General features: G+C 41.5%; 1 protein-coding gene and 1 long non-coding RNA gene across 3 annotated transcripts; one reads left to right on the top strand and one right to left on the bottom strand.

Annotated features, from left to right (window-relative positions):
• Positions 1-34359: 34359 nt before the first annotated feature.
• CYGB (cytoglobin) lies at positions 34360-48070 on the bottom strand. Its single transcript, XM_001377071.3, has 4 exons — positions 47928-48070; positions 39837-40068; positions 38924-39087; positions 34360-35954 (listed from the first exon to the last, which is right to left on the bottom strand). The coding sequence occupies exons 1-4, from the start codon at positions 48068-48070 to the stop codon at positions 35921-35923; spliced, it is 573 nt and encodes a 190-aa protein (XP_001377108.2). The 3' UTR covers positions 34360-35920.
• Positions 46675-56844, top strand: LOC130457247 (uncharacterized). 2 transcript variants are annotated; one of them, XR_008916406.1, is made up of 3 exons: positions 46675-46818; positions 47875-48143; positions 56099-56844. It is a non-coding gene; the product is annotated as an uncharacterized LOC130457247 (long non-coding RNA). The 2 variants fall into 2 exon arrangements; XR_008916407.1 differs by lacking the exon at positions 46675-46818 and adding an exon at positions 47045-47390.
• Positions 56845-57661: the final 817 nt, after the last annotated feature.

Below are 57661 nucleotides of genomic sequence, written 5' to 3'. Positions count from 1 at the left end.
TATTAGAGATAGAGAGATAGAGAGATAGAGAGATAGAGAGAGAGAGAGAGAGAGAAAGGAGAGAGAAGGGAATAGGGCTTAAATACCCCTTCTGTTTAGGCTGGGCCAAAAGGCCCAAGCCCTTAGATAGCTGGGGCAAAGAAAGGAGATCAGTCCCTATTACTCATGTGACCAAAATGGAGAAACAGTCTCAGGGGCCTCCACCTCCAGCTTCCTTCAGAGCAAGCTTCTCAGAGCACCTCTCCAACCACTCAGAGCCAAAACTCTCCAACCACCTCTCAGTCCTCAGACCCCTCTATTTTTAAGGAAACCATCCAAGTTCCCTCCCCTCAGTTCTCACATCTACCAATCACTGTCCATCATTTTCCCTGTGCCAATGGTGGCTCTAGCTTAACCCAGGACCGCCCAGAGGTCTGTGGCTTTGCACATGTCTGTTGAAGGTCATATTCTCAAATAATTAAATCTTGATCTTTTGCTACAGCCCTTCCTAAATCCTGTTACCCTGAGTAGGGTAGAGATTGGAATAATTAAATTTTGATCTATGCTGCAGCCCTTCCTAAATCCTGTTAGGACTGAGTAGGGTGGAGATTGCAATTTCCAAGACCTGGTTCTGTCATTCCAAGTATCTCCATTGTATCAATTCTAAAATCAATCATGACTCAAAGAAATTCCTGTTCTATGATTAAGCATAGGTCAAAGCCCTTTCCATTGTTCAGCAAAAGGTTTCTGTCCTAAAGTAATCTTAAGAAGGGAGGAGGAGGAACCTCCCATGCCAATGGGGTTCACATTCCAATAGAGTTCCCACTCTCAATAGGAAATTTTTCAAGTATGAAATTTCCCAATGGTGAAATTTCCAACATTTATAAGTCTAAGAAATTTTAAGGTTTACAGTTCTTCCTTGTGCCTAGCAGGTAATGTCATGAATTCCTATGATTCTGCCCAATTATTGGTTCCTGCTGGTGCTGGGCTGTAACGTCATACATTCCTGTGGTTTTTTCCTTTATATGCTTTGTGTAAATCCAATAAACTTTGTTGCTATGCATTTTCATATAGCGTTCATTTGTTACTCTTCATTTCGTTACCCCAAGTAAGGTCACACAGGGCTGGCTGACCCTGGCGCTGAGCCTTACACACATAGAGTATTGCAATAGTTTGATAATTGGTCTGTCTGCTGCATGTCTTTCCCCACTCCAGTCCATCCTCCATCCATTGTCCATTCAGCTATCAAATTTATTCTCCTAAAGTACAGTTCTGTACATGCTACCCTACCCCCCAGGCAATAGAACCCAATGGCTATCACTTTCAGGAGCAAATACAAAATCCTCTGTTTGGTCTTCAAAGCCCTTCAAACCTAACTGTCTTTCTAGTCCTCTTTCCCCTTACACTCTCCCAAACCCTAGGATTTTTCTTCTTTTTTTTCTTTTCAAAAATCCTTACCTTCTGTCTTAAAATCAATACTTTGTATTGGTTCCAAGACAGAAGAGCAGTTAGGGTTAAGCAATGGTGGTTAAGTGATTTGCTCAGGGTCACACAGCTAGGAAATTTGAACCTAGGACCTTTCATCTCTGAGCCTGGCTCTTAGCCTACTGAGCCACTTAGATTCTCCCTAGGATTTTTCAATCCAGGGACCCTGCCTTCCTTGCTATTCCACAAACAAGACACTCCATCTCTTTTCTGGGCAATTTCTCTGGCTCTCTCCTCTGCCTGAGCTACTCTCCTTCCTCATCTCTACCTGATGACTTCTTGACTTCCTTCAAGTTCCAACTAAAACCCCATCTTCTATAGAAAGTCTTCCAATCCCTCTTAATTCTAGTGCCTTCTCTCTGTTGTTTCCTATTTATCTTGTATGTAATTTGTCTGTATATATTTGTTTATTGATTCTTGCATTAGAAAATGGGCTCTTTGAGGGCAGGGACTGTTTTGTTTTATTATTGCTCAATACTTTGTATAGTGCCTGGCTCATAGTAGATGCTTAATAAATGCTCATTGATTGGCGGTTGGGGAAAGATGCTATGTGTACTTAAGTAAAATGTTGATAGCAATTTGTACAACTGATTGTAGTGAAAGACTAGAGTCAGTTTTGTTGTTATTCACTTGTTTCAATTGTGTCCAACTCTTTATGACCCCATTTGGGATTTTCTTGGCAAAGATACTGGAGTAGTTTGCCATTTCCTTCGGCAGATGAGGAAATTGAAGCAAATAGGGTTATGTGACTTTTCCAGGGTCACTCAGCTAGGAAGTGTGTGAGGCCAGATTTAAACTCAGAAAGATGAGACTTCCTGACTCCAGGCTCTGGATTCTATCCATTTGGCCACCTAGGCACCCTGACTAGAATGAGGCAGGCAGACAAATTAGGCCATTACAGTAATTTAGAAAAGAGATGATGAGGATCTAAACCAATGATGATGAACCTTTTAGAAACTGTGTGCAGTGGCCCCTCTTACCCCAGATAGCAGAGGGAGGAAGCTCTCTCATTGAGTTGCTGGGCAGGAAGGTGGATCATTTGAGAAATATCTTCAGGCACATGGAGAGGGGGAAAGGAGCAGTTCCCCGGAGTCCCACTGCCTTTCTAGTAATAAATTCTGGTGGGTGACAGTGCACGTGCCCATAGAGAGGACTCTGTATGCCGTCTGTGGCACATATGCCATAGGTTCACCACCATGGGTCTAAGCAAAGAGAGTATCTGCATGAATAAAGGGAAGCAGTTTGATGTGAATAATCTAAAGTTAAGAATGGCAAGTTTGAGTAACTGATTGCACATGTGGGTCGATATGTGGAATTACAGATAATGCTGAAGTTATGAACACAGGAGACTAGAAGGATAGTGGTACCTTTGACAAATATAAGGATAGTTGGAAGAAGGGTGGATTTTGGGGAAAGATAATGAGTTCTAGTTTGAACGTGTTGAATTTAAGATGTCTCTAGAGCATCCTCTTTGAAATGCCCAGTTAGTGACTTCTGGGAAGACAGTGAGGCTTATATTTTTAAATCTGTGAGTCATCATTATTATTCTAGGCATTATAGCAGGTTTTTTTTTTCCTGGTTCTCTTTACTGTAGGATTTCACTTTATGAGAACTCAACACATGCAAATTCTGGTATACACAATTGACAATGAAAAAAAAGGCAGAAAAATACATAAAATAAAATTTTAAATTATGTGCTAAATCCACACCATTTTCCCAAGCGGCATAAAGTCTCACAGCAGTTTGCCCATTCCTTCTCATTCTTTCTCTGAGAACCCTTAGTGTGAGTCCTGATATTGTTTTGTGTCAAACATTAGCTCCCACATTAGTCTTTGTTCAGAATTTTCATTTGTAACATTAGTCATGTCCCCATCAGAGCAGTGCTTCTCTTTGCTCTTTTAACACTATTTAGTTATCAATAATGGTCCTAGGGTACAAGAGTAATGATACTGACATCTCTGATAAGCCCAAGAGAAGTTGTAAAGGGTCTAGGGATTTTCATATAAGAAATACTTATCAGATGATGGGATTGACTATCATGGTGGCTTTCAACTTATATGAAAGGTCTTGGAATGTATTGGTTGTATAAAACAAGGTTCTTCTGTATTTCATTCTGTATCAGTCTACTCAAGTCTTTCCATATTGCTTTAAATCTCCACATTTCAGAGCATTTCTTTTGATGAAATAGTTTTTGTGGGAAAAGAAACACAGAAGAAAAACAACTGCTTGATCACATGGGTTGGTGGGGCTATGACTGGGAAAGAAGTCTCTAAAAGATCGTCCTAGTGCAAATATTAATAATATGGAAATAGGTCTTGATCAATGGCACATGTTAAACCCAGTGGAATTGCACATCAGATACGGGAGGGGGTAGGAGAGGGGAGGGAAGAAACATGAGCCTTGTAATCATGGAAACTATTCTAAATCATCTAATTAAGCAAAATTTAAAAAAAAAATGTTTCATTGAATTCAGTATGAATTGTTCTATAGTCAAAGGATTGAGGTTCAAATCTCACCTCTGATGCTTACAACCTGTGTGACCTTGGGTAAATCACTTGACTTATCCTAAGGCCTTAATTTCTTTATCTGTAAAATTAGAGGGTTGTGCTAAATGGCCTCTGATATTCCTTCCAACACTGGATTTATAACCCTATGATAATCTGTGATCTTAAAATATATCACAACTTGTTCAGTGATTCCCCAGTTGATAAGCATCTATTTTGTTCCTAGTTCTTTGCTACAACAGAAAAAAATACATATATATATACACATATATACACACACATGTATACAAGAATATGTATATATACACAAAATACATATTTATATACAAGAATATATACATGAGAATATATGTTAACATAAGAATATATATAAACAATATATGAAAATAACAATGTATAAGAATATATATACCCAAGAATATATATTTATATACAAGAATACATATATATACATGAGAATATCTAAACATATAAGAATATATATTTATGTACAAGAATATATATACATAAGAATATATAAACATAATATATATATACAAGAATATCTAAACACATACTATATAAACATCTAAGAATATATACATACAAGAATATATATTTATACACAAGAATATATAAAAAGAATATCTAAATAAAAGAATATATACACACAAGAATATATAAATATTATATATATACAAAATATATATTTATACCCAAGAATATATATTTATACATAAGAATATATATACATACAAGAATATATAAACATGCAAGAATATATACATATGAGATATATACACAATAATATACATATGCCCAAGAATATATATTTATAAACAAGAATATATATACATAAAAATATATAAACATAAGTATATATACAAGAATATGTATTTATATGTAAGAATATCCAAGCTCATAAGAATATATAAACAAGAATATTAAAATATAAGAATATACATATATACAAGAATACATATTTATGTACAAGAATGTATAAATATAATAATATATACAAAATATATATTTATACACCCAAGAATATATATTTATACACAATAATATATATACACCCAAGAATATATATTTATACACAATAATATATATACACCCAAGAATATATATTTATACACAAGAATATATAAACATAAGTATATACACAAGAATATACATTTATACATAAGAATATCTAAACACATAAGAATATATAAACAAGAATATGAAAATATAAGAATATATACATACAAGAATATATATTTATATACAAGAATATATATAATATATACGAAATATATATTTATACACAAGAATATATACATGCAAGAATATATATACACAAGAATATATATTTATATGCAAGAATACACACAAGAATATCTACACACAGATATATATAAAGAATAAGATATAAACATAACAATATATATTTATATACAAGACTATATACGCACAAGAATATATAAATACATAATATATACAGACAAAAATATATATTTGTATACAAGAATACACACACACGCACACACACACACAGAGGCCCTTCCCCTCCATCCTTGGCATCGCTGGAGTCTGTGAAAGAGGCATTTGTCAGGGGCAGCTGGGTGGTTCAGTGGATAGAGCCAGGCTTGGAGACACTTCCTAGCTGTGTGACCCCGGGACAAGTCACTTCTCTCCCATTGCCTAGCCCTCACTGTTCTGCTTTGCAACGGATACTTAGTATGATTCTAAGATGGAAGGGAAGGACTGAAGGGAAAAGGGTATTTGCTAACCCATCCGGAGAGAAGGGAGGGAATCTTTCCCGAACTGTGCTGGAGAGGCAGTCGCTACCTGTCTCATAACAATGGTGCAGAGTCTCCACCTAGTGGTTCACTGTGGTTTCACACCTGGAGGAAACAGCATGCTGGGCTGGGAATCGCACAGGGTTCTTTTAGTTCAGCTCAATTCAACAAATACTAACCCCCTGCTAAATGTGAAGCTCCCTGTAGCAGAAATTGGATGAAATTCAAATTTTAGATAGGACGCAGTAGCTGTCCTCATGAAATCATCACTTTAGAAAGAGGACTTTGGGTGGGGGAGGAAAGAAGGAAGGAACCAGGCCAGTGATTTTATTGGTGTGTGAAATTTCATTACAATTAAAAAAAAAAACTAAAAAAAAACCCTTTACCTTTGTGGCAAACAAGGTGGCTCAGTGGACAGAGAGCTAGGCCTAGAGATAGGAGATCTTGGGTTCAAATATGGCTGCAGATATTCCCTAGCTGTGTGACCCTGGGCAAGTCACTTAACCTAGGTTGTCTAGCCCTTATTGCTCTTTTGTCCTGGAACTGACATTTAGCATCGATTCTAAAACAGAAGGTAAGGGTTTAAAAAAAACTCAATAATAAGTATCATTTCCCAGGCAGAAGAATGGTAAGGTCTAGGCAATGGGGTTTAAGGGACCTGCCCAAATCTACACAGCTAGGAAGTATCTGAGGCCAGATTTGGACCCAAGGCTTACCATCAATCCATTGAGCCACCCAGATGCCCTGATTTCATTACAATGTAATTCAAATCAAACCAACTTTTATCAGGTGCCTATAATGCACTTGGCACTGTGCTAGGCACTAGATGAAAGACACACAGAGAGAGATGATGCAAAATCTTCTTGAGATAATCTTACAATGTAATATGGGACAAAAGACACATACATAAACACTTAAGATCACCTAAGAGTCAAGCAAGTCTAAAGGATTGATCCAAGTCAAATGCTCTGAAAAATTTGAAAAGGGAGATATTTTATATGGATGGTGTTATTGTCAATGGTGTATATTTCTGCGTGTGTGTGTGTGTGTGTGTGTGTGTGTGTGTGTGTATGAGAGAGACAGATAGACAGAGACAGACAGACACAGAGACAGAGACAGAGAGAGACTGGCATATTCTACATCATGACATCAAGGCATTAATTCCTATATTAAATAATAGGAGAAGTCCTACCAAATTCTCTAATGACACAAATATGATTCTCATATTTAAATCAGGGAAAGCAAAAACAGAGAAAGAAAACTCTAGACCCATTTCTCTAATTAGTATTGATGCAACAATTTTATTTTTTTTAATATATTTTATTTGATCATTTCCAAGCATTATTCGTTAAAGATCATTTTCTTTTCCTCCCCCCCAACCCCCATAGCCGACGCGCAAGTCCACTGGGCATTAGATGTTTTCTTGATTTGAACCCATTGCTTTGTTGATAGTATTTGCATTAGAGTGTTCATTTAGAGTCTATCCTCTGTCATGTCCCCTCAACCTCTGTATTCAGGCAGTTGCTTTTTCTCGGTGTTTCCACTCCCATAGTTTATCCTTTGCTTATGAATGGTGTTTTTTCTCCTGGATCCCTGCAAGTTGTTCAGGGACATTACACCGCCACTAATGGAGAAGTCCATTACGTTCGATTATACCACAGTGTATTAGTCTCTGTGTACAATGTTCTCCTGGTTCTGCTCCTCTCGCTCTGCATCACTTCCTGGAGGTTGTTCCAGTCTCCATGGAATTCCTCCACTTTATTATTCCTTTTAGCACAATAGTACTCCATCACCAACATATACCACAGTTTGTTCAGCCATTCCCCAATTGATGGGCATCCCCTCGTTTTCCAGTTTTGGGCCACCACAAAGAGCGCAGCTATGAATATTTTTGTACAAGTCTTTGTGTCCATTATCTCTTTGGGGTACAGACCCAGCAGTGCTATGGCTGGGTCAAAGGGTAGATATTCTTTTGTCGCCCTTTGGGCATAGTTCCAAATTGCCCTCCAGAATGGTTGGATCAATTCACAACTCCACCAGCAATGAATTAATGTCCCAACTTTGCCACATCCCCTCCAGCATTCATTACTTTCCATAGCTGTTATGATGCAACAATTTTAAATAAAATACAGCAAGGAGACTACAGCAATGGATCACAAAGATCATACATTATGACCAGGCAGGAAGGATTTATACCAAGAATTCAGGGCTGGTTCAATATTAGGAAAGCTATCAATATAATTGACCATATCAATACCCAAACCAACAAAAATCATAAGATTATCTCAATAGATGCTGAAAAAAACTTTTGACAAAATACAAGGCCCATTCCTATTTTAAAACACACATTAGAAAGTATAAGAATAAATCATACTTTTCTTAAAATGATAAATAGTATCTATCCAAAATCAAGAGCGTGTATTGTCTGTAATGGGGAGAAACTAGAAGTCTTCCCAGTGAGATAAAGGGTGAAGCAGGAATATCCATTATCAACACTATTATTCAGTATTGTAGTAGAAATGCTAGCTATGGTGATAAGAATGGAAAAATAAATTCAGGGAATAAGAATAGGCAACCTACCAAATTACCACAAATATTTTATAGAACCAGGTTCTGAGCATACAGCCATCTCCCATTTCTCATTATTTACCTGAGCTGTCCCACCTAGACAGAAAACGACCCTAGGCTTTGAGAGACCACCGGCTGGCTTTCAAAATGACACATGATTGTAGTGGAATAACATCATGTTTTAACAGAGAAACCTGGAAAGATTTATATGAACTGATGTAAAGTGAAGTGACCAGAATCAGGAAAATAGTGCACATCATAACAGCAATATTGTTAACTACTCTGAACAATAATGATTCTTGACAATTACTAATGATGACAAATGTATCCACCTCCAAAGAGAGACCTGATGAACTCTGAGTGCAGATTGAAGCATATTTAAAAATAACCAAACCTCTTTATTTTTCTTATTTTTTGCAATATGACTAATATAGAAATGTTTTGCATGACTTCACATCTTGTTTGCCTTCTTGGAAGATGGGGAAGAACTTGGGAGAGGAAGAAAATTTGAACTGAAAATTTAAAAATGAATGTTAAAAAATAAGAATAAAGCAATAAAAAATATTCTACCCTCCTCCCCCAACCCAAGAATATATAAGATCCGTGGGGAGAATGGCAGCAAACTTAAATGTGATAGGATTGGGGTACATGTATAAAAAATATAGCATAATGTATAGCCAAGAAGTACTTTCTAAATTCTGGAACCAGAAATCCTTTTATCCCTTTTTGCAGCTCTCATGAGGGTCCCTTTAAGTGCAGCTCTGTGCTGGTCTCCTTTAAGGATTTCATAGCTGAAATTTCACCACATCAGATCTCTGAAGCTGTCACACTTCCTGGGTGACTCTATCTACAAACATTGTCTCTATTGCTGGCCATTGCTACTGCCTCCAATGGACTTTGTTGCCGATGATGGCTGTCAGGTGACTGATAACTCTTTAAACCTTTTGAAATCAACAATTTGGTCTCCAAATACCCATCTGGTTAATATCAGTTTTGGAGAAATGGAGAACTCTAATGGGAAAAGCAAGCGAGCCTTATGGATGTAGCATGAATTATGTTATGTGCTTCAAATTCCCCGTCTCCTTCTGCTTTTATTTCTACCTGCAAATGGCAGCTATTTAACCTCTTCTTTAAATCTGTTCAAAATTTCTAATTTAATTATCTCTGAAAGTACTTTCCCTTGACATAAAATCTATCGATTGAACTTAATTCCTTTGTGATGCATGTCTACAAGTTAATGGGGGGGGGGGCGGGGCAGGACAGGATGTGAGATAGGGAGAGGGCTAAACAGAGGATATCAGTGACTTATCGACAACACACAAAATATAACCACATTAGAGATCTAAATCTACTCGGTCAGAACTTCGCGGTTATGATTTTATTTATAATCATTATTTACAAGCTCCTAAGATAAAAACAGGGAGAGTTCCACATGAAGCAGGACCAAATGTCCTAGGCTATAAAACAAACTATTTTTGTAGTTGGGACCATGTGTCTTAGAGTTTGGGCACCTCAGGCAAATCTTTGGCACTAAATGAAGAAGGGAAACAAAGGGAAGGTCATGATCTTGAGCCACTTCTGGAAAAGAAAGGCATGATCTGAAAAGATCTTGATGGGAAGAGGGAATACAAACAACAAAAAAAAAGGAGCTAGAACTTGCTCCACATCGACACCTGCTAGTGACAAAAGAATGAGTAAGAATTCACTGAGGCAGTGTGATGTAGAACATATTGGGCTAGCCTTGGAAAAAGGAAACTGAATTCAAATCCTGCCTCTGAGATATACAATAAAATCACAAGCAAGATATTACTAAAAAACAAATACAAAAACAAAATTCTTGCCTTCTGTCTTAGAATCAATACTGTGTATTGGTTCCAAGGCAGAAGAGAAATAAGGGCTAGGCAATGGCAGTTAAGTGACTTGCCCAGGGTCACACAGGTGGGAAGTGTCTGAGGCCACATTTGAACCCAGGACCTCCCAATCTCTGGCTACCAAGCTCTCAATCCACTGAGCTATCTAGCTGTCTCTTTGAGCAAAACATTTAACCTCTCAGAATTTCCAGACATCTCTAAGATTGTAAATTATAGATAAGTTCCCTGTCTACATTGGTGGAGGCAGTTGCCACACTGGTAGCTCCTTATACCAGTGATGGCCCGAGCCTCCTGGAAGACTATATATGGTCTGGATCCAAGGGGAGATGTTTGAGAATGAGGGAATGAGAAAATGGGCATCATCCCTCCAAGCATTAGCCAATTATATGGCTTATCTCCCACACAACTACATCTAACCTAATTTCCCAATACCTTTCAATTCTTTCTTTTCAGAGCAAGCTGTCGTCCTCCTTTCCTGAGGTGGATGTAGGTTCCTCAGATTAGTTATAACCTAGCCACTACCTGGACACCCATGGCAGCAACTGCTCTAGTACTATTGGGAAAATTCCTCCTTTCTCCCCTTCTCTAGATCCACTGGCGGTTACATAGAGAGGACACTGTGGAGAGTTGGGTTCTAAGTTCTGAGGCAAAAGATCCTTCTTTTCATTTTCATTCTGGATGGGGGCAGAGTAATTCTTTTTTCCTCTTTATTTGGTTTTTTCTTAATTGAATTTTATTTTTTCAATTACATATAGAAATAATTTTTAACAATTGTTTTTTTTTAATTGTGGGATTCAGATTCTCTCCCTGAGGTGATACATAGTATTTACATATTCCTCATGTTATGACTGAAGACACGTATCGCCCATACCATAAAAAAAAAACTCATAAAGAAAATAAACTGAAGGATGGCAAGCTTTGATCTGCAAACAGATGCCAAAAGTTCTTTCTTTAGGTGTGGATAGCATTTTGTTTTCTTTTGTTTTTTTATCATGAGTCCCTTGAGTTATCTTGGAAACTCATTTTGCTAATAATTGTTTAGTCCTTCACAGTTGATCATGATACATGCTCAGATCCTCAGATTCCATTTCTCCTCCTCCTTTTTCTTCTTTCTTTCTTCCTTTTTTCTTCCTTCCTTTCTTCCTTCCTTCCTTCCTCCTTCCCTCCCTCTCTTTCTTTCTTCCTTCCTTCCTTTCTTTGTTTCTTTCTTCCTTTCTTCCTTCATTTCTTTCTTTCTTCCTTTCTTTCTTTCTTTCTTTCTTTCTTTCTTTCTTTCTTTCTTTCTTTCTTTCTTTCTTTCTTTCTTTCTTTCTTTCTTTCTTTCTTTCTTTCTTTCTTTCTTTCTTTCTTTCTTTCTTTCTTTCTTTCTTTCTTTCTTTCTTTCTTTCTTTCCTTCCTTCCTTCCTTCCTTCCTTCCTTCCTTCCTTCCTTCCTTCCTTCTTTCTTTCTTTCTTTCTTTCTTTCTCTCTTTCTTTCAACTCTCTCTCTCTCTCTCTCTCTCTCTCTCTCTCTCTCTCTCTCTCTCTCTCTCTCTCTCTCTCTTTCTTTCTTTCTTTCTTCTTCCTTACCTTCTGTCTTTGAATTAACATCAAGTATAGGTTCCAAGGCAGAAGAGTGGTAAGCTAGGCAACTGGGGTGGCTTGCCCAAGTTCATATGACAGATTCTATTTCTAGTTGTCTTTTAGGTACATTATTTCCTTCACTACACTAATTCAGCCACACTGGCATGATGGCATGGTCACACCTTATTTAGATCTAAGTATGTGCTCAATTCAGCTCAACAGGGAGCCAATTGGTACATTTTCAAGTGTGAGTATTTCTATCTCAGAAGTTAGCAAATACTATAAATCAGAGCTTGATTTCTTGTTTTGTTGATTGTTTAGATTTCAGAAAGTGACAGAGAAAATATTAATGATGCAGGTTAAATGTAAAAGTGTGTTGGGAAGAAGTCCCAGTGCTGTGCCTCTGTGTTTCCCCAGATTATAATTCCTCAGGGATATAGCTTTATGTAGTTTTTTCGATTATATAATCTCCTTGTCCCAACTAAAGATCTGCTATTATAACTTTTTAAAAAAGCAGGAGAGAGGAGCTCAGAGGATAGACTATCAGTTTTGGATTTGGGAGATCCTGGGTTCAAATATGACTTCAAATTCTTCCTAGCTGTGTGATCCTGAACAAGTCACTTAACCCCCATTGCCTAGCCCTTACTGCTCTTCTGCCCTGGAACCAATACCTAGTATAAATTCTAAGACAGGAGGTAAGAGGTTTTTTTGTTTGTTTGTTTGTTTTTATAAGTGTTTTGGGCATCTTTCCCATCTCCCTCTACAGCCATTTTACCAATATCTTTGTTTAGATTTCATCACTTCATGTAATTCCGCCTTCAAAATTATAGTTTGAAAATCTACTCTTCAACTACAGCCTCTTTTCCTTCCCTTTAAGAAATATTAAGAAATCTTTCTTTAGTATCCTAAATTTGAAGTCTTTGGATTTACCTCAAAGACATAAACCTTGTCAGTGCTTAATCACATACCAAGGAAACCGTATCCTAGCTTGACATTCTTTTGTAATATTTTTTTCAAAGGCCAAATCAGGTTTTAAAAGGGAAATTAATCCATGGAAGGACTTGAGTCTCCCTTACGATAGAATTAAGGTGGTAGTGACTGGATAAGAACAGATGGTCCTTTGACTAATCCAATTAAGAACTGTCCTTCTAGGGGCAATGAGGTAACACTGTGGCTGGAGCTCCAGACTTGGTGTGGAGAGGCCCTAGGTTCAAATTTGGTCTCAGGGACTTCCTAACTGTGTGGCCCTGAGCAAGTCACTTAACCCCATTTGTCTAGACCTTGCTTCTCTGTCTTAGAATTGCTATGAAGACAGAAAATAAGGGTTAAAAAAGGGGGGGGACTGCCCTCCTTTCCCCTTAAACCTTGACCCATTAAGGAAATTATTTTCCTGGGAGTGTAGTCATTTGTCCTATTTGGAAAAAAAAAATCAGAACCTAATACATACACTCTGATCCTAATTGCTGGAATTTAGTCTTTGTTTCTGAATACTGGAAAATATGTAAAGAATTTGCATAGGAAGAGAGAGTTTCTGTTAGCTGGAGTAACCCTGCCATTTTGCTCTATCTGAGGCTGGATTTATTATACAGGGATTCCTGTACTAAATAGAAGGTCGTACTACATGATCTCTGGCTAAGATATGATGATGTCCTTCCACACAATCTTACAAGTAAAACAAATCTATGTGTAATCAGTCAATTTTCTCTTTTTGTTATTATTGTTTAGTTGTTTCAGTCCCATCAGATTCTTCATGTTCCCATTTGGGGTTTTCTTAACAGAGATACTGCAGTGATTTGCCATTTCTTTCTTCAGCTCATTTTACAGATGAGGACACCAAGGTAAACAGGGATAAGTGACTTGTCTAGGGTCACACAGCTAGTGTCTGAGATGTTATGATTAAAATTTTGGGGTTTAAGCTGTGGCAGGTAAAAATTAGTTTCTCTGTCAAGGAGTATTATATTTTATGAGGTTTATTTAAGATGAAGAGTTTAATAAAATACAAGTAAGAAAGCACGTGTCTAGGTGGGCCAAGAGGCCCATTCAGCCTCACCTACATCATGAGAGACCCCTCTGCTTGCAAGTGGAAACTGGAAGAGACTCAGCCATAGGCGGAGACTCTTTAAATAATAATCTGCTCTCGGCCCAGGTGAGAATTCAGTGAGGTTACAAAGCATCCTGGGAACCAGAGCAAGGTCTTCTGGGGATTGGAGTCCAGGGTTCAAGTTTCCATTTTTACAGACTTCAGATCTGAACTCAAGTCTTCTTAACTCTAGGCCACTGTGCCACCTAGCTGCCCACCTCCTTCACTTAGCCTACTCTATTAGATCAATCCTCCTAATTAAGTCTTTAATCCACTCCCACCTCCTCCAGGATCTTGTAACTCTCACACATCTCAAAGCTCCATCCCTATCACCTCCCCATAGACCCTGATACTGATAGAGCACATCCCAAGCCACCAGTCCTACCTCTAGTCAGGTCACCACTATATCGTCCACAGCAGCAAACCTTGTGGAGTCAGAACCTACCAAGAGCCTCTGTGGGAGCTGCAGTCCCCTCCTCAAAAGCGACAGCCATTTTCAACCAGGAAAAGAAAGTTCTCCATACCAAGGTCTTTGACAAAGTCAAATGGCTCAGCCTCAGAAATGGCTGTGATTTTATTGAGGGAAGAGACATTACAGAAGGTGCATTAGCCATCTGCTTTCCTGCTGTACTCTAAGGATCACTGGGTCCTTCAATCGGATTGCAGCAGAAACCTCCTGTATGTGTCGTCTCCGAGTTAGAACGTGAACTCCCTGACAGCAGGGTCTGTCTTTCTTTTCTCTTTCTGTCCTCAGCACTTAGCAGTGTTTTGAGCATAGTGAACCCTCAATAAACAGTTTTATTTTTTGCTCATTTGTTGTCAGTCTTCTTTCTCCAATGGCTTCTTTCTCCCAAATCTTGCAAAAGTCTCCCAGTGATCCTTCTGCTCCATCTTACTCACTTCCTATTTCTCTCTTGCCTGTCACCACTAAACACCTTGGGAAATGTGTCTATAGGCAAGGCCTCCTCTTCCTCACCATCTACTGTGTCCTGAATACAATTCTACCCAAACTGCTACTCTGAAGGGGTTGGTTGTTATTGTTGAGTCTTTCAGCCATGTCCAACTCCTTGTGCCCTTCTATGGTGCCATACTGTCCTTGGGGTTTTCTTGGCCAAGATTCTAGAGTGGTTTCTGAAGGGTTACTGTGATCTAATTACCAAGTCAATAACCTTTTTGATTTTCATCCTCTTTGCCTTTTTCTGGATATACCTTCCTTTCCAGGATACAGTGACTTTCTCCTTATTTCCCTCCTATGTTTCTAACCTTCTCTGAATCCATCACTAGATCTTCTTTGTGGCTTTTTAGTTGTTTTTCAGTCGTGTCTGACTCTTTGTGACCCCATTTGGGGCTTTTCTTGATTAAGATACTGGATTGGTTTTCCATTTCTTTTTCCAACTCATTTTACAGATGAGGAAAGTGAAGTAATTGGAGTAAAGTTACCTGTCTAGAGTGACACATCAAGTAAGTGTCTGAGGCCCGATCTGAACTCAGGAAGAGTCTTCTTGACTCCATGCCCAGTGCTCTATCCACTACAGCTGCCCTATATAAGACATGTACAAATGTAAGGAAGCATATAATAGGTGTTATAGGAGTTGGTACAATAATTCATCAGTTCAGTGGAGGTAAAAATCCCTTTGGACTAGAGTCATCAGTGAAGAATTCATGGAACTAATGGAATCTTGACCTGAGTCTTAAAGGTTAGATAGTATATACAAATGATTCTACTACTTCGAAACATGCGTCCATGTTTATATACAACTATACTAATGAGTAAATTCTTTACATTCTTCTTAGAATATTTCTGCATGGGATATGGACTCTCCCTTACAGACTCTGAGTTAGCATTTCACATGTAAAACTCTCAAAGGGATTTACTAGAAAGAACATTATTCACATTCAGAGGAAAAACTGTAGGAGTAGAAACACAGAAGAAAAACAACTGCTTGATCACATGGGTGGATGGGGATATGATTGGGGATGTAGACTCTAAGCGATCACCCTAGTGCAAATATTAATAATATGGAAATAGGTCTTGATCAAGGACACATGTAAAATCCAGTGGAATTGCTATGGGGGTGGGGGAGGGGAAGGAGAGAATATGATTCTTGTAACCAAGGAATAATGTTCTAAATTGACTAATTAAATAAAAATTTCAAAAAAAAAAAAAAACTCTCAAGGGGAAACCCAGAAGTATCCTTATAAAGTTTTAAAATCTAACTTGGAGAGAACAACCCAAGGCCAGATTCCTAGCACTTGCCTGTTAATGGGCATATATCCTCTAAGGGTTAATTGTACCATTTGGTAATGAGCTCTTCTCATTAGACTGTGGGCTCCTTGAGAGCAAGGACTGTTTTTATATTTCCTTGTATCTCCATGTTTAGCCCAATTCCTGGCACATAGCAGATGCTTAATAGCTTCAAGGATAACAGATTCACCTGGACCCAAACCTGGCATCATAGATAGGGCCATCCACATCCCTCTTGTTAGTTAATCTTGGATAAATCAGGAAATATTCCAATCCCACACTCTCAATCCCCTCAACGAATTCTTTATTCACAGATCCCAAAGAGTAAATATAGAAGTTGAGGCAGGAGATAAGACCACCCTTTCCACCAGCCATCCTTTTGAAACCTTCTGTGTGTGTGTGTGTGTGTGTGTGTGTGTGTGTGTGTGTGTGTGTGTGTGTGTGAATCATCTCCAACATATATCAGGGATGGGACTTTTCCTAAATTAAAAGTAAGTAAACAGCCCTTTCTGGAGCTGCCACACTACCCCAGTTTGGGAACTTGTCACACCATTGCCCCAACCTGAATTTAGATTTGGGGACCTATAATATCTTGCTCCTATCTCTAGCCAGTTATACAAACATCCTTTACAAAATCCCCTTAGGATATAGAAGTCTAGTGTGTGACTTTCCCCTCTGTTGAGATACAGACACATAATCACATTTTGGGGGAGGCATTTGGTACCAATGAAGGAATTAAGGTGAAGAGAAACGGATCAATTCTACTCATTTAAAAAATGTTTTGAATGCAGAAAACTCTCATTCCAATTGATGGAATCATTGGACCTAATTTATTAAAATTGGGTGGATCTTTCTGCATCAAACGAGAAAACTGAGACCCAGCATGGAGAAATTACCTGCCCAAGGTTACTCAACGTGTCAGTATCAGAACCAATGATTGGACACTTTTCTCCTAGCTCTCAGCCTAGTGTTCTTTCCAATATAGATTCAACAGTGAGAGAATAGGGCACAGAGAAATAAATTTTATGGAGAAAAAGGAGCTAAAAAGTTAGTTCCACCCAGCTGTCTGACAAATGTAGCTTCAACCCTATCTGGGTGGGCTTGGAGTATCTCTGGAGTCCAGTGACATTGCCTGTGGCTTGTGCAGAAAGATGTAACTTGATTGGTGAAGAGTCTGTAGAGATATTATGAGAGAAACAAGGTGAAAAGGTTGCAACAGATAGACTTTGAATGGTAAGCCAGATATCTCTTTGGAATTATAGGTTCAAGGAGAAAATTTATCTCAATCTCCATCTCTTACATGAAGCCCCTAGCCAATTCTTCTAATCTAATCTCCTCTATCCTATTCTATATTCGATTAGCTAAACAAATTATATAACTTTCACAATTACTGTTGTACAATTCATTTTGAAAAATATATGTGCTCGATCTATGTGATTGTCTTTTGTGTAATAAGCAGTTGGCAGGTGGGAGCTAAGCTGGCCAAAAATAAATTATCTGCTTCCCTCCTCTTTGGAGGAAGGAAATTAGCTTTATCCTAAGCTCCACAAAAGAACATTATATCCGTAGATTGCAAATACCTGGTGTGTAGTAGACAGATACAATTCTAGATTAAAACACTTTTTGGAAATCTTCTAAGAGTGAAGGAGCACCTGACTATGATCTTTTTTCTCTCCATCAAGGTAGAAATCACAGTCTCCCTAGAGATGGAGTGGGCCAATCTTGGATCATTATCTATCTAAATATATCCTTGAAACTATACTATATTAAATGGTTATCCAGACAAATGGTTATCCAGATGGATTGTCAAAATGAGAATCTAGTTGGTTTAATGCAATCCAATTCTATTTGTTTAGTTGTTTCCACTGTGTTCAATTCTTTGTGATCCCATTTTGGGGTTTTGTTGGTAAAGATGTTGGAATGGTTTGCCATTTCCTTCTCCAGCTCACTTGATGGATGAGGAAACTGAAGCAAACAGGGCAGAGGGATTTTCCCAGAGTGCCAGTGTTCTAAATACTGAATCACCTAGCTATATCCCTCCCCCTCAATTCTACTACAAGGGGAAAACAATCAATTTCTATATCCTTCTAATAGCAGATCATTAACGTGTGTTGAGAGCAGGTTTCTGTGAGAGGAGCAGAGGATGTGGAGACTTTTGGGGAGAAATATTGGACTTTGGCACATAAAACCCCATGGGAAAAGTTCTCAGAACACTATCTCTATGAGTGGAACAAAAAGAGGCCATTGCTGGAGGGATGCCTGCTGGGAGAGGGAGGAATGCAGGTCTGAGCTTGGGAGAAACTCATCTGGGGTTGATGGAAAAGGAATTACCATCTGGTAGTTTCCAATTTTAACTAATTATTCTTACTAACTGAATGCTAACCTCAGCTATTGCTAACATCAATCATTCCCTCCCCTCTCTTGAATCTCTAACTTCTTCCTAGCTGTTTTCTCCCCTGCTGCCTTCAAATATGACCACAGGCTATTCATTTAACCCTGTTTACCTCAGTTTCCCCATCTGTAAAATGACATGGGAATGGAGATGGCAAACCATAGCCGAGAAAATCCCTAAATGGGACCATGAATGGTTGAACATGACAGAACTACTAAACAACAAAGACCATGATATCTCCCAAAGCTATTGTCCTAAATCTTTTCTCCTTTTCCCATGAAAAGAATTGTTATATTGGTTGCATACACTTTTTCTCTCACTCAGTCCTTTGCAATCTGGTTTCTGACCTGACCCTTGAATTAAAACTATTCTTTCCAAAATGGCCAGTGATCACTTACTTGCTAAATTTCATGGGATTTCTATTTCTCTGTCTTATCCTTTTTGACTTCTCTAATGCATTTGGTGCTGTTGAATACTCTCAACTCCTAGATGTTCTCTCAATTTACCTCTCTGTTTTCAAGTCTTTCCTTATCCTCCTAACCCCTAACTCTTTTGCTGACTCTTCTACATCATGCCCCCTAACTGTGGGTGTACCTTAAGTACCTTCTGTCCTCAGCACTCTTCCTCCTCTACACTCTCTCTTGGTAATCTCACCAGCTTCTGTAAGTTTAACTATCATTTCTCTGCAGCTGACTCCTAGAAACATATATATAGATATAGATATATATGTATATATATGTATGTATATATATGTATGTATGTATATATTTTTGTGTGTATGTGTGTGTTGTTCAGTCATTTCAATTGAGTCTGACTCTTCATAGCTTCATTTGGTGTCTTCTTGATAAAGATACAGGAGTGATTTGCCATTTCTTTCTCCAAATTATTTTACAGATGAGGAAACTGACTTCCCAGGGTCACACAGCTAGTAAATGTCTAAGGCTGGACTTGAACTCAGGAAGATCCTGACTTCAGGTCCAGTACTTTATCTACTATTCCACATAGCTGGCATGCACCTACGTGTGTGTGTGTGTGTGTGTGTGTGTGTGTGTGTGTGCACATGCGCCCAGCCCAGATCTTACTATCACTCTTCTAATCAATCAACTCAAGACACTTCTTATTGTCTCTGACATAAAATTTAAGTTCTCCTATTAGCTTTGAAAGCCCTACACATTCTGGCCCTAATTTTTTTTCCATCCTCATTGGATATTATCCTTTCCTAAATTCTGAGACCTTACCATGTTGATTTTCTATTTCTTACCCATGGTTCTTTATCTTCCCCCTTTTCCCTGGTTGTCTTCCATGCCTGGAGTGCACTCCCTCCTTCCTTCCTCCTTACAGAGCTCCTCTTTTCCTTTAAGACTAAGCTCAAGCTCCATCTTGTACATGAAGCCACTAACCAATCCTAATTTGCTAATGTTCTCCCTCCCAAACTATTTTGTATTTGATTTTGTATATATTACTATTTGTTCATTTAATATTTATGCTTTATATAACACACACACACACACACACACACACACACATATCCTCCAAATCCAGCCTCAGACACTATACTAACTGTGTGACTTTGAGAAAATCACTTTTTCTCACCCTGTTTACCTCAATTTCCTCATCTGTAAATGAGCTGGAGAAGGCAAACCACTCCAATATTTTTACCAAGAAAACTCCAAATAGGGTCAAGAAGAATCAGAAACAACTGAGAAATGGCTGATCAACAAAAGTTTTTTGGGGGGATGTGAAACCCTTACCTTCTAACTTATAATCAAAACAAAAAATTGATTCCCAGGCAGAAGAATGGTAAGGGCTAGGCCAGTGATGGTGAACCTTTTAGAGACTAAGTGCCCAAACTGCAACCCTCATGCTGCATGTGAGCTCCTCCCCACCTTATCCCAGAGAGGGGAGGGAGCCCTCTCACCTTACCCCAGACAAGCACTCCTATTGGGCTGCTGGGCAGAGGGGCAGGTGATGAGAGAAATATTCTCAGGCATGGTGGAGAGGGGAGGGGAGCAGCCCCCTCCAGAATGTGTGCCAGTGGTTTACCAACATGGGGCTAGGCAATGGGGGTTAAGGGACTTGCCCAGGGTCACCCAGCTAGAAAGTGTCTGAGGCCAGATTTAAATCTAGGACCTCCCATGTCTAGACCTGGCTTTTGAGTAGGAATTTCTTTGTGATTTCATTCTCTGTGTTTGTATTGCCAGCACCCACCCCAGTGCCTGACTACTTGACTGATTAATTGATTTTTTCCCCCCACTAACTGTAGGGAAAACAAGTGCTGTTAGTGCCCTCTACATTATGGTCCCTAGTCCACCCTAGTTATAGATTTATAAGAAAGATTTCTGTCTTGAAGAAAATAACCTTAAACTCTTCCTTGAAGAATGGGCAGGATTTTGGTAAGTGAAGAGAGATGATATTCTAGATAAAGAGGACAGCATGAGTGGAACTAGAAAGGACCCAAAGTGTTCAGTTACAGTGAGTTCCCTCTAGACTGGCCAGAGTATATAAGGGTAATAAGGCCAGAAAATTAAGTTGAGATCAGAACATCTAGTGCCTTGATTATAGATTTCGTTTAGTTTCCTTTAGCTAAAGTACCAATTAAAATCTTTCCTTTACTAGAAGCCTTTCTCAATCCCTCTTAATCATTTTTTATTATTATTTTTAAAAAATTCTTACCTCCCATCTTAGAATTAATATTATGTATTGCTTCTAAGGAAGAAGACAGACTAGGCAATGAAGGCAAGTGACTTGCCCAGGGTCACATAAGTAGAAAGTGCCTGAGGTCAAATTTGAACCCAGGTCCTTCCATCTCTAGGCCTGCCTTTCTAGTCACTGAGCTACCTAGCTGACCTTCTACCTTGCCCCCCCCCCGCCCCCTTCAATCCCTCTTAATCTTAAGGACCTTTCATATGTAGACTATTTCCAATTTACTCTTTTTATATCTTGTTTATACATAGTTGTTTACATATCTCCTATATTACACTGAGAGCTTCATGAGAACACAGATTGCTTTTACTTTTCTTTATATTCCCAGAGCTTTGCATAATGCCTGGTACATACTATGTTTATGACTGGCTTATTAACCTAAAGGACATAGTGGATAGAGTTCTGAACTCAGAACCAGGAAGATTTGAATATAATTTCTACCTGTCATACTAGGTGGGTTACCACAGGCAAGAATGTTAGGCCATGGTGAGGCCTGAATAAATTATGATAAATTATGAAAGGGAGAACAGGCTCAGATACAGAATTTTTTAAAAAATAATTTTTCCCCAATTACATGTAACAAGTTTTTAAACATTCATTTAAAAAAAATTTTGAGATCCGAATTCTTTGCCTCCTCACCCTTCCATCCTCAATCTCTTCCACCTCTCATCCTTCCTCAAGACTGTAAAGCAATCTGATATAAATTTACATGTGCAGTCATGTAAAACATTTTTCATATTAGTTATTTTTTGAAAGAGATCTTAAATGAAAATAAGAAAAAAGAGAAAGAGAGGAACGAAGGAAGGAAGGAAGGAAGGAAGGAAGGAAGGAAGGAAGGAAGGAAGGAAGGAAGGAAGGAAGGAAGGAAGGAAGGAAGGAAGGAAGGAGGGAAGGAGGGAAGGAAGGAGGGAAGAAGGGAAGGAGGGAAGGAAGGAAGGAGGGAAGGAAGGAAGGGAGGGAGGGAGGGAGGAAGGAAGGAAGGAAGGAAGGAAGGAAGGAAGGGAGGGAGGGAGGGAGGGAGGGAAGGAAGGAAGGAAGGAAGGAAGGAAGGAAGGAAGGAAGGAAGGAAGGAAGGGAGGAAGGGAGGGAGGGAGGGAAGGAAGGAAGGGAGGGAGGGAGGAAGGGAGGGAGGGAGGGAGGGAGGGAAGAAGGAAGTCAAATATGGCATGTTTCAGTTTGCATGCAGACTTCAATATTTCTTTTTCTTAAGGCAGATGGCATTTTTCATCATGAATCTCTGGGGTTGTCTTGGATCACTGCATTGCTGAGAATAACTAGGTCTTTCACAGTTCACCAAAAAAAAAATTGCCATAATTGTGTACAATGTTCTTCTGGTTCTACTCACTTTACTTTGCATCAATTCATGTAAGGCTTTCCAGATTTTTTGGAAATCATCAAAGACAGAATTTTCAGAGTGAAGTCTTAAGGCTATGGAATAAATTTTCATGGAATAAATTCCATGGAAGCTATAGAGTTCTATTAATCTTTAGGCCCTATAATAGAGTAAGCTAGCACAAAAGTTTCTTGTTTGGGATCTATGTGAAGGTTTTGCCTTGGTGATAGAGTACTTGGAAAGTCACATGTAAATATAAAAATATTCAGCGTAGAGATAATCTTTGGTCTCCTTGGACCTTGTGAGCTCTCTATCTTGTATAGGCTGTATCAGACACCATTTTGAACACATATCCATAATAGATAGATATGGCAAACATTTTTAAGCACTTCTGCTATGCCAGATACCAGGCCAAGCAATGGGAATATAAATAAATGTAGCCAGGTGGCACATTAGATAAAATGCTTGGCCTAGAGTCAGAAAGATCTGAGTTCAAATCCAGCCTCAGATACCTATTAGTTGTATGACCCCAGTTATCCAGCCCTTGTCACTCTTCTGCCTTAGAATCAATAGTATCAATTCTAGGACAGAAGGTAAGGGTTTTGTTTGTTGGTTTGTTTTTTAAAGGAGAGCTAAAAAGCAGAGATCAGGGCTTTTAAGAGTCCAAAGAATCAGGAGAGAGGTGAGCCTGGGTACTTCCTTAAACGAAGTATCCTAGCAGGAACTCATCAATACCAGGAGGAGGCCACAGGGGTAAAAGCATCTCCCCAAGGAAGGAGGTTGTTGGGGGCAATGGTAGAAAAGACAAAGGAGAAGGGAGGCCAGAGAACTCAAGACTCATCATACCCTTGATGTTGTTGTGCAAGATATTGCTGTTCAGTCACTTCAGTTGTGTCCAACATTTTGTGACCTCTTTGGGATTTTTCATGGCTAACATATTGGAGTAGTTTGCCATTTTTTCTTCTCCAATTCATTAGACAGATGAAGAAACTGATGCCAACAGGGTTAAGTGACTTTCCCAGGGTGATACAACTAGTAAGTCTCTGAGGCCAGATTTGAACTCAGGAAAATGAATCTTCTAGATTCTAGGCCTGGCACTTTACACACTCTGGCACCACCTAGCTGCCCATCCCCAAGATAATCAACCTGTATCCTTGTCTTGTTTTTGACAGTTATATTCTTATAAGGTAAATTGGCCTTCTTTTATTCTCCTTACTTGTATCAGGTCTGTCATTTATACAGTTGTGATACCCAGGCTCAAAACAACTGCCAGCAGCCTAAGTCAATAAGTTGGGGCAGAGCCAAAAATGGCAGACAAGGTACAAGGACCTATCCAATTTCTACCAAATTATCCTTAAAAAACCAATTATATAATGCCACGAGATGAATTCTGGAGCCCACAAAAAGACAAAGTAAATAATTTTTCAGCACAAAACAACTTAGAAGGCCAGTAGGAAGGATTTAGTGCTCTAGGGTGGAGTATAGAGTGCAGGCTCCACCAAGGCAATCAGCCTTGGGCACAAACGAAGCAGTAGCCAAGGCTTTGGGAGCTCTCAGTCACAGAAGGTATGGGAGGGTCAGACAACTGCTCAGAAGGGAATCTCTTTACTGGCTCTGGCTGCAAGGCTCTTATTGAATTGCCCATGTGCAAAACCAGGTTCAAGTACTGGGATGCAGTTGTAGGGTGAGTAGGAGCACTTGCAGCCACAGAGGGGTAGGGGGCCCTGGTCATGATTCCAAGGGGTAAAAGGGTACTTGAGGTTACTCACACACCACAGCATATACTTGGAGAGACATGAACATACTTTTCCTTACATCATATGACCTTGGAAGAACTGAAAGCAGATACATCCCCAGTGCCTACTCTGAAAGCATCTGCACAAACAACATGAAGCTTGGAACAGTGCTCCCTTTATCACAGTTCCAGAATCCAACTTTACATTTTTTAAACTAAAATAAAATAATAAGGCAGGTAAATGAGCAAACAACAACAACAAAAGAAACTCAACATAGAAAGTTATTTTGGTAATAGGGCAGACTTAAACTCAGAAGGAGACAACAAAATCAATACTGCTGCAACCAAAGCCTCCAAGAAAATTGTTAATTGCTCTCAAGCCCATAAAGAATTAATGGAGAAGCTCAAAAAGGATTTTAAAAGTTGAATAAGAGATGAGGGAAAATGGGAAAAGAAATAAGAGTGATGCAGAAAAATAATGAAGAAAAAGTCAATGACAGTAAAAGTAAGTATAAAAAATTCTTAAGAAATTAATATCTTAAAATACAGAATAGGCCAATTGGGAAAAGATATATAAAAATTCCCTAAAGAGAAAAACTTCTTAAAAATAGAATTGGCCCTTTGGGGAAAAAAGGAGGTAGAAAAATTCACTGAGGAAAAGAATTCTTTACAAAGTAAAATTGGCCAACTAGAAAAGGAAATATAAAAGTTCACTCAAAGAAATCATGACAAAAATTGAAACTAGGTAAGTGGAAGCTAATGATTCCATGAGACATCAAGAAACAATCAAAGTCAAAGATTGAAAAATAGAAGAAAATGTGAAATATCTAATGGGATAAACAACTGACCTAGAAAATAAATCTGGAAGAGGTAATTTAAGAATTATTGGACAACCTGGAAGCCATGATCAAAAAAAGAACTTAGACATCATCTTTCAAGAAATCATCAAGGAAAACTACTCCAATATTCTAGAACCAGAGAACAAAATAGAAATGGAAAGAATCCACCCATCACCTTCTCAAAGAGATCCCAAAAAGTATAACTTCAGGAATATGATAGTCAAATTCCAAAACTCCCATGTCAAGGAGAAAATATCACAAACATCCAAAAAGAAACAATCAAATATCATGGAGTCACAGTCAGGATAGCACAAGACTTAGCAGCAACCACATTAAAGGATTAGAGAACCTGGAATATGATATTCCAGAGGGCAAAGGAGCTATGACTTCAACCAAGAATCACTTACCCATTAGAACTAAGCATAATCTTTCAGGGGAAAAAACAGGTATTCAATGAAATAGAAGACGTTCAAGCATTCCTGATGAAAAAACCAGAGCTGAATGGAAAACTTGACTCTCAAATACAAAACTCAAGAGAAAAGGTAAACAGGAAAGAGAATCAAAAGACATTCAAAAAGGTTAAATTGTATCTCTTTCTTCATGGGGACATGATTCTTGAAATGCCAAAGAACTTTATATTATTAGGGCAGGCAGTTAGAGGATGAGAAAGAGAAGTGTATTGGGGGGAGTAAGAAGGGAAAAATAGAATGGGGTAAATTATTGTACATAAAAGAGGCAGGAAAAAGCATTCACTGTGGTGGAGAAGATGGAGGAGGTAGGGAAAAAAGACAAGAAGTCACTTAAATTTTTTGAGTTTAAAGCAAAAACTGGAAGTTATAGAGAACATTCTCATTCCAAAGAAATCAGGAGTCCTTGGTCTATGGATGTATTATGCTTTCTCATAGATTTGGTATCAACCTAACAATCTATTCAGTGGTTAGGGAGAGAAGAGGAGTAAGATCAGAGGAAGAGGGAAAGGAAAAAATCAGAGCCAAGTGAAATAACTGAACATCTTAGGTATGGTAGGAAACTTCCTACCATAAAAAAAAATAAATACTCTAATGATGATGATGGAACTGAGACATAGTATCAATACTAAGACAGAAGGTAAAGGTTTTTATTTTTTTAAACCCTTACCTTCCATCTTAGAATTAATATTGTATATTGGTTCCAAGACAGAAGAGCAATAAGGACTAGGTGATGGGAGTTAAGTGACTTGCCCAGAATCACATAGCTAAGGGTTTAAAAAAGCCCTTCTGTGCCAATCAGCATTGGGTCCATGAAAGGGTAGCTCCTATTTGATTCCTTTCAGAAATGGCATCTCCAAATATCCTGACTTTCTATAGAAGAGCATAGCCTGAAAGCAATTATTTTTTCTGATAGATTCTCTGTCCACCTTTCCCCCCATCATTCCTATTTTTAAAAGAGCTGCACTTCAAACCAGGCTGAGCTAGGGATACCCAATCTCAAAACAAAACAAAAAAATCCCAAACTTGGTGCTTCTGCTCATTTTCTCTGTTATATATATCTGCGATAATTTCTGTTGTAAGCTCCATGAGTACAAAGAGCCTGACTCAATTGTCCTTTTATTTTTCCTAATGCCTAGTAGAATGCTTTGCCCATAGTAGTGTAATATCTGTCATTATGTTATTAAGGAATATAAAAATATTGGAAAACTAGTACACCATAGAGGCAGCTAAGTGGCACAGTGATTAGAGTGCGAGTCCTTATCTTCCTGAGTTCAAATTGGACTTCCAACACTGACCTTGAGCAAATCACTTAACCCTATGTGCCTCAATTTCCTCATCTGTAAAATGAGCTGGACAAGGAAATAGCAAACCGTTGCAGTATCTTAGATTTAGAGAGAAGGGACCTATGAGATCATATAGGCCAGTCCTCTCATTTTACAAATGAAGAAATAAAGTCCCAGGGAGGTCACATAATTTGCCCAAGGTCACAGAGGTAGGAAGCCTCATTAGATATTTTTAAATTTTTTAATTAAAAAACAAACAAATCCTTTCATCTTATAATCATTACTGTGTATTGGTTCCAAGGCAGAAGAGCGGCAAGGGCTAGACAATGGGGGGTTAAGTGACCTGCCCAGGGTCACACAGTTGCAAGTCTCTAAGACTAAATTTGAACCCAGGACCTCCCATCTCTAGGCCTGACTCTCATCCACTGATCCACTTACCTGCTTCCTCAGCAAACATTTAATAAATGATCATGAAACTTTCTTCATTATCAAAGTAGAGGGAGCAAGAGGCAGCAATTCACAGTTCAACTGGATCTCTATTCTTCAGGCTATAAGCTTTCCCTTTTTCTCCATAGTCTATGATCAGTACTTTAAAAAAGATTTTGCCAACTTCTGGAATGCTAACCATTTTTTTCCTCACCTGGCAACAATGACAAAAAGCATGGGGAAGAGGGCAATGGATGAACCTTGCTCTGATGAGGTTTCCTGTGTTGGTCAGCAGAGGTCACTGTGAAGCCACGCTGCAAAGATGATACTCAGCTGGAGCTGCTAAAAAGAGAAACAGATTGGTCCTCCCTCTCTCATTTTTCTTCCCATTCCCAAGGGCACTTTAGCTCTCAGTGAGAAGCCTACCACTAGGTCAGAGCCAAGGGCAATGCTGGCCCAGGTCCTCTTGGCTTCTTTTCCATCAGATCCTGGACACAGAGTCATGCTTAGGGAAATGCTCAGTTCTCTTTTATCCATTGTAAAACTGTATGGGAACATCAGCACACCCCACCTACCACCCTATTCTTTTGTTTAAATTTTTATTATTTTTTTATTATTAAAGCCCTTACCTTTAGGTAACTCAGTGGATGGAGCTAGCCTGGAGACAGGAAGTCTTGGGTTCTAATGTGGTCTCAAACTCTTCCTAGCTGTATGATCCTAGGCAAGTCACTTAACCCCTATTGCCTACCCCTAACCACTCTTCTAACATGGAACTAATACTTAGTGTTTATTCTAAGACAAGAGGAGCAAGGGCTAGACAATGAGGGTTAAGTGACTTGCCCATGGTTACATAGCTTGGAGGTATCTGAGGTCAAATTTGAACCCAGCCCCCCCCCCCCTAACTCCAAACCTGGCACTCTATCCACAGAATTACCTAGCTGTTCCCCACCACTCTTTTTCTGTCTTACAGGCAGAGTAGCTCCTATTTGTAGCTTTCAGAAATGATATCCCCAAATATCCTGACTTTCCATTACCCAAAGTAACTCATCTTTGACTTTTTTGACAGATTGTGTCCATGTCAGCCTACTCCTCCTCCCCATCAGCCTTATTTTTAAAGGTTCCTAGATCAGTGATTCTACTAAAGTTTGTTGAAACAAAATAAGGCATATGAAAATATGAGAAAACTAGTACATCATAGGGGCAGCTAAGTGGCACAGTGATTAGAGTGTCAGTTGTCATTTCCCTGAATTCAAATCTGACTTCTAACACTTAGTTGCTGTGTGACCCTGGGCAAATTACTTTGCCCTGTTTGCCTCAATTTCTTCATCTGTAAAATGAGCTGGAGAAGGAAATAGCAAACCATTCCAGGATCTTTGCCAAGAAAAACCCCAAGGAATCATGAAGAAAGGGCACAATTGAAAATGACCGAACAACAATAATGATCTGTTCCTATTGTCTCCCACACTCGATTGTGAGCTCCCCTAGAGCAGGGATATTGACCTTGCTTTGTATCTCCAGCAACTGGCACAGCACCTAGCTGTAAATCTTGAAATTTCTCAGACTTGTGAATGTTAAAAATTTCCACATTGAGGAATCCTCCATTGGAACAAATTCCCTACTGGGAAACATTCCCCATTTTGATGTGAGAACTCTCCAGGATCAGAAATGGGAGGACCTCTACTCCACCCGTACTTAAGACTGCTTTAGGGGAGAAAACTCCTTGCTAAACAATGAAAGTACTTGGACCCATGCTTATAATAAGGCAAGGAGTTCTTTGAGCCATGCCTGTTTTTTAGAATTGATACAATGAGATGCTAGGTACCTAAAAGGGTCGGGCAAGTTTTCTCTTAATGAGATTAGTTGACTCAGCTGTGTTTTCACTGGTTCAGACTTACTGAGGAGATTAGTCGACTTAGCAGGAATTCAGATGGGCAGTCCTTTGGAAAACGTCTAAGAGGTGACATAGGAGAAAAACCCCTATATAAGAAAAAGCAGAATCTCTTGAGAAAAAAAAAATCCTTTTGGAGGATCTCTGATGAGGAAATTTTTAACATTCACAAGTCTGAGAAATTTCAAGATTTACATAGCCCAGTGGTGGTGAAACTTTTAGAGACCAAGTGCCTAAACTACATCCTCATGCCCCACCTGAGTTGCCCCCTTACCCCAGACAGGGAAGGGAGGAAGCACTCTCATTGGGTGGGCAAAGGGGTAAGTGATGGGAGAAATGGCCACATTCAAGTGTGGTGGAGGGGGGAAGGGGAGCAGCCCCCCTCCCCCCTAGCACAAGTGCCATAGGTTTGCCAACATAAACCTAGTCCAAAGTAGGAGTTTAGTAAACATTTATGGACCACCACTTGTTGATTCATGAATCAGATATCATTTTATGGTATTATTCTTTGTTTCAAGAAAGTTCTGATGAACTTCACTCTGCTCTGATGGAAACCTCACTGTATATATGTATGCATGTATATATATAAATACTTAGTATTAATTCTAATTATAATTCTTAGCAAGTTAATTATTTAGTTTAATTAATTACTAATAATTAATTCTAAGTATTGATTCCAAGTCAGAAGAGTAGTAAGGGCTATGCAATTGGGGTTAAGTGAGTTGCCCAGAGTCATGCAGTGAGGAAAATCTGTTCAGATTTGAACCCAGGATCTCGTCTCCATGTTTGGCTTTCTATTCCAATGAACTATCTAGCAACCCTATTTGCATGCTATTTTCTAGTGTTCTTTTAAATTTTTATTGGTAACTTTTGTTTTTTCATCACCTTCATTTCCAAATGTGTCTCTCCACCTTATGAGTTATTTTTTGTGACAATGAATTTAAAAAGAAAGGAAATAAAGTAGTTTGGCAAAACTCACACATAATCAAGTCTGAGAGTATATTCAATGAAAGGTGCCTGCGCAAAAAAGGAAGTTTCCCAATGTTCTCCCTCCTTCCCTTCCTTCCTTCCTTCCTTCCTTCTCTTCCTTCCTTCCTTCCTTCCTTCCTTCCTTCCTTCCTTCCTTCTCTTCCTTCTTTCCTTCCTTCCTTCCTTCTTTCCTTCCTTCCTTCCTTCCTTCCTTCCTTCCTTCCTTCCTTCCTTCCTTCCTTCCTTACTTCCTCCCTTCCTTCCTTCCTTCCTTCCTTCCTCCCTTCCTTCCTTCCTTCCTTCCTTCCTTCCTTCCTTCCTTCCTTCCTTCCTTCCTTCCTCCCTCCCTCTCTTTCTTTCTCTCTCTCTCACATTTTATCAGCTAGATTGTATCTTCTTCTATGCCCCAGTCTGGGAGTTGGATAGTGTGATGTGTGCTAACCTAAATGGTAACTGGGACAGGGTAACTGAGGCTTTGGCTCTGAATGCTGACAGCTATGGGGACAAGGTATATATACTACCTCCAGCAGTCTTCTAGCTCATCATCACTGTGTATTATGTTCCTCCCTACCAGCCTGCCCCATAGGGAGCCACTTTACCACTCATGAGTTCTCAACCCATCCCTACTCCCAGTGTTCTTCTGCCATGCTCCTCCACCTTCTCCTGGAGGATTGCAAGGGAGAAACTATTTATCACCTGCGCCCCGTGTAGGAGTGAAACAGATTCTTGGAGGTGTGGTGGGCAACCCCCTGTCTCAGGAAGACTGAATTTGGTGTGAACTACTTTCTGTACCACACCACCAGCTGCCCCCTCCCCAGATTTGCCCTGGGTGTACGAATTCATACTTAGAGTCCTGATGCCACCCTCAAAATGTCTCTTCCTCTCTTGGATAGGCAGGGATTACTCTAAAGGGATTTCCCTCTGAAATCTGTTTCCTATTAGGAACTGTGATGGTAGGTGAGAGAATCAGATCTGTAGTGTGAGGGAGACCTTATTTTGGGGATCTGCAGAGAAATACTTCCAGAGGCCAATAGTCTCAAGATCTCTAGAAAAAAAAAAAAAGAAAGTGCAGTCAGCCTCAAGTCCAGTGGGAGAATGTGGGAGTCGGCCAGAAACGGAAATGGTTTTCAAATTCATGGAGCCATTGGGGGAGGAGCAGAGACATAGACATGGTTTCTCTGGAGGTCAGGAGAGAAGCTTCATTAGGGAGGTTGCAGATAAGAAGGAATGTAGGGAAAGCTTAGGGGTTTCTGAACCCAGAGCAAAATGAATTCCAGGAGACCTGAAATACCTGCATCTTTGCAAAACCAAATCTATTAACTAGAAACTGAGGACTGACTTTTTTTTTTTTTAGTCAAAGCAATCAATCCCCAAACTGATTCCAGGGGACTAGACTGAAAGACTGAATCAGATGGGAGAGGGAGGAGGGAGGCCTGTGATTGTTCTTTCAGTACTAGTATAACCAGCAGATGCCACTGTGGAGCAGACTTTAGTTAGACACACACACAAAAACCAACAACTCTCCTTTAGGAATTTGGGAAACACTGGGAGATTTGTCTACTGCATCCCCTCTCTGAGCAGGCAGTCATATCTGGCTATAATAATAAATGGGTCACTGCTCTTTAGTCAAAGGACAAAAGGAAAGCTGTAGATCCGAGGTAAATTCTGCCTTTTGAGAAGTTTATCAAAGATTATTGATAAAATCACATCCATAAGGTTTCCCCATGCAGTTAGCTCTGGAGCCCCCAGGACAAAATCAGTTCTTGACCACCAAGAGAGAGTTTGGGTTTCTTGACCTATTTTTTACTTCTGTGAATCCCAGCGTCATTGGAGTCTTCCATTTTCCCTTTGCCTGGCACAGAATATATGGGCATGCAGTGCAAGAAAGTATTCCTAGTTGACTGGATTTTTTAAAAAATCATAGTAAAGAAAGAGTTTAAAGAAATAGCAATAAAAATCACATAGAAGTGACCATTTGCAAAACAGGCATCGAGAAGCTGTGAGCTCCCAGAGAACTTTCTTTAATTCTTTTTTTTTTATAAACCCTTACCTTCCATCTTAGAATCAATACCATGAATTGGTTCCAAGGCAAAAGAGAGTAAGGGCTAGGCAGTAGGGGTTTAGTGACTTGCCCAGGGTCACACAGCTAGGATCCAAAACTAGGATCTCTCATTTCTAGGCCTGGCTCTCAATCCACTGAGCTACCTGTCTGTCTGCTTTCTTTAATTCTTAAAGTGGTAGTGGCAGTGAGCATCTTCAGGCAATGTTCTTTGCTCCATTGATGGGAGGCTTTGTCCTAAAGCCAGACTTTTTCACTTAGCCCCTGGTTATGGAGCATACACTTCAAGACACCCCACCTGGTCACCTGGTGCTGTTGCTGTTGTTTCCTTCTCTCCGTATCACTCCATCTCTGTCCCACAGGCAGATTGTTCTCCCCATCTCTTCTATGGCAGAGAGAATCTAGGTTCAAAAGCTCCCAGTCTGGCAGAACTCCACTGCTCAAAATTCAAGATGATCCAGTTTTTCTGAGTTGGAAATGAATATTAACCTTCTAAAACAAGAATTCTTAAAATTGATGTTTCCATTAGAAGGTAGTGAAGATAAAGGCATAGTTTTTTCTCTATCCAAGTTCACACATCCTGTGAAATTATCCATGGCCCCCATTGGGACCTGTGGATTTCAGGTTAAGAACACCGGCTCTAGAACAACTTCTACTACACCCAAAGAATAGTTCAGAATTCTTCCTTTTGCCTGCAGGGAAATTAGCCCCAAACCCATGTGAGTATCCCGATATGCCTGCATTAATTGAAAATGGAAAAGATTCCCACATAACTTTGTAAACTGGCTCTTTGGTTTTTTCATTTTGGACGTGCAGTTGTGATTCATGAGGGTGTTTTTGGGGGGAGGTTGGAGAAGGGAAGGCAGAGGGCATGGTGGGGTCAAGTGATTCAGGACTGATTTGATACTGAGAGGAATTAATTTCATTTTTCTATTCTCTCCTCTTGCTAACACACATTGTACTAGGGTTTAGGATACCAATTACCAAATTTCTCCCACAGTTAGGAAACCAAAGGCAAATAGGAATCTCTTCCCTCCTTTCCCCTAAGAACTGTTAAGCTTCTGGAGGGAAGGAATTGAGCATTTTATTTCCCTTATCATGGGAAGTAAGTGTTTAATAGGTGTCATGGTTGGATGGTATCCTGCCCTTCTTTCACCTGTGAAATGTGGCTAAATCATTCCTACCACATCAGGTGATGGATGCCAGCTCCTAGGTTCAGAGGTGACCTCTATGAATTATCATTCTCCTTTAGACTCCAATCATTCCAGACCAACTGGACTGCCACCAACTGTTCCCTGAAGCCCACTTTCCATCTCTAACTTCCTTGCATTGGCACAAGTCATACTTCATGCTTATATCTTCCTTGAAAGCTCAATTCTGGTACCACCTCCAATGACATCTTCCTTGACCCCCAGGCTTTTTTCTCCTTCTTAAAATTGATATAAAATATTGGTTTTAAGGCAAAAGAGCAGTAAGGGCCAGGCAACTGGGGTTAAGTGTCTTGCCCAGTGTCACACAGCTAGGACGTATCTGAGATCAAATTTGAACCCAGGACATCCAGCCTCAACCTGGCTCTCTATCCATTGAGCCATTCAGCCACCCCTTGTATTTTTTGTCTTTGACACTTCATCATTTAGTACAGTGCTTTGCACATAGAAAGCACTTAATTAATGCTAGTTGAATTCTACAGGGATACATCACAACTTCAAAAGCATATATTCTTTTTCAGTGCAAATAGCTCTAATTTTGTCAGTCTTTACTCTTAGAACAAGGTTCTTCACCTAGAGACCATAGACCCTTTTGGTGCTCCTTGGACAGAATTTGTGGAATTTGTGTATTTAAAGGGAAAAAATTACACGTTAATGTTCACTAACTTCTCATTGAAACTTATTCAATTATTTCAAAACTTAATCTGAGAGTGAATCAAAAGACTGTCTTTGCCAAACGGCTAAAGAGGTCCAATGTACACACATGAAAAAGTTAAAAACTTTTGTTCTAGGATGAGTGTATGCTTAAGGGTGTGACACTGGCAGTGTGCTTGTGTATGAGTGTGATGTGAAATTTATGACTTTTGCCTTGGGATTGGAGAAAGTGACCCAAGACTGTCTGGTATGAGAATGACGCAATATTCTGTGATTGAAGTGGGGAGTGAGCTGATAGAGAAAGAGTCAGAGCCCAGTAGACGATGACGAAAAAAGGACCACCGGGTCAGCAAGAACATCTCTGTTTAATGATACAGTTGGGTCTGGTTACAAACATCAGAAACCTACAAAAGGACAGGCAGTTACAGGAGTGGTCACAGGAGGCTGGGACACAGGTATAGCAGCCACAGTAGCAAGGTTTCCTTGGGGGATACGAATTACTAGGGGGAGACACAGGGAGGTTGGAGCCCAAGGCAAGGCTAGCCTAGGAAGACAGACAGTCATAAAACCTTAGACTGGGAAGGGATATTGGATCACCTCATCACAAGGGGTTTCTGGGGAGAGGGCGAGAGGTTCACTCAGGCTTCTCTTCTCCTTGGCTGAACTTCAGATCTAAAGGAAAGTTCTAAGAATATATATGGAAAGAAATCCATCCATTTCAGCTGTCCCCATATTCTCCTCTCATATAGGAATAGGATATTTTGGTTGCTGGAACTTGTGATGGCTAGCCCACTTGAGGTTACCTTCAAACACACTTTCACTGTGGTTTGGTTCTGTTGGAAATGGGAGATAGGCTGGGATAGAAATTCTGGGTCTTTCCCCCAATGCCATCTTCCTGCCTTCCAATACTTGGGTAACTAAATTCCCAGGACTCACCCAGGTGGCCCCCTATTTTGGATAGGGTGGCCTCATCACCGTCCTGAGCCTCTCAAGGCTGATCATAAGCAAAATCATTGACCCAACTTGACTTGAAAGGAAAGTCAATGAGTTGCCAAGCCCTTTTTTTGGAGAGTTTTGTTTCTGCATGAAGGTGCAAAGAAAGGAGATGGAGATCAAGTTCAGGGCAGGCTGTCTGCTTCCCCTTCAGCATGAAGATGGGGCTGCTTCTTACCTCACTTTTTCCATCTCTGAAATGGGCTTGAGTTCATCTCACATTCTCAAGGGTAATGGACCCTATAGGCTCTTCCGTGCTAACGCAGGTCCCCCTCATCTATGGAACCCTTATTTCTAGCTGTCTCCTTCCCCTGAGCCTGGTCATGAACCTCTCCCCTCAGGACATAGATGGACAGAAAAAACAAACAGGGGCTTTTAGTATGTGCCCCTGGGCCCAAGGGCCTGCAGCTGCAGGTACAGGTTATATATAAATATATATAATGTATATATATATACTGTATATATAATATATTTTGATATGCAGTAGATGTGCGTGTATGATACTATAGATATGTTACGTTGAGACCTGCATGCTGGTCAGGCAGATAGAAACAGTGGCTGGTTTATTCTTGGAGAGAGTAACAAACCCTGCCCCGCCTGTCCGCCAGCCCCTCAGCCTGGTCTCTCTAACAGTGGATAGAAAAGCTACAAATAGTGGGCCCAGCTCTGTAGGGAGGTCCCCTACACCCCTCAGTAGCCCTCACCAGTAGGCCCCGGGCTGGACTCAGCATCCAGAGTGCCAGGGCCACCTCCCAGCAGCTCTAGGGTAGCCAGAGTGGTAGCCTTACTCTCTGGAGATGATTTTGATTCTTCCAGCTTCCTCAGCACCCAGGTACGAAGGAACAAGTTGGTCTTTGGAGCTTGGCCTTCTGCTCAAGGTGCTGCCAGGGAGTGGGAAAGGAGGGAGTGGGACACTAGGACCGAGAAGAAGGCAGCGTGGCCTGTGGACTGTGGATAAGATAAGAGAGAGAGATGGCAAAGTTAGACCCTTTATTTATTTATTTTTAACCCTTACCTTCTACCTTGGAATCAATACTGTGTATTGGTTCCAAGGCAGAAGAGTGGTAAGGGCTAGGCAATGGGGGTCAAGTGACTTGCCCAGGGTCACACAGCTGGGAAGTGTCTGAGGCCAGATTTGAACCCAGGACCTCCCATCTCTAGGCCTGACTCTCAATCCACTGAGCCACCCAGCTGCCCCTCCCATCGTCCCTTTATCAAGTTCTACTTCTACACATAAATGTATACATACATATGTATACATATATTCTTTCTTAATGTACAGAAGCATATACACATCAGTACACTTATAGGTCCCATGCCCACATAATCTTAGTATGTACTTGGCATTTCTCACCCACATATTTAAACACCTAACATATGGATTGACTGTTCCAGGAATGAGGCATTCCATCTCTTGGCTCCAGGCATTCTCTCTGGCTGTCCTTCATGCCTGGCATGCTCTTCCTCCTCTTCTGTGACTATTGACCTCCCTGGCTACCTTTAAAATCCCAACTACAATTCTACCTCCTACAAGAGACTTTCCCCAACCCCACTTAATTCTATCGCCTTCCCTCTGTTAATTATTTCCTATCCATCCTGCATATAGTTTGTTTCATATATATTGTTTGCATGTTGTTTCCTTCTTTAGACTGTAAGCTCTTTGAGGGCTTTTTGTGTCTCCAGAGCTTGGCACTGTGAGTGGTACACAGTAGGTGCCTAAAAAATGTTTATGGTTGATTGATTGGTTACCATAAATACAGACCACTCAAGAAAGATTGGTGTCTCACCTAATACTGCTTGTTTTTTGACAGAAAGTGGGAAGAATTGCTCTGTATTCTCTCCAATTATCTGTTGATTTGCTGGTTCCTAAGCCCCATCCCAACATTTTAAGAACATCAGGCCTCTGAACTTGGGCCTCTGAGGGAGTCTGGGGTTCTGACCTGTCGACACAAACATCCAGTCTTCCAGAAGTTGGGCAGTTTGACAGGTTAGGTTATTCTTTGACCCTTACAGCCCTGATCAACTAGTTTAGGAGACTGAGGAGGAAGAACAGAGTATACGGCTTCTAGCTTCCCAAAATCTTTTTGTCCATAAAACTGATGCATTCAAGTTTGAGCTGGGAGAGGGGAGCCTTGGGGAGGTTAGGATGGTGAGCAGCTGTGGGAGAGAGGCTCTCTGGACAATTCTCACCTACTTCCTTTCTCTCTCCTGTTCAGAAGTGGAGTTGGGGGAAGGAGGATTTTTGCTCTCCAAAATATTTCTCAGATTGTTTGGAGTTTGGCAAAACAGGAGCCCCTTGGGATGACTGGGGTGAAGGGAGGAGAGGACACAGGGTGTTAGGAAAATGTCCTCCATATGTTTCTGATTCACTGGTACTGCACAACAGACTGTTTAGCCAGCTCTGGCTGTGGTGTCCAAAAGCTCTCTCCAGGCTCCTGTAAAAGCCTTTTCTTTGGAAGCAGGAAGTCTCATATCCTCGCTGTAAACAAACTCTGCTGCCTGGAGATCCTGCATGAGGATAGAGTCAACTGGAGAGCAAGCCCCAATCTGCTCCAAATGACCTTTTGGAGGGGGGGTCTTCAATCCCTTCCTCTTCCTCCTGCTGCAGCAACTATTCTTGCCTCAGGGCAGTCCCTATTTTTCCCCAAACCAGGTAAAAATATCCTTCTTGCTTTCCCATTTTCCCCAGGAGGCTGAAGGACAAGGGCCAGATGTGCACATCTGCAATCTGCAATCTGCTCTGCTATGACTGAGTCCAGGTTCCAGCAGATTCCACTCCAGGAATGGTGTCAGAAAGAAGAGGGGGAGGGAAGAGAAAAAAATTCACTGCAGTCTCTCATTCAGTCAGAGACAGGAAGGCTGGGAGATGGGGGTCAGAAGGCTTGGACTCTGAATTTGGACCCCAGGGACCTCCCTGGAAGCCGAGTCAGGGAGGAAACTTATGGAGCAGGAGTCTAGCAGGCTCCCCACAACGGTGGAAAGCAGGGGGAGGAGAAACTGTGTTTTCCATGGGAAACGCCTGGGAATGTTTCCCCAAAATGTGTATCTTGAGTTGTTGGCTGACCCCTGGCTAGCTCTCTCCCTGCCTCCACTTTCTCCTGTTCATTCTTTCTCCCCTCCCCTCAGCTCCCAGGGTCAGCCTTTCTCACCAGGGCCTCTCTTGCTCCCCCCCCCCCAGTCTCCACACTGTCCCCTAGGGTCACGATGGCCAACTCTGGAAAGGAGACACCCTCACAGTAGACCAGCGGCCTCCTCTAACCATGGGGACTTTAACCTCTGCAGAGAGGGGCTGCCTGGTGGATGTGGTGACAAATTGTGGATGTGGATGCATTTCTGTGTAAACTGGGAAATACATACATGTGCTTGTGCGGGTCTGTGTGCCTGTGTGGTCTTCACATGATTTTACTGGCTTCAGCCCATGTCAAAGCAGAAGTTAGGAGTACTAAATTAAAAAACATCCCCATGTGATTCTGGGGAGGACACCGCCTCTGCTGGCGTGGTCTGAACTGGCTCCCTTCCTGCTGGGATCCAAATGGCATCCCTAGCCTTTGGCTGTCCACAGCCTCGGTGAGGTTCTCTGCTCCTTAGGGAAAGAGGTCTCTAGTCTGGGGATCTCTCTGAGGGGCGCACACGCCTCACTGGAGCCCCAGTGTAAGGGGGAGAGCCTGGGAAACAGGGCTAATGAATTAGAATGACAAAAATGGGGAAAAACACCATCCCAGGTCTTCCTTTCCTCCTAGGAAACCAACCAAATTCCCAATCCTATTGCCTTGAAACTATTTTCTTAACTTTGCCCATGCCTTTGTCAGAGCTGGGGGAAACTTGGAACCCGAAGAGACCTCCAGCCAGTAGAAGACAAGAATGTGGGGGGTGGGGGGGGGTGGTCACTCTGCCCACACTCTCGCCCGCCTGCTCACATGTTGGTGGTGGGGAGCTGCTGCACCCAGCCCACTTCCTTGTAGGCGGCAGTCACTTGGCTGTAGATGATGCTACGCAACTTGGACCAGGCTCTCTGCGTCTCAGATGGGAAGTCATTAGCACACTCCTCAGCGACCACCTCCAGAATGACTCCAGAGAGGATCTGGGGATTGAGGAAGGAAGGGTGGGAGTGAACAACTGTCTCCCCTCATTCCCCAGAGTACCTAGCCCACTCTTCTGTCCCACACTGAATACAGCTCTAAGCCCCTGAGCCAAAAGGATGCCTTTCCAGCCCCAGGGTGAAGACGCCATCGGACACAATGCTCAGGAAAACTCAAAGCAGTGGGAGAAGCGGAGTGGCATACAGGAAATGATAGTCTTGGATCCAGAAGACCTGTATTTGAGTCTCACCATGTATTCGTGAACCTCTTTGAATCTCAGTTTTCCCATCTAAAAAATGAGGGATTAGATGGGTCTCCAAGGTCTTTCCTAACTCGAATAGGCTAGGATCCCATGGTTCTGGGAAGACTGTGAGGCTGCCACCCATGGGAATGGGATGAAGAGTCCTGGCCTTCAATCTCGGTACACTTTGTTTCTCCAAGGGACTTTACTTGGCCCAGAACTGGCTTTCTTCCTCTCTCTTAATGTCCAGAAGAACTGGCCCTCCTGCCTTCCACCCAAGGGTCAGGAGATACAGAATCTCGGCCACCCAACGAGTGGCTTCGCTATGGACAGGAGAAGGGTGGAAGTCCAGGGTAATGATAACTACCCTCTCCCACCACCCTGAGATTCCTCCTGTGGGTTTAGAGAGGCTCTAGGCAGCCCTGGTTTGCAGGATCCTGGGCACACTGACTCTAGGACTGCCTTGGGTAGCAATAGCTTCCCGGTGCCTATCTGAAGATTGGGACATACCTTGAAATAGACGGGCTCCACCTTGTGCTTTAAAGCATGGGCTTTGCCCACCAGTGCCAACACAGAGGACACCTTGTCAGGGTCATGCAGATTTTCCACCACAGTGTTGAGGGCACCCATGACTCGACAGGCATGCTTGCGCAATTGGGGGCTTCGCTCCATCTCCAATGGCTCTTCCAAGTGCTGGAATTGACTAAAATACTGTTTGGCCGAAGGAAAGTTCACAAAGAACCTGGAGAGAGGAGAAAGGGCACAGTAGTCAGTAGGAGTGAGAAAGAGAGAGAGTAGTAGGCTTAGCTTAAGAGTCATGCCATTTTTCCCCAAAGCTAGAATTTCCACCACATTCAGTAGCCTAAACTGTCCCCTTAAAGAGGGAAGGAGAGGAGGGTAAAGGGCATTACTCTTCTTTTTCTTTTTTTTTAACCCTTACCTTCTTTCTATATTGGTTCTAAGGCAGAAGAGAGGTAAGAGCTAGGCAATGGGGGTCAAGTGACTTGCCCAGGATCACATAGCTAGGAAGTGTCTGAGGCCAGATTTTAACTCAAGACCTCCCCTCTCTGGGCCTGGATCTCAATCCACTGAGCCACCCAGTTGCCCCCCCCGCTTCTGTCTTTGAATCAATGCTAAGTATTGACTACAAAACAGAAGAGTGCTAAGGGCTAGGCAACAGGGGTTAAGTGACTCGCCCAGGGTCACATAGCTAGGAAGTGTCTGAGGCCAGATTGGGCTTAGCTCTCAAATCTACTGAGCCACCTAGCTACCTCCAAGGGCATTCCTCTAATAGTTCCTACCTATGGGATGCAAAAAGTGTTCCTTTCAGTTTTGCATCTTGCACAGTACCTGGTAGATAGTAAATAAATATTGATTGATTGGTGGCCTGCTTCTCACTATCTCACAGAGGAAAATGATTTGAATTCTTCAAGAGAAGAACCCTTCATCACGGTCCTCTGCAATTTTTCCTAGTTAATCTCTTCTTGCAACTAAATTGTGAACTCCATGATGGGCAAGGACCTTAATTCTTACCTGAACTTCTTAATCTAACCTAGAACCTAGCAAAGTGTTCTGTAGGCCATAAGCACAGAATAAATATTGGCTGATTATTCCCCAGACATATATGCTTAACTTTAACTATTATTATATTCATCCTGGCCTTTCTGCTTTGCTTCAGCTTGGTTTTCTACAGTCCCTACTCACAATGCCCTTCCTTTTCTTCTGATTCATTCTTCATAGCCCATTTTAAGCCCACAATAGCTATTATCTTCATTATCTTCAATATATTATTATATTATCACAAATTGGAAATTCCCTAATGGGCAGGCATCTTCCTGAGCCCAGTCTCTGTCCTCTCCAATACATCCTATAACTTTTAATTTTCCAGGAATACTCCCTTCCATGCACCATACCCAGCTCAAAAAAACCCATAACAGCTTGAATGGCTCTTTACTGCTGCCTATGGAATATTGTACAAATATATTAGCTGGATACGCAAAGTCTTCTACAGTCTTGCATCTACTTATCCTATGACCTACTCTTGAAAAAATAAACTCTTGCCTTCTGTCTTAGAATCAATACTAAGTATGAGTTCTAAGGCGGGAGGGCTTGAAACCTGGGACTCTGGTCTCCAGCCCCCCTCCTACATCCTTTTTTCCCATTACCCTCTTTCCCAAGTCTTCCACTCAAAACAAATGGGTCTACTTATTATTCCTCTAATTGGATACATCACATGCCTGCCTCTTTGAATTTCTTTGCCCAAAATGCCTTTGCTACTTTTCTCTCCTTGTTTTGCCCTTCAATGCCCTCTTCCATGAAGCCTTCACCAAATGCATCTACCCATAAGAATCATCTGTCCCACTTATTGGATAGTTACCATTTGCTACCTTGTATTGTTTCTTATCATGAATGTGTCCATGCTCCTTAATTACACTGTAAATTCTTTGACAGCAAGATCAGTGTCTTTTATTTCTTGGTACCCTTAGTATCTAGCAGCGAAAGCCCCACTGATCAGATAATTGCAAATATTTTTTACAATGATACACATTCCAGGGGGCAGCTAAGTGGCTCAGTGGATTGAAAGGTCTTGGGTTCAAATTTGGCCTTAGATATTTCCTAGCAGTGTGACCCTGGGCAAGTCACTTAACCCCCATTGCCCAGCCCTTACCACTCTTCTGCCTTGGAACCAATAAATAGTATTGATTCCAAGATGGAAGGTGAGGGTTTAAAAAACAACAACAACAACATACAAACCAATGATACACATTCCAGTAATTTCAACTCTTTATATCTTTGGTGTTTAATTTTTTTGTTTACATGTTACATCCTTCCTACTTTCTCCCTTTAATAGAAATTTTTTGAGGGCCTAAACCATTTTTTTTGTCTTTTCATGCCTGCAGGGTATTAGTACAGGGCCTGGCACATAGTAGGTGCTTAAATACTTACTGAATTTCTAATATGAGTCCTTAATGAATACTGTTTAAAATTATGTGATGAAGGTTATAAAGAATATCTTTTGGCAGCTGTATCATTATTAGACTTATTTCCTCTGGTGAGCAGATAAAAGGCAACTTTCTTTGTAGTGGCAAAGAACTGGAAACTGAGGGGTTACCCATCAATTGGGGAATGGCTGAACAAGTTGTGGTATATGATTGTGATGGAATATTACTGCTCCATAAGAAATGACAAACAAGTTAATTAAAAAAAACAATGTAGAAAGACCTATGAAGTAATGAAGAGTAAAACAAGCAGAACCAAGAGCAACAGAAATATCGTCTGATGAATGACTTGTATATGTCCACCTCTAGAGAAAGAACTGATAAATAGAAATAGGCAAGATAGTTTTATATATGCATACATCTTTTTGTCAAATTATGTCTTCTCTAATGAGAGGAGGAGAAGGAGGGGGTAACCTAAGTATCTTAATGGGACCAATAAATGAATAAATTTAAATTAAAAAAAAGAAAATTAGGTGATGGCATGAATAGAAGGAGAAGGCACAAATGAGTTGTTGCAATCCATACCAAGGCAAGGGATTAAAGTGATTATTGAATTAAGTCTCTAGAAATTCTAGCTAGTATACAAAGACAAATTTTGTTAATTTAGCCTTTAGTTAAATGATAATATCTCTTAACTTCTCTCATCTTTAGTAGGAAATAAAACTGGTAATGGATGCAAAGCTTTCTCTTCTTGCCTCGTAAAGATGATTCTGCATCTGGGATCTCCTGTTTTGTGTGTTAGGGGAGAAGGGACACAGGAAAAAGAAGCAACGTGTAAACAGAAAATGAATACTTAATATATAAAAAGTAATTTCTAGTAATAAATTGAATGAATGTAACTAATAATTAACATAGCTAATAAATACTGAGCCTCTTCTCAAAGAATTTACCATCTAATTGGAGGGAAAAGATACATTCTTAGTAGTAAGCAATATAATACAAAATAGCAGAGAAAGAGTGCCATATATGAGTTAGGACCAAGGAAAGCATAAAATAGGCCAAAAGAATTGGTCTGAAGGGTAGAGTCGGGCTTTGTTTTGTTTTGGGAGTGAGCATGGTTTTAGCAGGGACAGGATTTGCTGCTAACTCTGGACAAATCGATTCAAAATTTTCTTTTCGAATTGCTTTTCTCCACCCTTTAAAACCCTTACCTTCCTTCTTGGAATCAACGAGAAGAATTGGTTCCAAGGCAGAAGAGTGGTAAGGGCTAGGTAAGTGGAGTTAAATGAGGTTAAGTGGAGTTAAGTCATACAAATAAGAAGTATCTGAGATCACATTTGAATCCAGAACCTCCCATCTCTAGACCTGGCTCTCAATCCTCTGAGCCACCAAGCTGCCCCTCAAAGCACTTTTTTTCTTTTTTTTACATTGTTAGGGGGTGCAGTTGATAGAGCACTAGGACTAGAGTCAGGAAGATCTGAGTTCAAATTTAGTCTCAGAAGCTTACTAGCTAAATAACACTGAATAACTAATATAAACCATTTGCCTCAGTTTCCTCATCTGTACAATGAGTTGGAGAAAAAGTAAAACCACTTTAGTATCTTTCCCCCAAAAATCCCAAAGGATGCCACAAAGAATCAGACATGACTGAAAAACTACTGAACTACAAAAAATGGAGAATAGTTCTTATCTCAAAGGTATGTAGTGAGGACAAATAAGATCGCTATGAAAATGCCTTGAATACATCAGCAGAATCTTCATTTGGACTAGATAGGATCCCAGTTGTTGTTTTTTTAAAATAATAACAATGATCATATATCACAATGATTATTATTATTACTAGATTATAATTACCAGAGCCTTGGCTAAATGTCTCAGGGACTTGTCCTTCAGGGAGACTATCCTGGCCAAACACACCTCTGTCCTAGTTCTCAGTGCCCCTCCAGGTGTCCCTCCACCAACTAATGTCCCCTCATCCTTGTGAACAGAAGAAGCTAGCACAAATAGGTCCACCAGAGCTGTCATCTCCCTGAGACAGCTGGGCCTCCCAAGAGAGCCCAAAATAGGTTTCTCTGAATGTGAGGGGGAAGGTGTCAGAGTTACAACCCAGAGGGGAGCCTCTGAATAGCACTGGGTGTTCCCTTACTGTTTTGCCTGTAGAGTGTGTAGAACCCTGACTTGGGGGAAAGATAATCTCAATGTACAGCTCTTATCTATAACCCCCTTAATTGTAGAAATGGAAAACTCATGTTCTCTCCTATTGTACCTCACACCATAACCGATTATAATGAAAGCTGAGGGTTGAGGGAAGAGTTAATGCTCCTCTCCCATTCAAGAGACACTGGCTGAAGGAGCAGCTGGATGGCTCGGTGGATTCTGAGCCAGATCTAGAGAGAAGAGGTCCTGGGTTCAAATGTGGCCTCAGATACTTCTTAGTCATGTGACTCTAGGCAAGTTATTTAACCCCCATTGCCTAGCTTTTACCACTCTTCTGCTTTGGGACTAATGCACAGTATTGATTCTAAGATGGAAGGTAAGGGTTTTTAAAAAGAAAAAAAGGCACTGGCTAGGAAAACATCAGAGGGTAGTGAATGTGGAGAGAAGGGACTTTTGTCTGAATTTTCTCTATTTGAGGAGCAGTAACTTTCATGAGTTCTAAGGAGTTATATTTCTGACCCCAATCTTTTAGGGGTGTGCCTGAAGTAGAAAGATAGAAGTGCTTGGCGGTTAACCTTAGACAGGTTTATAAGAAATATCAGATAGATTTTATCTCTAGCTAGTAGTCCCAGGTGATTCAACTTTTGACATATTCAACTCAGACAAAGGGATTCCAGATTGTGAAGCCAAGGAATAGGATAGCTGGTTGGGAAACAGGGGAAATGATGTCATGAAACAGAAGACTAGGTCAAAGAAATTTGTAGCTCATCCAATTTCTCCCTGGATCTGGGACTGCTTGGCTCCCTTTAGCATAGCTTTCTATAATTTTGAACTTTACTGGGTTTTGTCCTGTGGAATAGCTAACGTTTGTTTCCAGCTAGATGGCATGGTAGACTTGGAGTCAGGATGCCCTGCCTTCAAATCTTGCCTCAGAAGTTTAGTAGCCATGGAACCCAAGGTACATCACTTCTCTCTTGGTCCAAGTTTCCTCATCTTTAAAATAGTGATAATAATAACCACTGAACAAAGCAGCTTATGAGTTCCAATAAGATAATATATGTAAAATGCCACTTGGTAGGTATTAACTATTAGCTATGTCTTACCTTTACCCTCTGTTCTCCCACATTCCTTGAAGCAAAAAGATCTCTCTCCTCTATAGAGCCCCATATCAAGGATGTGGCTGACACCCCAATAAACCAAGGACTCCCACTCTAGGGCTTTGAACATCAATGCAGGTCACTGTCTCATGTGTTCAGACCAGTTCTGGAGACCCATCCAATTGAACAAAAGCCATTAGAATTAGATGTCTCACAACATCTAGTTATCTAACACATACTTTTGTTGAAAGGAAGGAAGAAAATATATTTACTAAGCACCTTGTAAGTGTCAATCATTGTGCTAAGAATTTTTATAAATAATGGTATCTCAAACTTTGGGGGTTTTTTTGGTGGGTTTTGTTTTTTTAGCAATAAAGAAGTATGGGCTAAGAATGCAAAAAAAAATTTTGGTATCCTATTTGATCCTTATACCAGCTCTAAGAGATGGGTATTATCATTATTCCTATCTTACAGTTGAGAAAACTGAGGTTAACAGAAGTCAAGTGTCTTGCCCAAGGTCACATGACTAGTAAATGTCTGGGACCAGATTTGAACTCAGGTATTCCTGACTCCAGATTCTAGCCACTGTACTACTCAGATGCCTAATTATTGTCTTCATTATCTATGGAACTGTTACTTTCAACTCCAGAACGGGGATTAAGAACTTTACAAGGAATGGAAGCTAAAGAGAAGAGAGGAAAGAACTGGATTTGTTTGTTGGTTTGATTTTTGAGTCTTGGAATGCCTGGATATGGTTCTACTATCAAGACTAGGTTTCATTCTTTTTCCCCCTTCACTGCTCTCTCTCTCCCCTTTCTGAGGTGATTCAGTCTCCTCCTTAAGGTGATGACTGATATTCCAAACTCTTGTTCTCCCATTAGCTTCAGCCATACGTTGCCAAATTGTGGGCAAGTATGTGAACATGTGATAAGAACAAAGTTTTGGGTATACGATCTAGGGCATATAGATATGGATTAAAGGTTCTTTGTGTAGGTCTATGTCCATGAATATCTGCTTCTGTGAAAGTCTGTAGGTCCACTGTGCCTGAATTTGTTCCTCTGTGGTTTCTGGGTTGGGCTTAAAGCTCCCTCCACAGTTTTTCCTTCCTCTGGTGGCCTCCTCTAATTTTATCAGGAGAGTTCTTTTTCCCTCTTACCCAGAAATCTAAGTTGGTTCCAGGGCACTTTGCTTAGTAGCTGAGTCTATACCAGGGAACAGCTTGTATGTGTTGGTGAAAGGATTGAAATCTGAGCATGTGGTGGTGTCTGTCACCCCATGTGTGGATCTAGGGGACCCTAGGTATGTAAGAGCAATACTATATCTGTGAATGTTTGGGAGTATCACTTGGGTAAGTGTGTGGGTTGTGTAACCAGATAATAGACCCCAGCCCAAAGGGTGGGGTTGTGTGTCCTTTTGGAGGGTGAGTTCCTTCCTTCCTTCCTTCCTTCCTTCCTTCCTTCCTTCCTTCCTTCCTTCCTTCCTTCCTTCCTTCCTTCCCACCCACCCCCTTTCTCTCTCTTTCTTTTGCTCTCTCTTTCTGGAGGAGGTGGACAGAAAGGAGAAGGATGACAGGGAATTTCTTCCTGAGGCTCCTTCCCTACTCTGAAAAACCTGCCTGAAACTGTAGCTGTATTTTGTGTGCCACCAGAAAGGTCATATTTTTCAGTTGGTTTTGCTCATTTGGTATAAGAATGTTAGAACTCGGATTCAGAGACTAGAAGAGAAAAGGCTTTGGAGCAGGGTATGTATTAGGGTATTGGAAGGAAATCAGGGTCACTAGGCAGGGATACTAGACCTGAATCAGAATTGAACATGCCCTGCGAACTATTCTCCTAATCTTTGTTCACTTCAATCAAGTGGTTTTTGACCAGGTAGGAGATGTAAACTCCTTGTTTTTTTTTTCCCCTCCATGATCCTCAGCTTTTCCATTTCTAAATGGAGAGAGCATAACCTTTGTCCCCATTTGAGGTGGGGCAAAATTAGGACTTATTAAATCATTGCTGGAATACTGAGTGTGGTAATGAGGGAAGGAAAAGGGTAAGGTGGGGGAGGGGGGAACACGGTTTTGCCATGGAGGTTCACTTGCAAAGGTCTGGGTGGAGAGAGTTCTGAAAAAAGAGGTGGGATGCCGAGCTGGCCCCTTCCCCACGGCATTCTTGTCCCTTTCCTCGCTGCTCCCCAACCCAAGGGAAACCCCCATGCCCTAGAGTCTGTGGTTCATCTCCCGGGCTTAGTCCTCCCCACCTAGTAGCCCACTGGAGGCCACGACCCCCTTCCTCTAACTGCGTTGGGATGATGGGAGCCAGAAGCTGACCCCTGCGATCTGCCCATCAAAGGTTTTTCTTGATACTCTAGGTTGGAGTAAAGGTAGCCGCCGGGCTGGTATCGGGGCCCGGAATGACACTCACCTCACCAGGATGGCCACCCCCACGTCCTCGCAGTTGGCATATAGCCGGGCCCACGTATCCTGAACCGCCTTCCTCTCGGTCTCGGACAGCTCCTCGTTCCGCTCCCTCCGCTCTATCTCCATCTCACCCGGCACTTTCTCCATCAGCAGTAGGGATAGGGAAAGCGGCGGCACTGCTGCAAAGAGCGAAGACTCCCCCGGCCACCCGGGAACCGAGGTGCGTGCGCTGTGGCTGTGGCTGTAGCAGAGACAGTGTCAGTGTCCGTGTCCGTGTCACTCACACTCTCTCTCTCTCCTCTCTTTCTCTCTCTCTCTCTCTCTCTCTCTCTCTCTCTCTCTCTCTCTCTCTCTCTCTCTCTCTCTCTCTCTCTCTCTCTCTCTCTCTCCTCCTCTCTCTCTCTCTCTCTCTCTCTCTCTCTCTCTCTCTCTCTCTCTCTCTCTCTCTCTCTCTCTCTCTCTCTCTCTCTCTCTCTCTCTCTCTCTCTCTCTCTCTCTCTCCCTCTCCCTCTCTCTCTCCTCTCTTTCTCTCTCTCTCTCTCTCTCTCCCTCCCTCTCTCCCTCCCTCTCCTTGCGCGTATATGTATATGGAGCAGGGGGCGGGAAAGTAGGGTGGGTGGGGGGACCTCGGGGGCGGGGATGTGGTCTGCCCGGGTGGGAAAAAAATTTTTTTTTCCAGCACTACCAACCAGAGAAGTGAAGGGGCTGGAACTGGAACTGGGGAGGGCGAGATCTGACACTCCCAGCGGCCCAGAGTGTGCGTGTTGTGTGTAGGTGTGCGTTGATGTGTCTGGGTGTCACTCCGCGTGCCTTGTCAGTGGCTGTGTGTGTGTGTGCAAGCGCGCGCGAGCCTCGGTGTGTCTGTGCGCGTATCTTTCACTGCGTGGCGGAATCGGTGTGTGTGCTCGCGTGTGTGTGTGTGTGTGTGTGTGTGTGTACGCGTGTGCGCGCACGCCCTCGCGAGTTCGTGCGCGCGTCCCTCGCACCACGGGTGAACAGTCTCAAAGTCCAACATTCACCACTGGCATTTTCTGGCGCCTGCCTCCGCCCAGGGTTTGGAGGATTGGAGGCCCCTCCCGCGCTAGCAACCGCGCCGGGTCTGAGCTGCTGGACGGGCTCTCTCGCCTTCCTCCCCAATTTCTTCCCAGCAGGAAGATACCTCGGGCCGCCAAAACTCTCCCTCCCCACCCTCGCCCCCCGCCCCTCAGCCATCTGAGCTTTTATGACTCAGGGCTTTTCTCTGTCTCTTCACTGCCCTTTGGGTGGGTGGGTAGCTCGGTTGTTGCTGACGGGGTTGGGGCCAAACTCTGGTGAACAGAAGGCTCGGCTCCCAGCAGCGGGGATACAGCTCCCTTTCTCTTGCCCTAATCTCCCACCTCCCCGCAGTCTTTAGCCAACGCGTACACAGAGCGATGCTGATAAATTCCTGCTGGGCTCCTTTAGGAGACTGGGTTAGGGGAGACCGAAAAAAAGCAGAAACGTGGAAAAGCACCCAGAAAGAGGCCCTGTCTCTAGGCCCAGCTGCTGGGATAGAGCTAGGGGCAGAGGAAAGTCCTGTGGAAGTTGGAAGAGGGGTGTGTGTGTGTGTGTGTGTGTGTGTGAGAGAGAGAGAGAGAGAGAGAGACAGAGACAGAGACAGAGACAGAGACAGAGAGACAGAGACAGACACAGAGACAGAGACAGAGACAGAGACAGAGACAGAGAGAGAGAGAGAGAGAGAGAGAGAGAGAGAGAGAGGAAGAGAAGAGAAGAGAAGAGAAGAGAAGAGAAGAGAAGAGAAGAGAAGAGAAGAGAAGAGAAGAGAAGAGAAGAGAAGAGAAGAGAAGAGAAGAGAAGAGAAGAGAAGAGAAGAGAAGAGAAGAGAAGAGAGTTTCTGTCCTCAATCCAATTCAGTTAACAATTAGAGGCAGAGAAGTGAAACCTTTGGGAAAGAAAGATGAGCAAAACCTGAATAGAACAGGGAAAAGAATTAGGAGGAAGTTAGCTAATGTCCCCCCCTCCTCACCATCCCTCCATCTAGGAAGTATCCTTTAAGGAAGGAGGTCTAGCTCTGTGGTATCAATCTATTTCCAGCTACCTGGGTCGCTCCCACTCCCTGTTGGGTTTTTTTCAGCCACTTGTATCTCTTGTGGTCCCATTTGGAGTTTTCTTGACAAAGATTCTGGATTGACTTGACATCTTCTTTCTCAGCTCATTTTACAGAAGAGGAAACCAAAGCAAACAGGGTTAAATGATTTGTACAGAGTCACACAGCAAGTAAGTGCCTGAGGTCATATTTGAACTCAGGAAGATGAGTCTTGTAAATTGCAAAATCCCTCTCATCTGCTGCTAATTTTCTAGTCCCAGGGAGATTCATGGAAGAGCTTCTGTATCTGAGTTGGGTTTCCAATCCTAAATCCCCCTAAGGATCACACAGAAGAGAGGATTCAGATGAGATACTGCAGGAGACAGATTTCAGATCTATCCATATTGCTGAACTGGAGCTAAATGGTTCTTTCTTAATCTCCAAAGCATTCTAATCTCCAAGCCTCCATTTGGCAGAGGCTCAGCCCAAACACCAAGTCCAGAACCCTCATTCAAATCACCTTCAAGTCTCTAAGTGGTAATGAAATAAAGTGAGAAATAAAGCAGAAGAATGAAAAGGCATGGTAACAGAAAAATTCACTCATAACCTTAATACTTAGCCCTTTAGAAATCATAAAGCCTTTACTTATTTATTTACAGGGCCAAGAATCAGCTATCCCAAAACACGATATATTCAACAATACAGCAAACTATAATTTCCCTGGAAATAGCAGCAATATTTGATATCTGGGGTGGGGCTAATATCCAGTTCTCACATCTTCTTGTTGGTCACTTCTAGTCTTCTTCAAAATCTCTTTCCATCCTAGCCTTTTGGTTTAGACAGCTACAAAAGCTGGCCATTTGTTGTATGTTTGTCTCTACCTTTAGTCTTTGTCTCTCTACAGCACATTAAGCCCTTTGAATATATGCTGCTGTTCTAGGCACACAAAGGTCAGTAAGACAGGGCTACCATTTTTCCTCTTGCTGCTTATTTCACTGACTTTCCTCTCCCTTCACAGCACCAGATGAGATTTCTGAGCACTTCACTGTTAGAAAATGCAGTCTCACAGAGGTCTTCTGTTCCAATTAGTTCTTCTCTTCTCCCCAAAGGCACACAAAACAGAGAAACTGAGTCAGAGAATAAGTGTAGTGTGGGCTTCTACAAAGGTAGCTTGATTTAATGGAAATAAACCCAAGAGGATCTAGGCATATATCCTGGGTGTGCTGCTTTAGGTAAGACATAATCTCATTGAGCCTTAGCAGCTTCATCTGTGAAAAGGAAAAGGTTGGACCAACTGAGCTCCAAGGTCCCTTCCAGTCCCCAAATTTTATACCTGGGGTTCTTTTCCTTTCCTAATACCCAGAGCTTCAGTTATTATTCACTCAGTGTCCTGAGCTATGAACCTCTCTACCTTGCCTCCTGCTTTAGTACTGGGAAGCATCTTCTACTAAGGAGACTTGAAGAAACAGGATGAGACTAATTGTGTTGCTTTCCCACCCACTCCCCTTTCCACTTCCTCTTATCTCTCTTTCTCTCTCTGGCCCCTGGGTTTAATTTAGCTGTGTGAGGCCACCTAATGGTCCTAACATTTGTTGTCCCCTCTGTAGAGTAGGATTGCCATTCCTTCCTCCACCTCCCTTCTAAAAATACCTCCTTCAGATTAATCAGCCCCACCAAGGTCGATTTTGCTGACATAACTAATCAGCCTTATCCTACTAATCCAGTACTGGGAGCCTCAGTTCAGAGCATTACTGGACTAGCAGGAGACAACACGGCTTGGCCTGGCTCTATCCCCGTGGAGCCCCTTCCCACCTTTACTCTCCCACCCTTCTTCTGGGCTGGGAATGGGGGCAGTGGAGGCATGTGTACCACCTTCCTTGTGCTCAGCACCTTGATCATGCTCTGGCGGAGGCACTTCTGCAATCAGGTTCATCCGTAAGCAATGGGTACCTTTGAGGGACTGGGATGGAAGTTGAAGCCAAGGTGGGAGCTAGCTGGGAGGGAGACAGACTATTAGGGGGATACCTTTTTCCCTCTCTCTGTGTGAACGGAACTGTGGTCCTCATTCAAATCCCTATAAACACATAAGTCTAATAATACATGTATATATAACCCAGATCAAATTACTTACTATCACTGGGAGAGGGGAGGGAAGGGAGAGAGGGAGACAGTTTGGATCATATCATTTCAGAAGAGTATTTTGAAAATTGTTATTACATAAAATTGGGAAAATAAAGTATTACAAAAATAAAAATAAATATATAAGTCTGGGTGATGAGAATCCCTTCTGGGAGAATTTAAGGGCCTCTGACAATGGTTCTCACAGTCCAATTCCATACTGTGGGGGTGGGTTTGTAGGAAAGTAGAGGTAGAAAAGGAGACTCAATAAACCACCCTCCAATTTGCTCCCATTACCTCTTGTGACCTTGCCATCCCTCCACTCCCTCTGCTGACCCTAGGAAGGCGGATGGAACAGAGGAGACAGCTGCCAGCAGCTTAGACAAGGGACCAGGGATCTCTGGCAGGTGAGATTCAAATGGGGACATGGGAAGACTTTGTAAGGTGTTCAGTAGGAAGAAGGCTGTAAAGGAAGTTTTCTTTGAATATCTGTGGGAAAAGAGACAGCTTATGTTTCCTCTAGTTTCACATATACCCAAATTCATCCTAGCTGGTTGGTTGTTCAAATTTGGATTCTAACAGCTTTTCATTTTTCTCCCATTCCCCTTTACCCCAGTCCCCCTCCTCCCTACACTCCCGTCCCGTTTTGGAGAGAGGTTGTCCAAGCGTTTTTCATCATGCCTGCCTTGTCCCTCCTGGAGTAGCCCCTGTGCCCAAAACCCACTGTGACTGTGGAGGATAGCTGAGACCAAAGCCTTGCCTCCCTATCCTTCCCCATCCCCCTATATGCTAGCTAGCAGCTCGTATCTCTCTCTTGCCTGAACTCTCCAGAAGGATTCGATGTCATGTCCCCAATAGAAGGAGCTGGAGGAGTATGACATCATCAATGCTTAGTCCCATTGGCTGGGCAGCCCCTGTGGGTAGGACACCACCTCGTGTGGCCATCAGATGTTAACTCTTCCTTAGGCTGGGGCCACGTGTCCTACTGAGGACTGAATATTTCAGAAAACTTGATGACCCGACTCTATCCCTGCTCTGACTCTTGTCCTTCAGAGCATGGTGAAATAGTTCTTCTGGTCAAAAGGTTCCTATGCCCATGGATGAATATCAATTAATTACTCCATGCAAAGTGAACATCATGCAGAAAGGTGCTTTTTGTGCATAGAATGCCCTTAAGTGCCTTTTTATTAATTCACTCCTCACTTTATGATGCAAGGTCATTCTCTGTCTATGCCCCTTACATGCAGATATTAGGGCAATATTCCCAAAGTAGGGCTGTTCAGTCATAGCATCATAAGTTTAAAACTATAAGGAAACTTAGAAGTCATCTAGTTCTAGTTTGTCATTTTATGGATTTGGAAATCAAGACCCAGATTTGCCAAGGTCACATAGGGAATAATTGGCAGAGTCACAACTCAAACCCAGGTCCTAGAACACTGTGATTATAATGCCAGGTCAGCAGAGAGAGTTCTTAAGGCCTGACCCACTACTGTTCCCTTCCTTAATGATAAAGTTCCTATGTGCCAGGCACAAAACGTGGGTTATCCTACAGTCCCTAGGCATATATACCCCATTTCTCTGTGAGAATTTGTCCTTTGAGTGGTCAGTAAGGGCTCAGGAGTAGCTACGGCTTTTATCTGTGGGAATAACCCACCTCTCTTTGCAGTCAGACTGATGAATAGGTTGGTATAAGGATGTGCCCTCAATATATCCATCAAACATACAAGAGAGAAAATGCTATGGAGACTTCTGGCTTTGTAGTTAGAGGACATAGGCTTTGGTACTGGCTCTGCCACTTACTCTCTAAGACTATAGGCAAATCAGTTTCCTCATCTGTAAAATGAGGGAGTTGGACTTTGTGGTTAAGTCATTTTTTTTTGGTTGTTTCTGACTCTCTGTGACCCCATTTGGGATTTTCTTGGCAAAGATACTGGAGTGGTATGCCATTTCCTTCTCTAGCTCATTGTACAGAGGAGGAAAGTGAGGTAAACATGGTTAAGTGACTTATCCAGTCACATAGCTATAGTGTCAGTTTTGAACTCAGGAAGTCTTCCTGATTCCAGACCCAGCACTCTAATCAATGTGCCACCTAGCTGCCCTGGATGATCTCTAAGGTGCCTTCCAGTTCTAAATCTATACTATATGAACACAGCAAGCCACAAAAATCTATTCTTTTTCACCTCCTGTTTCTTCTCAGCTTCCCATTTTCCATTCAATGGTTCAATCTTTCAGCCAGAAAGTTCCAATGTGATTCAAAGCATCAAGTTCAAAGTTATGTGAATTCAAAGGAGTACCAAACCATTCATTGGTTCAACACACTATGAGTGTAGGACTGTTTTCGGCAGACTGTGTGGAAGACACAAAAAATGAATGAGTAAATGAAAACAACACTAAAATGCTGTCAAATTCAGATTGCAATGGCTGATCTTGGACCCAGGGAAAAGAGGAAGAAATGTAGTCCTCTCCCTTCTCAATAAGAGATGGGGAACTACAGAGGTGGGGAATATCTCATATGCTGTCTGAGGTGATGTCAAAGCTTTTTCTGATGAGTCTTTGTTACTAGGGAGTATTCCTTGGTGAAAGATACATATTGGAAAATCATTCTGATCTTAAAAAAAGATAAATAGTTGTTATCAAGAGAGGCATATGTAAATAAGGGCAAGGATTTGGTTTCAGATGACAGTTGTTTATCTGAAAATATTTTGAAATTCTATAATCTCAGAATTGGAAAGCATCTCAGAATCCATGTAGTACAATTCAGAATTGAACAAGAATTCATTCCATAATATTCCCAACTAATTATCATTTAGACTTTACTTAAAGACCCCTGGTTGGGAGTACTCACTACTTCCCCACATTTTAAAAAACAAAACAAAACAAAACAAAACAACCCTTGGTTTGTGTCTTAGAATCAATATAAGAATCTCTTAGAATTAATACAAGTATCAGTTTGAAGGCAGAAAGTGGTAACAGCTAGGCAACTGGGATTAAATCATTTAATTAAGTAAATTTGAACCCAGATCCTTTCCACTCCAGGCCCTACTCTCAATCCACTGAGTCACCTAAATGCCCCTTCCCTACACTTTTGGAGTCCCTTTTAGATAGCTCTCATACTTAGGACATTTATCCTTATGTGGACCCTAAATCTTCTTTTCAGTAACTCTTTCCCGTTAATTCTAGTTCTTCCCTCTAAGGCTAGGGCAGCTAGATGTTGCAGTGGATAGACTGCTGGGCTTAGAGTCAGGATTCTCATCTTCCTGAGTTCAAATCTAACCTCAGACACTTATTAGCTGTATAACCCTGGGCAAGTCACTTAACCCTGTTGGCCTCAGTTTCCTCCTATGTTAAATGAGTTGAAGAAAAAAAAAATAACAAAACACTCCAGAGTCTTTGCCAAGAAAACCCCAAACAGGGTCACAAAGAGTCAGACAGGACTGAAATAACTATACAGCAAAACCTCTAGAACTATGCAGAAAAGTCCAATGCCTTTTCAACATGACAGCTGGAAATCTTTGCTTTAAACACATAAATAATGCTTCCAACTGTGATTATATGCCTTGAGGCAAGGGGCCTCAGCTTTGATGGGATATGGAGCAGTATTTGTTAGAATGAGGAGGGGGGTCACGGTTGAGGGATAGTTTCAGAAATATAGCAGTCAAAGGCAGCTAGGTGGTTCAGTGGATTGAGAGTCAGGTCCAGAAATGGGAGATCCTGGGTTCAAATGTGACCTCAGGTACTTCTTGACTGTGTGACTCTGGGCAAGTCACTTAAGTCCCATTGCCTAACCCATACTGCTCTTCTGCCTTGGAACCAATACATAGTATTGATTCTAAGATGGACGGAAGGGCTTAAAAATAATTAATTAAACAAATAAGTAAATGAATGAATGAATGAATGAATGAATGAATGAATGAATGAATGAATGAATAAATAAATACAGCAGTGTCATACATAAGTTTGGAAACATTTACACTTTGATTTTTCCATTTCAGCTCAAGCCCTGGCTCTCCCTCTGCTTGAGGAGTCTGCTGCTTGTGGGAGAAGTAGTCAATCTTAAAGATGCACACCACTGGATGCATACTTTCTGTTGTTCTTTGCCCTTCATATGGACTACTTTTCATGAGCCCAGATGTTGGAAATGAGGAAACTGCTGAAATTCTCAAGTCTTTAGAACAGATTCCCTTTCCTCAGAAACTGTCAACAATTTGATAAGACAAGGTGGGAGCTACCCAGAGCTCTGTGGGGATTTCAGACCCAACCCTGAGGTCAAAGAATCAGTGTTGTTATCAGACAGAGTTGGAGGAGATAAGATCCCAGAGCATCCAAGCATCTTTGGGGTCTTCAACACCATGAGTATTATCCACTGAGTAAGTGAGGGTTGGGATTTATTTGGCCAAGGGTATTTATTTGTCTGCTTGAGAGCAATATTAAACCTCATTTTTCTGTCCAGAGTAGTGCTGATTACAATTTAACATGGTTGTCACTCACTTCAGATAGCATCTTCTCCCTCCAGTCCTCATAGCTCACTCTGACTTTAGCTGTTTTGCTAAGATGAACTGTGAGAAGAAATGCCTGAAGCATCTGTGACATGTTTGCCTGAAACTGAATGAGGACAGCTAACAAATACCTTTTCTGAGTGTAATCTGTCTAGGAATGTGAATGCTAAAAGGTGTATGTATTAGGGGAAGTGGATGATAAAAGGTGTGTGTGTTGGAAGCATAATATATTCTGTGAAGTATGTATGTCTGGATTTTTTTGAAACCCACACCTTGGAATCGATACTTTGAAACCCACACAATAAGGCAATGGGAGTTAAGTGACTTGCCCAGGATCACAAAGGGAAGAAGTGGTTGAAGTCATATTTGAACCCAGGATATTGATCCAGGTAGCTGATTCCTATATGTCTGCATTTATGCTGGAAGGAGAGAGAGAGAGAGAGAGAGAGAGAGAGAGAGAGAGAGAGAGAGAGAGAGAGAGAGAGAGAGAGAGAGAGAGAGACTCAGGAGATAAGAGGTTTGGATTGTTTTGATTTTTTGGTGCATTTTTGGTACATTTCTCATTTTGATTGGACAAATAGAAGATATGGGAAGGGGGAGAAGATACTTTGGGAGACAATTTTCTGACTGCTCAATAACTTCAGGGGGTTCTTTTGACCCCTCACCCCCCACCTAGCTGCTTTGCCATTTTTCTCTCTGTATAATCCATCATGACTCTGTATAGAGGTAAAAGTACATTTCTGTTTCTGCTTAGAGATTCAGACATGAGCCATCCTGGCAGCTGTTCCTGATTGTCTCCTAGTCATTAATCTTCAAAAGAATGCCAGCATATATTCCTGTCTCTCAATCTTGTTCCCTCCCCCACCACTGCCGCTGGCTGGGGTGGGAGTGTAAGCATCTTTACACTTTGCTCCTGTGGACCCTTTCTCCCCATTGCTGCTGTGTCCTTGTGGCTCATAAAAACGGAGGTAGAGACAGAAGAGTTGCTCCAGGCAGAACCCCTAGCTCAAGAGAGAAGAGGAGGGCAGATGGAGGTCAGAGCAGAGAGGGAGAGGAAGT

Source organism: Monodelphis domestica, chromosome 2 (assembly GCF_027887165.1).
Source record: "Monodelphis domestica isolate mMonDom1 chromosome 2, mMonDom1.pri, whole genome shotgun sequence".
In the NCBI taxonomy this organism is placed as follows: Eukaryota; Metazoa; Chordata; class Mammalia; order Didelphimorphia; family Didelphidae; genus Monodelphis; species Monodelphis domestica.
This window is presented reverse-complemented; position numbering and strand designations above follow the sequence as displayed.

Coding starts and splice junctions, on each gene's coding strand:
- CYGB (XM_001377071.3), bottom strand. CDS start 48,070: ATGGAGAAAGTGCCGGGTGAGATGGAGATAGAGCGGAGGGAGCGGAAC. Junction 39,088..39,836: donor TGGAGCCCGTCTATTTCAAG/GTATGTCCCAAT, acceptor CTCAATCCCCAG/ATCCTCTCTGGAGTCATTCT. Junction 35,955..38,923: donor CAGCTCCCCACCACCAACAT/GTGAGCAGGCGG, acceptor TCTTATCCACAG/TCCACAGGCCACGCTGCCTT.